This window comes from Somniosus microcephalus, chromosome 10 (assembly GCF_052327205.1).
Source record: "Somniosus microcephalus isolate GS21.2 chromosome 10, FLI_Smic_1.0, whole genome shotgun sequence".
In the NCBI taxonomy this organism is placed as follows: Eukaryota; Metazoa; Chordata; class Chondrichthyes; order Squaliformes; family Somniosidae; genus Somniosus; species Somniosus microcephalus.
In genome coordinates, this window is record NC_140996.1 from 96,147,863 (window position 1) to 96,215,460 (window position 67,598).

A 67,598-nucleotide genomic window follows, 5' to 3' on the forward strand; every position below is an offset into this window, starting at 1 on the left:
GCCGCCAAGGTGAAGTCAGACGCATCACTTTCCACTTGAAATGGAGTGTTCTCGTCCACTGCCTGTAGCGTGGCCCGCTCAATATCCTGCTTAATGCTTTTGAAGGCGGCGTGGGCCTCAGCAGAGAGCGGGAAATAGGATGCTTTCAAGAGGGGGCGGGCTTTGTTGGAATAGTTGGGGACCCATTGGGAATAATAAGAAAATAACCCCAGGCACCTTTTCAGGGCTTTGGGAGTGTTGGGCAGGGGCAGCTCCCATAGGGGGCGCAATCGGTCGGGGTCTGGTCCGATTTCCCCATTCTCCACCACGCTGCCTAGTATGCAGAGGCGCGTGGTGTTGTAAACGCACTTGTCCTCGTTGTAGGTGAGGTTGAGTTTTTGTGCGGTTTTCAGGAACCTCTCGAGGTTCGAGTCGTGATCCTGCTGGTTGTGACCGCAGATGGTGACGTTGTCGAGGTAGGGGAAGGTTGCCTGCAAGTGGTGGTCATCGACCATGCGGTCCATCTCCCTCTGGAAGACCGAGACCCCATTCGTCACCCCAAAGGGGACTCTGAGGAATTGGTAGAGGCGTCCGTTCGCCTCGAAGGTGGTGTACGGGCGGTCCTCTGGTCTGATAGGGAGCTGGTGGTACGCTGACTTGAGGTCGATGGTGGAGAACACCCGGTATTGGGCGATTTGGTTCACCATTTCTGATATGCGGGGTAGCGGGTAGGCGTCTAGTAGGGTGTACCTGTTGATCGTTTGACTATAGTCGATCACCATCCGTTTCTTCTTGCTACCCCTTACCACTACCACTTGGGCGCGCCACGGGCTGTTGCTGCGTTCAATAATGCGCTCTTTCAGGAGCCTGTCTACCTCGGTCGCGATAAACCGCCTGTCCTCCCAGCTGTACCTCCTGCTTTTGGTCGCTATTGGCCGGCAGTTAGGGGTAAGGTTCGCGAATAGCGAAGGCGGCTTTACCTTCAGGGTAGCCAGACCGCACACTGTGAGGGGCGGCTGGGACCCACCGTACTTGAGCGTGATGCTTTGGTGGTTGCACTGGAAATCCAGGCCCAAGATCACGCTCGCACATAGGTTCTTCATGATTAATACTTTAAAATTATCATATACAGTTCCGTTAACGCACAATTGTACCGTGCAGTAACCCAGAATGGTCGATGTCTGGGTTTTGTCAGCCATAGAGATGGTACCCTGAGTAGGGACCACCTTTAGGGAGAGTTGTTGTGCCAGTTCTGGGTGGATAAAGCTCTCCGTGCTTCCACTGTCAATTAAGCATTTAACCCGGCACCCGTTTACCTCGATGTCCACCATTGATCTGGATAGCGGGTGCGGCCTGGTCTGGTCCACTGTGACCGATGCCACTGTAGGGCCCTGATCGATACAAGATGGTGTCCACGCTGTCTGCTCACAAGATGGCGGACCCCACGAGGTCGGGCAAGATGGCGTCCAAGATGGCCGCTTCCACGGCGCACACGCGGCGGTGGCGGGTTTTCCGGCGGTTGGTTTTCCGGCGGGGTTCCCTCTGCACACCTTCCCGAAGTGCCCCTTCTTACCGCACTTAAAGCAGGTGGTGCCTCTCGCCGGGCACAGGTTTCTGGTGTGCTTTGGCTGCCCGCAGAAGTAGCAGTTGGGTCCCTGACGCGTCGCGGCTGTCGTAGGGCTTCTGGGGGGAGAGCGGGGCCCAGCCGGTGTCGGGCTGTCGGGCGGGGAAGAGGCCTTCCAAGATGGCGGTGCCCTCGGTGCACACGTGGCGGCGTGGATGGCGCGGGCTGAAGAGTAGGCGTCCGAGTTTCTCTGGGCCACATCCAGGGATCGCGCGGTGTCCGCAGCCTGTTTCAGGTCCAACCCCATTTTTTCCAGCAGTCTTTGCCGGATGTAAGTGGAGCTGAGGCCTGTGATGAAGGCATCGCGAACAAGCTCGTCAGTGTACACTGCGGCTTTTACATCTCGGCACTTGCAGTCTTTGCCAAGCATTTTCAGGGTGCTTAGGAACTCCTCCACCGATTCCCCAGGTCGCTGTGCGCGGGTGGCGAGCAGGTGCCTAGCATACACCTCATTCGTAGGCTGCTGGTAATGCGCCTTTAAGATGTCGCAGGCGGCCAGGTACGTCTCGGCGTCTTGGATGAGGGGGTAAACCCGGTGGCTTACCCAATTCCGCAGAATTCCGAGTCTCATCCTTGCAGCGTCCGTCACGTCTTTGACGGCTGCGGAATTGTCCAGGAAGAATTCCATACACTCAAACCAGTGTCCGAAGCGTGCTGATGCGTCCGGAGCATGTTGATCCAAATCCAAACGTTCGGGTTTCAGGAGTTGATCCATAGTGTTGAAAAATAAGTTAATAAAATTGATGTGCCTCAATAATTCCGAGACTCGAAGGTAGCAGAACAAAACAAGGCTTTTATTAACTTAGAACGAAACACGTAAGCGAGAGAGATGTCGTCCTTCTGGAGACTGGGGCTTGACTGAAGCTAGCTTACAAACGGGGCCAGGTATGGGCGGAGCCCTACACACAGCACATTCCAGCACATTCCAGTATACAATACAGCACATTCCAGTACACAATACAATGAGGTCTGGGGGAAGGGAAATGACACTGAAACCGATCTCAGTCACAGGCAGTGATGAATGGAAATATTTCATCACAGTATACACTGCAGCCACGGTGTGCCAGTGGTAGAGGGAGTGAATATTTAAAGTGGTGAATGGGGTGCCAATCAAGCAGGCTGCTTTGTCCTGGATAGTGTCAAGCTTCGTGAGTGTTGTTGGACCTGCATGAATCCAGGCAAGTGAAGAGAATGTCATCACATTCCTGGCTTGTGCCTTGTAGATGGTGGAAAATGCTTTCGGGAGTCAGGAGGTGTGTCACTTGCCGCAGAATACCCAGCATCTGACCTGCTCTTGTAACCACAGTATTTATGTGGCTGGTCCAGTTAAGTTTCTGTTCAATGGTGACCCCCAGGATGTAGATGGTGGGGGATTCAGCAATGGTACTGCTGTTGAATGTCAAGGGGAGGTGGTTAGACTCTCGCTTGTTGGAGATAGTCATTGCCTGGCACTTCTGTGCGAATGTTACCTGCCACTTATCAGCCCATGCCTGAACGTTATCCAGGTCTTGTTGCATGCAGGAATGGACTGCTTCATTATCTGAGGCATTTTGAATGGCGCTGAACACTGTGCAGTCATCAGCAAACATCTCCATTTCTGACCTTATGTTGGAGGGAAGGTCATTGATGAAGCAGCTAAAGATTTTGTAAGATTAGCAAAATTTCCACATTTCCCCAAAGGTTATTAGTAATAAAAGGGACCCTGCATGGACATTTTAATGAAAAGGGTACCCAAAGATGGCGTCCGCACCTCGTGGCCAAAAGCCTGCAAGATATAAAAAGCTTGGACTCTGTGGCACAAGCAGCTTTTGGGAAATCGAAACCCAAGCTGCAGTTTCTGTGAAGAGAGACTTTTGTATTTTGAAAGCAGACAGGACTTTGAATTATGCATTAAGTCAAATGGGAGACAGATCAAAAACCAGTGAGGCCTATACTTAAGGCCATCAAGTTGTTTGCATAAATAATTGGAAACAGCTTAGGGAAGCCATCGAAGCTGGGCAGGCCGATTAAGATGTATTAATAACAAAACAACTCAGGAATCGGGCCAGTAGGTGCGATTGCCGACCATCTAAAAACAGTTAGTTTAGATTGCTACAATTATTTAAACTAGCCCGCCAAGATTGGGACAATGAACTAACCTGATTTGGCGCGCATATAAGGGTTATCGGGAGGAGTATAACTGAAGGCCCTGGGTAGCAATCTCTCTCTCTTGCTCTTGCCCTTGACTCTGCTCTCGTGGCTCCCGCCTCTTGGACTGCCGCTCGTATTCGTGCCCTGGCCTCGTGGCGGGTTCTCTCCCCGGAGCAGATTTTCAGTAGCCAGAAACACCATAACAACTGCTAGGAAGGGGAGCGAGGCCCAAGTCCACAGCCATCCAGGACACCCAGGCCGCAGAAAGGGGTGAGACGAAGTTGAGCAGGTAGCCCAGGACTTGTATAGTAGTCTGACGAGACGAGACGAGTGGAGACGAAGAAGACGATAATAACTCGATAAGGGCAGAGCAGGGCAGTGAAAAACGTATCGATAAGTAAACCAAGCGCCTAGTTATAAGCTGACGCTTGGGGAAGAAAGTCCTTGAGGACGGTGAAGACAAACACCTTGTTGAACAATGCGATAACGCAGGTGTCTACGCCATGACGAATATACAGGCGTTTGATGCATGGCTAGTAAAATCTAAACGGTAACGACTGGTGACTGTCCGATAAATATAACGTTACCGCCGACGACCGCCCGAGGGAGAAGAAGAGGAGAACCCATCGAGACGAGACGACGACGGTAGCGGAGGGGAGAAGGTGTGTTGCAGTAGTCGACCCAGTGCCGCACCCCTGAAGACCACGTGGCGACGGGGTACCTAGAAGGACCAGAAACCAGACTTCAAAACTCGCACTCGTTAATAGTTGGCTTTTATCTTTGGATTGGTGAGCATGAATTCTGGCCCCTCATAGTTTAATCTAGTTAGGTATAGGGTGTGGGATAAGGATAAGGGGATTGTTAAGATAGTCATTTTCCCTCGATGTGCCATGTGTTCCCCATTCTCTTTATAAGTATAGTTATTTTGTATTTGCCTGTAATTGTATACTAGTAACTTTTCATAAGGTTGTTAATTTCTATTTCAATAAATCTTGGTTTTGCTTACATCCAAACCACCTGTCTACTCGAGTCTTTTCTGTATCGCCGCCTGTACCTAAGTCCGGTGTCTAAAACCCAGGGGTGTGGGAGCGATTCGAACCGCTCATAAACAGTCAGAGGCATAACTGACTGGGCGTACGCGCCACCCCACACTACCCCCTACAGAAATGACGACCGCGGCAGGACACCGGCAACAGGGTTGCGATACAGCAGACAATGGTTCGGATGAGCAAACCATGATGGAGGAAAGGACTTCTGATTATGTGTTTAACAAGGTGAATATCACTCAGAAGTGGATCAACACTCTGTTAAAAGCTTGTAAGGGGTTTTTCTTGCTAGGTCTCTCTCTCTGGTGAGACCACTCTCTCTTTTGCACAGTAATTTACCGAGTGGTTCGACCCACTCACCCCTTAGGTTCTATACACTGGACTTTGAGGCAGGAACTACAATGCAGAGAATACTCTGTAGACCAAGTTTAATGAAACAAAGTGAAATTTTATTCCATAAAGGAAAAATTTAATGTAAACCAAAATAAGGTACATGGGAGGGAAAAACAAATCATAATACAGTACTAACCAATATATCCACAGGCATATTATACTTTACAAGGTTCACCATGAAATAGGGAAACACACGTAACATCGAGTGACAACAACTCATTGTTAATTATCCCCTAAAATGCCCACCCCCTAAACCTAGCTAGATTAGATTATGAGGGGCCAGAAACAGGCTCACCAGTCCCAGTTAGAAAATAAAGGTTTTGAAGTCTGCATTTTGGTCCTCTCAGGCGTCCTGTCTCCACGTGGTCAGCGGAACGCAGCGGGCTGTGACACACTCTTTCCTCCCTCGAGGTAATGGACTCAGATAGGCTGGATGTTAGCAGGCCTGGACATCGGCGTGGAGAGAGACCAACTGTTTGACCATTTTCATATAGGTTTCTTCTTGGAGGGTCGCTGTCTTTTTGTCTCATCAAAATGGCCCGGGGTTTGTCAATGATCTCCCGATAGCTACCCCGGGTCTGGGCACTGACTCGATCTTCCCTCTCGAACCTCTCTCTCCAACTCCTCTCCGAACTCGAACCTCGATCCTCGATCAACTGAACCCAATCCTTTCCCCCGATAGCTACCCCGGGTCTCCAATTATACTTCTCATCGAGGCCCTTATCTCCCGCCATATCAAGGTTAGTCTTTGTTTAAATTTTGGCGGGCTTGTAGCACAGAGGGGTAGTCATTGTGTTTAAAATACTTTCGGGATGGCCGGTAACTGCCATCTCTGGTCTGGAATGACCTTGTATTGTCTTTAATGGGTCTTGATGTCCCCCTTTGAATTTGAAGCTGTTTTCCTTTGTCTGGGTAAACATTTTGATGGCCTTTATCTACAGGCCGATCTGATTGGATCTGCATCCAATCCATATGTATGGGGTTCTGTCTGGTTTTGCATTCTCCGAAATTGCATTCCAGAACTTACTGTGGGCTGAATCCACAAAAGCTGTCTGTGGACTGCAGGAACCATTTTAAAATGTCCCAAAAAGCTGGTAACGGGGTCTGGCGGCCATTTTTTGTGCCCCTTTTCCTGGGCTTCTTTTAAAACAGTCTTTAAAATTAAGGCCTTTTCTGCCAATAGACCCTTATAGGACAATGTTCAATTTTGTGAATCCTACAGGCTGGGCATCCAATAGATGCAGCAGCTAAGTGGACAGAGGGAAAAGAGCACAAGAAGTCCTTAGAGAAGGCAGTTTGGCTGATGTGTTTCAAAAAGCAGGTCCAGCTTTTGGACAGACTTGTTGCAGCACAGGCAGTCGAGCTGAGGGAGTCAGTCCTGGAGATCCAGGATAAGGCTCTAGCAGGGGAGAAGTTGTTAGTAGCTTTGCAGGCCCTGAATCAGGAGAGAGTGCATTTATTGGGAGAACACAAGGCCCAGTTGGAATACCTATGGTGCCAAGTCACCGAGGCCAAGGGAAATGAGTTAAGGTTGCGGGAGAAAAACGCCCACTTGGCAAGGCAGATTAGGGAACAGGAAGAGAAAGTACAGGAGGTAAAGGCAGCATATAAGCTAGCGAGCGAGCAGGGGTTTGAGGAGGCAGACCACGGCCCATGTAAAGAGTGGATAGAAAATCTGAGCCGGGCCCTCCGGAAGGCAAAAGGCATGGTATGCCTCATAAGCCCAAAGGCAGGCCAGGCAGATTTTATGGGCAACGAGGGGAGGACAGTTCCAACATCACCGGTAGTGTCTAGGGACAACCCGGTTGAGAGAGAGGAGACCTCACGGCCACCACCCATAGCGCCAAGTTTCAGCGAGTTTTGGCAGCAAGGCGGGGGTGGAACCCGGAGTGGAGCCAGAGGTGGAGGCGGAGGTAGAGCAAACCCCGCCAGAGAGGTCGGAGCCGGGACCGATGTGCGCAGCACGGCATCGGATGTTCGGCCCACACGCCAATGGCGACAATGAGGGGCCCCTCCAAAACCAGTTCGTATTACCCTTTAACACCCAACAACTTAGGGCTATGGTCAGCCATCTCCCGAGGCTCTCCGAAAAGGGAGACCCCTCGATCCACTTCAGGGAAGTAGAGCAGGCAGCCAGCGTCAGCGACTGCGATGGCGCTGAGAAGGCCAAGTTGCTGCTATTCTCCCTGGAGAGCAGTCTCCTCCAATCCCTCTCTGACGAGTGAAAAAGGGGGCAGTGAAGGTATGAGGGGCTTAGAGATGCGGTTCTGGAGGCCATGGGGATGAATGAGGGAAGTCCTTTCTCCCATGTGGAGAAGACGATCCAGCTCTCAGGGGAAACCCCGCAGGCTTTTGCGGACCGGCCATGGCCAGTCCGGGGACGCCGGACCGGGCGTTCCTGAACGGGGATTCCCTGAACCATTGGCTCCGTTGCCTGGTGGCGAACCGCTTGCCACAGGTCCAGGCCAAGGCAGAAGCCTGGTTCGACCCCAAAAATCCCCAGACCACCGAACTTACGGTAATTAGGCAGCTCACTCTGGCTTACAAAAATGGTAGAGGAGCCGATGCACACCCACCCAAGGGAAAGGTGCATGAGGTAAAACCCGGACTGGGTAGGAAAGAGTGGCAACAGGAAGGGAGTAACCCCCCCCCAACACCAAGACCAATTGTTACGGGTGTGGGAAGGATGGTCACTGGTGGAAGGAGTGCAAAAACCCTTGGAAAGATAGCAAGGGAAAGCATCCCACAGCACCAGCCCAAAAGGCAGGGGCAGGGATCGCTTCCGCAGAGGTCGAGTCACTTTTGGACACCATGAGGTCCTTATTGACTGGCTAGGGGAGAGTAGCAGCCGCCACCGGAGCTCTCACCCCATCCACCCCATCCAACCCACAGCCGTGACTAGTGCCAGCGCAGCCTGTTTATCTGTGCTCTCTCCGATACAATGAGTGGAAAAGACCCCTTTTGGAGATGGAGGTGGAGAAGGTGACGAGGACCTATTTGCGCAGGCCCACCTGGCCACATTTGCCACTCACAAACATGACTGCAGGAGGGTCACAGGGTTTGAGGTCAGCGTAGACGGGGACCCCATGGCCCAACCACAGAAACAGTATAACTTCCCCAGGGAAGCAGAGCCGGACATGGAAGCAGCCATGTCCTCGTTAGTACAGCAGGGAGTTCTGAGACCGATAGCTACCCACATGAATTCTCCATTATGGCCGGTCAGAAAGCCGGACAATTCTTGGAGGGCCACGGTGGATTATCGTGTGCTCAATAGTAACATCCCAGCCTGCGCACCCACAGTAGCAGCAGTTGCCGACCTCATCGGGAGTATTCCAGCATCAGCGACCACTTTCACGGTGCTGGATATTTCCAATGGGTTTTGGTCCATCCCTGTAAGGAGGGAGGATCAGTACAAGTTTGCCTTTACGTTTAAAGGGCAACAGTACATGTGGAACTGTTTGCCTCAGGGCTTCCACAACAGCCCCAGCATTTTCCATCAGTGCATGGCAAACAGTTTGAAGGATTTTAGCCAGCCCAGACAGTTGGTCCAATATGTGGATGACCTGCTCCTGTTCACTGATTTGAAAGAGGAGCATGGCCCGCTATTGGCTGAACTGCTGGAGCTGCTAGGGCAGAAGGGTTTCAAGGTAAACCCCAAGAAAGCGCAGATCGGCCAGCAGGAGGTGAAATTCCTCGGCCTGACCGTGCGCGCTGGAGAAAGGGCCATAGATAGGGCTAGGGAAGGAGAGTCTTGGGACCCCTATCGGGTAGGTCAGGTAGCCGCAGTCCAGGACAAGGGAGCCACACGGGAGGTAGCTTTGGCCCCGGACCTAAAGCAGGTCCAAGCCCAAGATCCCGTCTGTGAGGCCGTCCCGGTAAGGGAAGAGAAAGGGGAACCCCTAGAAAGTCCTTTCGGGGCAGCGGACGAACCTTTAGCACAGGCTTTAAAACAGGCTGCTGGTTATATCAACCAGTGTAAGCTGTTTACACCAGAAAGGGGAAAACGGCCAGTTGGGGTAAGGTCTGAGGATAAAGATCCTCTGCCTGCAGCAGGAGCGAGTTCACAGACTGCACAGGCAGGCGCTGTGGCTTGCTTGAAGGGAGGGGCCATCATGCCCATGGATTGGGACACTCCCCCACTCTTCTGGAAACCAGGTGTAGAGAGGGAGGGACCTTAGGTCGAAAACCCCATCTCGGACCCAGCCATGGGACCTGGGGGCGGAGACTCTCAGCTCGCAGCAGCAGGCTGCGAAGAGTTACCTGCCCCTAGCCCAGGTTTGGGAGGGGTCAAGCCTGAGGGAGCAGCAGTTCGGGTTAAAGGCCCAGCGGCCAAGAAAGCCCCACCCATCAAGGCCCCTAGAAGGTCCCCACAGACGCCCCAGCCGAGAAAGCCATGGTCACCAGCCCTCCAGGTACCAAGAGCCACCCCTCGAGCCAGGGAGAGGTCCAAGGACAGAGGTCCTCAGCCAGCAGCCACGGGCTGCGAGGGACCAACAGTGAAGGACAGTGCGGTCACGCCGGGGGTGGCGGCGAACCGCAGTCTGACCAGGGACTAGCCTGGCCGCCCGGAGACGGGCGGCGCATGTATATAGTTTTAGTTCAAGTTTGTATTTATTGTTAAGTAATTATTTAGCTTAAGTTTGGGTGTTTAGTTTAAGTTAAATAAGGTGATGGGTAGTTTTAAGTAAGTAATCTGCTAAGAGTCTTAAATGTCTTAATCTAAATGTACACTCTCGGGAGCCGCAAGCCTACATTTCGTTGTACTGCACTTGTGCACTAACAATGACAATAAAGTTGATTATGATTATGATTATGAGTGTGTATATTTGGGTCGAGGTCGCGGGACCCGACCATGCTTCACCAAGCCAGAGAATCTCTTGGCGACCTGGCTGCATGTTTTTGTATCTTTTACAGGAAGACTTTCAGGATGAAGGTGGTCGTGATCCTATTCGCCCTGATTGGGATGGGCGTCGGGAGACGAGGCGGCGTCCAGGATTCCCACATCTATGGGTGCTCGGGAGACAGGGCGCACATAGCGATCGATGGAAGCGATGAACGGGATGCGGAGGAAACCGTCGTCTACGTCCATGAGGGAAGGTGGCCAGGATGGCTGGGGTCCAATTCGTCTCAGTACTCCAGCCAAACCGGATTCACGTACGGGGAGACCTCCCTCCTGTGCCCCAGGGTACGGGTCGTTACCACGAGGGTCAGCGTCACCGTTGGAAAGCGAATATGTTTAATGTGTAAAGGACACATTCCTCTGGATAGGTGGTGGTGGCTCAGAAAGCTGAGCAAAGATATGAGGAACCCTGAAGTCGAGTGGGAACGGTTGGGGAACAACACCCACCGGACAATTACAGGGACTCATGGGAGGATTAAGTGTGTGTTGGGACAAGTGGTGGGAACCGGACCAAGGGATTTATATCTGTATGTGGGGGTCAGAGGAGGTCTGCCCCGCAGGCATATCCATCGTTTTCCACCAGTAGTGGCACGGCAACGGGAAGTGGATGAGGTGGGATGCCAGCCGGAAGATGTGCGCAGTCCCATTCTCCCCGATCCCAGTCAACGCCACTGAACTTGTAACCCGCCCCCGTAAGCCCCCGCCCACGGCGCAGGCGGCGAGGTTACCCAGGGAAGGTTGCCCCACCACCACCAAGGGACCAGGGAATGGGTTGGTACTAGTCCCTACCGAACAGGTGCTGTACCAGGGGGTACACTACGCGGTAGCCTCCGTGATTTTAAATCTCACTGAGGTACATTTGCCGGAGTGGTGTCCCAAAGAAACAGAGCAGTTATACCAGGCCCTATTAAAGGACATGTTCAAGAAGTTTTATGAGTTCAATTTCGCCCACGTGGACAAGACCGAACTCTACACCACACACCGAGAGTTTTTGGGTAATGCAGGGAGGCAAAGAAGGGGAGTATGGAATGATGTTTTTACTGTGTTTAATACTGGGTCCTCTGTCATCAACAGTTTAGATGACATAGAGCTGCAGACCCAGATAAACGGTTCAACAACACAGTTAAAGAAGATATTACTGGATGAGAACAAGGTAGTGGGCTCGGAGTTGCATGAGGACCAGGCCATGACGGTCCATTTAAAAGAAATTATAGCGGAGTTGGAAAAGCACGCAAAGACGGTAAATGCTGTCATAAGGGAGGACAGAAATGCTTCTGACCAGGCTGCATAGAATGAGGTGTGCATGTTATACGGGGCGTGGTTACTGGGCGAGGGCCGCAGTAACCTGGAGGATTTAAAACAGGGTTTAGTCCCCTCCTGGATTAGCAACAAGCACCTCGCAGCCCTCCACCCATTTGAGAATGCATTAAGCCCGTGCCAACTCCAGCTAGCTTCCGAGGCCTACCCAGTCCCCGTGGATTGTGGGCGGTCCAACCACACAATCATGGGAGTAGTAGTTAGGATGCCGGTCATGGGTAGGACAGCCCGACCCGCGCCGATATACAGGGTTAAGAACATTGGAGTCATTCAAGGGGGTGCACACATTCATTTCACAGCGGTCCCGCCTTATGTCATAAAGTGGGAGCACGCTATGACAGGTACTGACCTCTCAGTGTGCCAGAGCTGGGGAGCACACATAATCCTGTGTCCCCAGCACTTGAATGCCTATTCAAAACCGCAGTGTGGGTTCAGAGCTGCTGGTGCGTAACCTATAAATTGCACCATGGAGGCAATGGCACAAGGCCATGTTCCCCCGCAGGTGGCATATATAGGAGGTGGGACATATTGTGTCACCACCAGCGCGTCCCACTACCAGCATGGACAGCATAGCTGGTGTCCGGTTAGTAACAGCAGTTTCTGTTTTAAACCCGAGGCAGAAGTTCAAGTGGCCCAGGAGCGAATTGTCCCCATTCCTGAACCCTCCACTGTTCACCTCATTGTGAAGGAGAATTTTACGAATTTGCAAAAGTACGTAGCGCACTTTGGCTACGAAATTCCCCTCTCCCTGAACACCTTACCAAGATACTCAAAGCCGTTATAGTTTCGCAGAAACATTTTTACACTCTAGAGCAGAAAACAGTAGAGATAGGGACTAAGATATTGGATATTGTGATTCCACCCTGGTGGGACATTTTCAATAATATAGAGGTCCCTTCGTGGATCAGACTGGCTTCCCACATTCTCGTGGTTTGCCAGTTAGGGATAGTATTGTATCTAGTTTGCATTCAGTGTAAGGGAAAAGGTCAGTTGTTAGCATTCCGAAACCAGAAGATCTGGAAGGAACATTATGTGAAGGTGGAGGGAGATACGCCTGTTTAAGTCTTTTTCCCAGTATTTTGATTAAAGATTGTTGTTTCTTTGGTTTGTTATTTTTAATAAAGTTTTTTTTTCTGTTGTGTTTTTTTGCTATGCGTTTAATAAAGATGTATGTGTACCAATTGGTGCAGGGATGTTGGACCCCCTCTATGCTTGGATGTGTGTAAAGTCTGTAATTTACCCTCTCTATGCTGATGTACACTATATTTTCGCGGAATGGGAAATGCATGTGTCATGGGTATATTAGATAGGTAATTACAGGAGAAGGTTGACTATGGAGGGTCAGAAAAATTTTGCTCACCTTGTAAAAATGATACTTCATGCAAGTTTTAGTATCACAGGGGGGAGTGTAAGATTCGCAAAATTTCCACATTTCCCCAAAGGTTATTAGTAATAAAAGGGACCCTGCATGGACATTTTAATGAAAAGGGTACCTAAAGATGACGTCCGCACCTCGTGGCCAAAAGCCTGCAAGATTTAAAAAAGCTTGGATTCTGTGGCACAAGCAGCTTTTGGGAAATCGAAACCCAAGCTGCAGTTTCTGTGAAGAGAGACTTTTGTATTTTGAAAGCAGACAGGACTTTGAATTATGCATTAAGTCAAATGGGAGACAGATCAAAAACCAGTGAGGCCTATACTTAAGGCCATCAAGTTGTTTGCATAAATAATCGGAAACAGCTTAGGGATGCCATCGAAGCTGGGCAGGCCGATTAAGATGTATTAGTAACAAAACAACTCAGGAATCGGGCCAGTAGTTGCGATTACCGACCATCTAAAAACAGTTAGTTTAGATGGCTACAATTATTTAAACTAGCCCGCCAAGATTGGGACAATGAACTAACCTGATTTGGCGCGCATATAAGGGTTATCGGGAGGAGTATAACTGAAGGCCCTGGGTAGCAATCTCTCTCTCTTGCTCTTGCCCTTGACTCTGCTCTCGTGGCTCCGGCCTCTTGGGCTGCTGCTCGTACTCGTGCCCTGGCCTCATGGTGGGTTCTCTCCCCGGAGCAGATTTTAAGTAGCCAGAAACACCATAACAACTGCTAGGAAGGGGAGCGAGGCCCAAGTCCACAGCCATCCAGAACGCCCAGGCCGCAAAAAGGGGTGAGACGAAGTTGAGCAGGTAGCCCAGGACTTGTATAGTAGTCCGACGAGACGAGACGAGTGGCGACGAAGAAGATGATAATAACTCGATAAGGGCAGGGCAGGGCAGTGAAAACCTTATCAATAAGTAAACCAAGAGCCTAGTTATAAGCTGATGCTTGGGGAAGAAAGTCTTTGAGGACGGTGAAGACAAACACCTTGTTGAACAATGCGAAAGCGCAGGTGTCTACGCCACGTCAAATATACAGGCGTTTGATGCATGGCTAGTAAAATCTAAACGGTAACGACTGGTGACTGTCCGATAAATATAACGTTACCGCCGACGACCGCCCGAGGGAGAAGAAGAGGAGAACCCATCGAGACGAGACGACGGCGGTAGCGGAGGGGAGAAGGTGTGTTGCAGTAGTTGACCCAGTGCCGCACCCCTGAAGACCACATGGCAACGGGGTACCTAGAAGGACAAGAAACTAGACTTCAAAACTCGCACTCGTTAACAGTTGGCTTTTATCTTTGGATTGGTGAGCATGAATTCTGGCCCCTCATAGCTTAATCTAGCTAGGTATAGGGGGTGGGATAAGGATAAGGGGATTGTTAAGATAGTTGTTTTCCCTTGATGTGCCGTGTGTTCCCCATTCCCTGTATAAGTATAGTTATTTTGTATTTGCCTGTAATTTTATACTAGTAACTTTTCATAAGATTGTTAATTTCTATTTCAATAAATCTTGGTTTTGCTTACATCCAAACCACCTGTCTACTCAAGTCTTTTCTGTATCGCCGCCTGTACCTAAGTCTGGTGTCTAGAACCCAGGGGCATGGGAGCGATTCGAACCGCTCATAAACAGTCAGAGGCATAACTGACTGGGCGTACGCGCCACCCCACACCACCCCCTACAGTTGGGCCTAGGACACTGCCCTGAGGAACTCCTGCAGTGATGTCCTGGGACTGTAATGATTGACCTTCAACCACCACAACCATCTTCCTTTGTGCTAGGTATGACTCCAGCCAGTGGAGAGTTTTCCCCCTGATTCCCATTGACTTCAGTTTTACTAGGGCTCCTTGATGCCATACTCAGTCAAATGCTGCCTTGATGTCGAGGGCAGTCACTCTCACCTCACCTCTGGAATTCAGCTCCATTGTCCATGTTTGGACCAAGGCTGTAATGAAGTCGGGAGCTGAGTGGTCTTGGCGGAACCCAAACTGGGCATCAGTGAGCAGGTTATTGGTAAGTGCCGCGGGTGGCTCGGAGGTCAGACCGGGTGGAAGGAGAGCCAGGGAGAAGCTGGCCCCGGGACGTCGGTACCACGGCGGCTGAAGATTGTCGGGCAGGAGTGCGGGATAGGCAGAGCGAGGCGAGAGCGGACCCTATTGTGATGGCGCCGATGAAGATGGCTGCTGTCCTTGCGGGCTCCGTGCGTACCAGGCAGCTAAGTGTCCTTTGCTGCTTGGTGCGCTCGGCTCATTAAGAAAAAAGCATTTCTCTGACTGGATTTCACTTGCTGTATTTGGTTATGTGACAAATAAATAAAATTGAAATTGAATTGATGATACCTTCCATCACTTTGCTGATGATTGAGAGTAGACTGATGGGGCGGTAATTGGCCGGATTGGATTTGTCCTGCTTTTTGTGGACAGGACATACCTGGGCAGTTTTCCACATTGTCAGATAGATGCCAGTGTTGTAGCTGTACTGGAACAGCTTGGCTAGAGGCGTGGCTAGTTCTGGAGCACAAGTCTTCAGCACGATAGCCGGGTTGTTGTCGGGGCCCATAGCCTTTGCTGTATCCAGTGCACTCAGCCATTTCTTGATATCACGTGGAGTGAATGGAATTGGCTGAAGACAGGCTTCTGTGATGGTGAGGACCTAGGGAGTAGGCCGATATAGATCATCCACTCGGCACTTCTGGCTGAAGATGGTTGCAAACTCTTCAGCCTTGTCTTTTGCACTCACGTGCTGGGCTCCACCATCATTGAGGATGGAGATATTCATGGAGCCTCCTCCTCCCATTATTTGTTTAATGGTCCACCGCCATTCAGAACTGGATATGGCAGGACTGCAGAGCTTTGATCTTATCCATTGATTGTGGGATCGCTTTGCTCTCTCTATAGCATGCTGCTTCTACTTTTTAGCATGCATGTAGTCCTGTGTTGCAGCTTCCCCAGGTTGGCACCTCATTTTTAGGTACACCTGGTGCTGCTCTGGGCATGCTCTTCTACACTCATTTTTGAACCATGGTTGGTCCCCTGGCTTGGTGGTAATGGTAGAGTGAGGGATATGCTGGTCCATGAGGTTACAGATTGTGGTGGAATACAATTCTGCTGCTGCTGATGGCCCACAGCGCCTCATGGATGCCCAGTTTTGAGCTGCTAGATCCATTCCGAATCTATCCCATTTAGCACGATGGTAATTCCACACAACACGATGGAGGGCATTCTCAGGGTGAAGACGAGACTTCATCTCCACAATGACTGTACGGTGGTCACTGCTACCAATGCTGTCATGGACAGATGCATCTGCGACAGGTAGATTGGTGAAGACGAGGTCATGTAGGAAACGCGGCTGCCAATTTGTGTACAAACATCAATGAGATAAATGACCAGATAATCTGTTTTTTTCTTTAGGTGTTGGTTAGCCAGGATACTGGAGAGAACGCTCTTGCTCTTCTTCAAATAGTGCCATGGGATCTTTTACATCCACCTGAGCAGGCAGACGGGGCCTGAGTTTAACATTTCATCTGAAAGACACCCTATCAGTACTGCACTGCAGTGTCATCTTAGATAATGTGCTCAAGTCTCTGGAAAGGGACTTCAACCCACAACCTTCTGACTCGGAGGCGTAAGCGCTACCACTGAGCCATGGCTAACACAATGAGCAGCTGCAGTTGTAGTTTTGCACTCCTGAGTACTAAATGGATTTTGTTCTTAATATCTGCTTATAATTTTAGTTTAGGAAGACCGAAGCCATTGTTTTTGGCCCCCACCACTAACTCCGTTCCCTAGACACTGACTCCATCCCTCTCCCTAACATCTGTCTGAGGCTGAACCACACTGTTTGCAACCTTGATGTCATATTTGACCCTGAAATGAGCTTCTAACCACATATCCACAGCCAAACTAAGACCGTCTATTTCCACCTCCGGAACATCACCTGTCTCTGCCCTTGCCTCCACAGTTGAAACCCTCATCCATGCCTTTGTTACCTCTAGATCTGACTATTCCAATGCACTCCTGGCTGGCCTCCCACGTTCTATCCTGCATAAACTTGACATCATCCAAAACTCGGCTTCTCGTGTCCTAACTCGCACCAAGTCCCATTCACCCATCACCCCTGTGCTTACTGGCCTACATTGGCTCCCGGTTAAGCAACACCTCGATTTCAAAATACTCATCCGTGTTTTCAAATCCCTCCATGGTCTCAGCCTTCCTTATCTCTGTAATTTCCTTCAGCCCCACAACCCCCCGAGATATCTGCGCTCCTCTAATCCTGCCCTCTTGAACATCCCTGATTATAATTGCTCAACCATTGGTGGCCGTGCCTTTTGTTGCCTAGGCCCTAAGCTCTGGAACTCCCTGCTAAACTCTCCACCTCTCTTTCCTCCTTTAAGACGCTCCTTAAAACCTACCTCTTTGAGCAAGCTTTTGGTCACCTGCCCTAATTTCTCCTTATGTGGCTCGGTGTTAAATTTTTCATCTTAAAGCACTCCTGTGAAGTACCTTGGGATGTTTTATTACCTTAAAGGCGCTATATAAATACAAGTTGTTGTTGAGCAAATACACTGGTAAAGGAAGGTATATAAATGCAGTCCTAGTCATGACCTAGTCTTCTACACTTGATCAGTGGTAAAAATTTGTTAGCCAGGTCAATGATCAGTTTTCATAGTTCTGCCACAGTTTATTAATCTCTGTCTAATTTGAATGCATTTAGAAATAATAAGTAATTTCAAAGTAATATTTACTGAGCATCTCCAATGGATCAAGAGGTGAAAATGAACCAACCAGTGTGGTCATGAACCATGCAGACCAGAAAGCTTTGCAATTTAATCCCTGGTTTATAATTATTTTGCTGATTTCATCCAGGGTGGTATGAAAGGTGATATGATTGGCCCAAGTGTCCCTGAACTAGGGAAGGGAACAATCAATTGGGTTCATGCTCCTGATCACTATCATTGACTCCTGCTGGAGAATGCATGTGTGTGGGTTTTGGGTGAGAAGGACAGGACCAGATTTGGCTATGTTCTTGAATGTGTTGTCGCTTCCCAAATCCCAAATTTGTGCCCATCTTTCCTGCAATTCCATGTTTGAATCCCTCCAATCAGGTTTCTGCCCTTGCCACAGTACCGAGACGGCTCTCATCAAAGTCACAAATGACATCCTTTGTGACTGTGACAAAGGTAAACTATCCCTCCTCATCCTTCTTGACTTGTCTGCAGCCTTTGACACGGTTGACCACTCCATCCTTCTCCAATGCCTCTCCACCATCGTCCAGCTGGGTGGGACTTCACTCGCCTGGTTCCATTCTTATCTTTCTAATCATAGCCAGAGAATCACCTGCAATGGCTTCTCTTCCAGCTCCCACATCGTTACCTCTGGTGTCCCCCAAGGATCTATCCTTGGCCCCCTCCTATTTCTCATCTACATGTTGCCCCTTGGCAACATCATCCAAAAACACAGCATCAGTTTCCACATGTATGCTGACGACACCCAGCTCTACCTCACTACCACTTCTCTCAGCCCTTCCATGGTCTCTAAATTGTCTGACTGCTTGTCCAACATCCAGTTCTGGATGAGCAGAAAGTTTCTCCAATTAAATTTTGGAAAGACTGAAGCCATTGTTTTCGGTCCCTGCCACAAACTCCGTTCCCTAGCCACTGACTCCATCCCTCTCCCTAACATTTGTCTGAGGCTGAATCACACTGTTCGCAACCTTGGTGTCATATTTGACCCTGAAATGAGCTTCCGACCACATAGCCGCAGCATAACTAAGACCGCTTATTTCCACCTCCGTAACATCGCCCATCTCTGCCCTTTCCTCAGCTCGCCCGCTGCTGAAACCCTCATCCATGCGTTTGTTACCTCTAGACTTGACTATTCCAACGCACTCCTGGCTGGCCTCCCACATTCTACCCTACATAAACTTGAGATGATCCAAAACTCGGCTGCCTGTGTCCTAACTCGCACCAAGTCCCGTTCACCCATCCCCCCTGTGCTCACTGACCTATATTGACTCCTGGTTAAGCAACACCTCGATTTCAAAATTCTCATCCTTGTTTTCAAATCCCTCCATGGCCTCGCCCCTCCCTATCTCTGTTATTTCCTTCAACCCCACAACCCCCCCAAGATATCTGCGCTCCTCTAATTCTGGCCTCTTGAGCATCCCTGATTATAATCGCTCAACCATTGGTGGCCGTGCCTTCTGTTGCCTATGCCCTATGCTCTAGAATTCCCTCCCTGAACCTCTCCACCTCACTACCTCTCTTTCCTTCTTTAAGATGCTCCTTAAAACCTACCTCTTTGACCAAGCTTTTGGTCACCTGCCCTAATTTCTCCTTATGTGGCTCGGTGTCAATTGTTTTGTCTTTTAATACTCCTATGAAGGGCCTTGGGACGTTTTACTAAGTTAAAGGCGCTATATAAATACAAGTTGTTGTTATATTGCCTATTATGGTTGAATAGCTCACAGACACTCCAGGTCCAGGCTCACACAAGTAAAGTGACCAATTATGTGAAGGTTTGGAGGGCACCCTGTACCCATGGAACCATAATTCTTGTGTGGCAGCACCTTTGGTAAAGGAGGGTTAAAAGGAAGGGATAAACTGGAAACAAATTTTAAATAGATTTCTCCCAAATAAATGTAAAGTTGAACTAAATTGCCATTAACTACTAGAGTTTCTCATCTCCACTATAGTAGCCACTGGAATGAGTACTCTTAATTCAAATTTTCTTCAGCACGAAACTCCCATTTTGCTGTGTCGTTTGCTTTATTTAATTGAAATTATTGGATAATTGGATTTTGTTAGTGATAAAAGGACTTTTAATAGTTCGGTGTGGAGTGTATTATATTTGAAGTTAATTTATCATTTACACTTTAAAAAACACAACGTTTCGAGTTACTCATCAAATTCCTAAATAAATGAACTGCTCCAGGAGGAAATGACGTTAGAGGGAATATGAGAAGTGTGTGTTTGAGTTAGAGACAGCAGTGGCGGCTCGGTGGCGAGTATTAGATATTCAGGGCACGTTGCTACCTGGTGTTGTAGAGACTGGGGTTTTACACAGACACTGAGCGTCAGTGCAGCGCAGACACCATGGCAGAAACTTCAGAAAAAGTGCCCATAGCCCTGGCAGGACCAGCTGACGTGGAGCAATGCCTGCCACCTGTAAGTACTTTGGAGAGAGAAAAAAGTCCTCAAAAGTCTCAGTTACTGGTACTTTTGGATTAATATTTTAGAACAAACTCTATGCAAACTTTCAAAGCTTAGCAAGTAGTGTCTAGAAATTTGTAAATCACATCAACCTTAAGCGTTTCTTCGAGCATGAGAAAATGGATTGATTAGTGATTGAAAACATATTTGGTTTTGTTGTTTTATATTGCAAGAAGGTGTGTTTTATCAAATTCTTCCAAAGGCCCGGATTTCAAAGTGGTTGAACGTGCAGGAACCGGTGGTAACTCTGGAGATCAGTACAAGTGGCAATGAAAATGGTAGCTGCCAAGACAAGATACTGCATCGTTTTATCCAGCAGACTTCATTCAGTTGCGCGGGGTTAGGTACAATATAAGTTTCTCCAGAAACTGTTTTAGACATCAGTTTCTTTCTGATGTCAGTTTCCAATGAAATCTAGTTTTCAAAGTTAAGTTTATGAGCTCACCATACAGGAGCCGTGTAGCGGTGCGGTGCATGTTTGCTCTGTGTTTAATGCTGTATGGCCCTTCGTTTTGAGATCATTGCCGTTTAAGAGTTGCTTTCTGTCTGTTTTAAAGGCATATGCCGTGGCCGTCAAACCCTCCAGCAGCGGCCGCCTGTTGAAGATAGGCGCCGTGGTTCTCATCACCGGCGCTGCTCTGCTCGTCCTCGGAGCTATTGGTGCTTTTTACTTCTGGAAGATCAATGACAAAAATGTAAGCAACGCATCCCCAGTATTTTATTAAATTATTCCCCCCCCCCCCCCCTCGCCCCCTTCCAAATAGAAATGTGAAGCAGACGTTAGCTGGGTCGAAGCCTATAGGTGTTGTGACAGCGATCAGGCTGTCTGTGAAAGTTTGATGGTCTCTTGGCTGCACTAGGACCGGCTGGTGTGGCACCATTTACTCATTTTAACAGAATCGCCTCCCTGTGCAGATCACTGCCGACTGCGGGATTGCATTCCCTTTTACTGCGGATAATTGTGCAGTGTCGTACCAGAATCCAGGTTGTACTGTCTTACTTGCCCTGTTCATTTTGCGAGAAAAAATGTGGATGGTTCGAAGTTCTGGCAGTAACCCGGGCTGGTGATCGCTAGTGGTGTACAGATGGTGGAAAATGTCAATCAATATTTGACCATAGCTGTGCAGTTAGAAATGAGAAGGGTTGAAATATTAAATAATAAAATGATAGAAGTATTGAACCAAACTGATGTTCAAGGTGTGTGGGATTGAGAAACGCAGACAGTGCTTTCTCCTCCTGCACCCCCTCCTATTTGTAACTAACAGTTCGGTAAAGTTTTGGAGTACATCTCTGCCCAAACCAACCCCCCCCCCCCCCCCCCCCACCCCCCAGGTCAAAGATGATGGTTATTTAGCAATAAACTAATATTGGGATAGGATGACTTGCCGATGTTTACACTTGGTTGTAATGTTTGAGATAAATGTGGATTTTAAACAGCAGCTAAAAAGTCTCTGGAGCCAAGGCTGCCGTTTCTCCGAGAGGAATCTAGGAATCCAGTTTAGGACAAGGCCGCCCTTATATTGTGGAATTCCATCGGTGAGAGAGGCTGCTCTGTTGGCACTGCAAGAAGAAACTACCAGTCAGGCTTTTCCACTGGATGTGAGATGAATAGTCATGATTTCTTGAGAGCAGCCATTTTCTATTCTTGGTAAAATACATATTAATTAAACTAAATTCCCTCTCGGCTATGGATGATGAAGTCTGGAAACCCAAGGAGGTGGAAATGGAGGGTTATTGGATCTTGTCCCAACCAAGAGGGTGATTTTCAGCTGTTACCTGCCCCATTTATGCTGGAAAGTAAGGCGGCTGGCAGTAGCAAATTGAAAAAAATGTGTCTGCCAATTGGCCCACCCACCTGAAATAGGCAGGAGCCTTATTAAAATATTTAAATCAGTGTCCTAATGATGGCAGTTGTAGAACTCTGGTGCCATTTCCATGTCCAGTGTGTGAGCCTGCATCACACACGCTCTGCCTATTGCTACCAGGGGTTGAGTGGCCTAACCAAACTTAATGGGAGCTCAGAAAATGGCTCCAAGATTTTTTTTAACAGCAATTTTTTGGGGCCAGGTTCCGGCCTCTCACTGGAGCCATTGGGCAGTCATAGTGCCCGACTCACCCACTGCATGTGTGCCCCAGTTGAAAATTGTCCTAAAATCCTATTTCCCCTCATGGGTTAATGCTTTTTTTCTGGTTTGTTTGTTCCTTTACTTAGTCATTTCTATTTCTTCTCTTCTGTTCTTCAAGAAGACTGATGATGCAATCATTATGACAAGATTTCACAGTAATACGGTGTCACTTATAAACAGGACTAAACACTATTAGATTATTTTCATACTATGGGTATGGTAGCAAAGTAGTTATGTTACTGGACTAATAATCTCACGAGAACTTGAGTTCAAATCTCACCGTGGCAGTTTGAAGATTTGAATTCAGTTTTTAAAAATTTGGAAATAAAAAGCTGGTATCAGTAAAAGTGAGCATTAAACTGTTAGATTATCATAACAACCCAAGTGGCTCACTAATGTCCTTTAGAGAAGAAAATCTGCTGTCTTTACCCGGTCTGGCCTATGTGATCCAGTCCCGCGCCCATGTGATCCAGTCCCGCGCCCATGTGATCCAGTCCCGCGCCCATGTGATCCAGTCCCGCGCCCATGTGATCCAGTCCCACGCCCATGTGATCCAGTCCCGCGCTCATGTGATCCAGTCCCGCGCCCATGTGATCCAGTCCCGCGCCCATGTGATCCAGTCCCGCGCCTATGTGATCCAGTCCCACGCCAATGTGATCCAGTCCCGCGCCAATGTGATTGGATTGCTGGACCACAACAACTCAGTCAGTTGTATCAAACTGCTACCAGTGGTTCAAGACGAAGGCCCACCAGCACCTTCTCATGGAAACTAGGGATGGGCAATAAATGCCGGCCTCACCAGCGACGCCCAATAATTTCCGAAAAGTCTTATTCTTGTTCATGGTGGTCATAGTAATTATTTTCTGAGCATTAGAACTGATGGGAACAGTCTTTTTGTCCCAATAAGCCTGTCTCTTTTCCAGAGATCTGTCCCACCTTCTCACCATATTCCTCAGCATTCGGAATAAGGTGGATGAATTAGCAGCGCAAATACAGGTAAATGAATATGATAGGATTGGAATTATGGAAACATGGCTCCAGGATGGCCAAGGCTGGGAACTCAACATCCAGGGGTATTCAATATTCAGGAAAGATAGGCAAAAAGGAAAAGGAGGTGGGGTAGCATTGCTGGTTAAAGAGGGGATTAACACAATTGTAAGGAAAGATATTAGCTCTGATGATGTGGAATCTGTATGGCTAGAACTGAGAAATACCAAGGGGCAGAAAACATTAGTGGGAGTGGTGTATAGACCCCCAAACAGTAATGCAGAGGTTGGGGATGGCACTAAAAGGGAAATTAGTGAAGCGTGCAATAAGGGCACAGCAGTCATCATGGGTGACTTTAATCTACATATAGATTGGGCTAACCAAATTAGTAACAATACTGTGGAGGAGGAATTCCTGGAGTGTATACGGAATGGTTTCCTGGACCAATATGTCGAGGAACCAATTGGGGATCAGGCCATCTTAGACTAGGTATTATGCAATGAGAAAGGATTAATTAGCAATTTTGTTGTGCGAGGCCCCTTAGGTCAGAGCGATCATAATATGATAGAATTCTTCATTAAGATGGAGAGGGAAGTAGTTGACTCAGAGACTAAGGTCCTGAATTTAAATAAAGGGAACTATGATGGTATGAGATGTGAGTTGGGTAGGATTGATTGGGTAATGTCACTCAAAGGGTTGACGGTGGATAGGCAATGGCAAACATTCAAAGATCACATGGATGAACTACAGAATTTGTTTATCCCAGTTTGGCATAAAAATAAATCAAAAAAGGTGACTCAACCGTGGCTAACAAGGGAAATTAGGGATAACATAAGATCCAAAGAGGGCATATAAATTGGCCAAAAAAAGCAGCAAACCTGAGCATTGGTAGCAGTTTAGGATTCAGCAAAGGAGGACAAAGGGATTAATTAAGAGGGGGAATAGATTATGAAAGTAAGCTTGCAGGGAACATAAAAACTGACTGTAAAAGTTTTTATAGATATGAGAAGAGAAAAAGATTGGTGAAGTCAAGCGTAGGTCCCTTGCAGTCAGAATCAGGGGAATTTATAATGGGGAACAAAGAAATGGCAGACCAATTAAATACATATTTTGGTTCTGTCTTCACAAAGGAGGACACAAATAACCTCCCAGAAATGTCGGGGAACATAGGGACTAATGAGGGGGAGGAACTGAAAGAAATCAATATTTGTAGGGAAATGGTGTTGGGGAAGTTGACGGGATCGAAGGCTGATAAATCCCCAGGGCCTGATAATCTACATCCTAGGGTACTTAAGGAAGTGGCCCTGGAGATAGTAGATGCATTGCTGGTCATCTTCCAGAACTCGATCGACTCTGGAACAGTACCCATGGATTGGAGGGTAGCTAATGTTACCCCACTATTCAAAAAAGGTGGTAGAGAAAAAGCGGGGAATTATAGACCAGTAAGCCTGACATCGGTAGTGGGGAAAATGCTAGAGTCCATTATAAAAGATGTAATAGCAGAGCACTTGGAAAGCAGTGACAGGATCGGACAAAGTCAACATGGATTTACAAAAGGTAAATCGTGCTTGACTAATCTACTGGAATTTTTTGAGGATGTAACTGGTAAAATAGCTAAGGGAGAACCAGTGGATGTGGTGTATTTGGACTTTCAGAAGGCTGTCGATAAGGTCCCGCATAAGAGATTAGCTTGTAAAATTAAGGCACGTGGGATTGGGGGCGACGTATTAACTTGGATAGAGAACTGGTTGGCAGATAAAAAGCAAAGAGTTGGAATAAACGGGTCGTTTTCCGAGTGGCAGGCAGTGACTAGTGGGGTACCGCAAGGATCAGTCCTAGGACCCCAGCTTGTCACAATATATATTAATGATCTAGATGAGGGAATTGGATATAGTATCTCCAAATTTGCAGACAACACAAAGCTGGGTGGGAGAGTATGCTGTGAGGTGGATGTTGTGAAACTCCAGTATGATTTGGACAGGTTGGGTGATTGGGCAGAAACATGGCAAATGCACTATAATGTGGATAAATGTGAGGTTATCCACTTTGGTGGCAAAAACAGGAAGGCAGATTATTATTTGAATGGCAATAGATTGGAAGAAGGGGAAGTGCAAAGAGACCTGGGTGTTCTTGTGCACCAGTCGCTGAAGGTAAGCATGCAGGTGCAGCAGGCGGTTAAGAAGGCAAATGGTATGTTGGCCTTCGTAGCAAGAGGGTTCGAGTACAGGAACAAGGATGTCTTGCTGCAGTTGTACAGGACCTTGGTGAGACCGCACCTTGAGTATTGTGTACAGTTTTGGTCGCCTTATCTGAGGAAGGACGTTCTTGCCATGGAAGGAGTGCAGCGAAGATTCACCAGGCTGATACCTGGGATGGCAGGAATGACGTACGAGGAGAGATTGGGTCGATTGGGCTTGTACTCACTGGAGTTTAGAGGATTGAGAGGGGACCTCATCGAAACCTATAAAATTCTGTCAGGCCTGGACAGACTAGATGCAGGAAGGATGTTCCCGATGGCCGGGGAGTCCAGAACTAGGGGTCATAGTCTAAGGATAAGGGGTAAGTCATTTAGGACTGAGATGAGGAGGAATTTCTTCACCCAGAGAGTGGTGAATCTGTGGAATTTTCTACCACAGAAGGCAGTGGAGGCCAATTCATTAAATATATTCAAGAAGGAGTTGGATATATTTCTTAAGGCTAAAGGGATCAAGGGATATGGGGAGAAGGCAGGAACAGGGTACTGAATTTGGATGATCAGCCATGATCTCATTGAATGGCGGAGCAGGCTCGAGGGGCCGAATGGCCTACTCCTGCTCCTATCTTCTATGTTTCAGTCCTTTCTACACTAACACATCCAATTGTCTCTTGAACCCTTTTATATTGTCTGCTTCAATGGCTTTCTTTGGTAACTTACCCCAGAACTCTCTTACTGTTTGGAATTCCCTCCCTAAACCTTTCTGCGCCTCTCTCTCCTCCTTTAAGATGCTCCTTAATAACTACCTCTTTCCTGTCCTAATATCTGTTTCGGTGGCTTGTGTCAAATTTTGTATAATAATTGCTCCTGTGAAGCACCTTGGGATGTTTTACTACAGTAAAGGCGCAATAAAAATCCAAGTTGGTGTTGAGCTGAATTAGACTTTTAGTTCAGTAATGATACCTGCAGCAAAAATACATGTGATGAGCAAAATTTGCGAATTATTTCTAAATATGAATATCATAACTTGGTTACTGGTGTTTTGATTATGTTTGCCACCTAATGCAAATTAGCTAGTGCAAAATCATTCAACAGTATACTCATCTTGAGAACAGTTGGGAATTTTTTTTTATTACTAATTTGTTCACAACTTTTCTAACCTCAGGTTTATGTCCTTTCTGAACAATTCTTAAACAATTAAGTAATATGCAAACATATAAGATTGTGATGGCATTTTTAAGTAAATATTTATTTAAATTTAAAGTATGGCTAAAATAAAATGTTTCCATCGATCAGCTAACTGTAGCCCAGTTAAATTCCAAGTTCAACCTTTAGCGTTTGAAATTATTATTATGATAAATATATTTTTAGATTCTGACACAATGCTAAAAATTAACTCCTCCCTCCAAATTACTGTGAAATAAAAGGAGATCATTGCTGTCACTAGGTCTGCCATCTTGGAGCCAAACCAGTGCAGGAACAGTGCAGTAACAGCAGATTATCCCTGCACTTCGCTAGTTGATCGGTTCATCACTGGATCTGTTATACAATAGTAGACCCAGGAATTTTGAAAAAGTTTTAATTCAACGAAATGAAGGAACAAATAAAACAAATAGATTGAGAGAGGTTGTTAACAACACTTCAGTACTGTATAAGAGAAATGGAACACCTTTTTAAAGGCATAATTCTGACCATGCAGGATAAATACATGCCCAAAACCAACAAGCTGAGACTAAACACATGATCCTAACTGGATTAGCAAACAAATTAAAATTAAGAAAAAGGAGAAAATGATATGTACAAATCCCACAAGGAGAAAAAAGGGGCTCAATGGGATGGATACAAGAAATTACAGAGAAGGTGATCAGCGAGAATAGTGGTGGAGGGGATGGCATAGCAGCTGAAACTAAGCATAACAGCAAGAGGGTAGTGTGAGAAGAGGTGAAAACCAAAAAAGATGCAGTGGGCTTCAAACTCAGCTGTGGCTCAGTGGGTAGCACTCTCGCCTCTGGTTGTTAGTTCAAGTCCCACTTCATGAGACTTCAGCACATAATCTAGGCCGACACTCCAGTGCAGTGCTGAGGGAATGCTGCACTGTCAGCAGGTGCTGTCTTTCGGATGAGACTTTAAACTAAGGCCCCGTTTGCCCTCTCAGGTGGACATAAAAGATCCCATAGCACTATTTCGAAGAAGAGCAGGGGAGTTATCCCCAGTATCCTGGCCAATATTTATCCCTCAATCAACATAACAAAAACAGATTATCTTGTCATTATCACATTGCTGTTTGTGGGAGTTGCTGTGTGCAAATTGGCTGCTGTGTTCCCACAAACTACACTCCAAAAACGTACTTCATTGGCTGTAAAGTGTTTTGAGATGTTCAGTGGTCATCTATATAAATGTAAGTCAGTCTTTCTTCTGAGCACAAAATAGGAAATATTCTGAATGACTGATTCCGCTAATTAGTTACAAAGCAAAGCATGCCCTCTCTAAACAAAGATATCCCAAGTAAAATCAAAGATTTATTGCAAATGAGATGGAAGTCCTAGACAGGCTAAGTGGGCTCAAAACAAATAAGTATCATCTATCCCAGGGAATTTATCAGAGCTGAAAGAAATTAGGAAAGAGATTTGAGAGCACTGATAACCATTGTGAGGGAGTTATTGGACACTGTCCACTTCCCTGCCCTCTCCCCGTAACCCCTAATTCCCTTATCTGCTAGGAAACTGTCTATCTCCATTTTAAATTTATTTAATGTTGTAGCTTCCACAGTTCTCTGGGGTAGCAAATTCCATAGATTTACTACCCTCTGAGTGAAGAAGTTTCTCCTCATCTCAGTTTTGAAAGGGCAGCCCCTTATTCTTAGATTATGCCCCCTAGTTCTAGTCTCACCCATTAGTGGAAACATCCTCCCTGCATCCACCCGATCAAGCCCCCTCACAATCTTATATGTTTCGATAAGATCGCCTCTCATTCTTCTGAACTCCAATGAGTAGAGTCCCAACCTACTCAACCTTTCCTCATACGTCAACCCCCTCATCTCCGGAATCAACCGAGTGAACCTTCTCTGAACTGCCTCGAGAGCAAGTATATCTTTTCTTAAATATGGAAACCAAAACTGCACGCAGTATTCCAGGTGTGGCCTCACCAATACCCTGTATAACTGCAGCAAGACTTCCCTGTTTTTATACTCCATCCCCCTTGCAATAAAAGCCAAGATTCCATTGGCTAGGGTAAATACCCGGGTGTGAATATCGAGTAAATACCCAGGTGTGCATATCAGGAGTAAATACCCAGGTGTGAATATCAGGTTAAATATCCAGGTTTGAATACCAGGTTAAATACTCAGGTTTGAATACCAGGGTAAATACCCAGGTGTGATGACTAGAGTAAATAAAAGGTGTGAATATCAGGGGTAAATACCCAGGTGTGAATATCAGGGTAAATACCCAGGTTTCAATACCAGGGTAAATACCCAGGTGTGTATATCAGGGGGGTAAATACCCAGGTGTGTATATCAGGGGGGTAAATACCTGGATGTGAATATCGAGTAAATACCCAGGTTTGAATACCAGGGTAAATACCTAGGTGTGACTCGGGGTAAATACCCAGGTGTGTATATCGGGTAAATATCCAGGTGTGAATACCAGGGTAAATACCTGGGTGTGAATACTAAGTAAATACCTGGGTGTGAATACCAGGGTAAATACCCAGGTGTGACTATCATGGGTAAATACCCAGGTGTGAATATCAGGTAAATATCCAGGTGCGAATATCTGGGTAAATACCCAGGTGTGAATATGTGGTAAATACCCAGGTTTGAATATCAGGGGCAAATACCCGGGTGTGAATATCAGGGGGTGAATATCCAGGTGTGAATACCAGAGTAAATACCCAGGTGAGTATCAGGGGGTGAATACCCAGGTGTGAATATCGGGGGTAAGTACTGGGTTAACTACCTGGGTGTGAATACTGGGGTAAATACTTGTGTGAGAATAACAGGGTAAATACCCAGGTGTGAGTACCGGGGCAAATACTGTGGTACATACCCAGGTGTGTATACCAGAGTAAATATCTGGGTGTGAATACCAGGATTAAATACTGTGGTAAATATTCGGTTGTAAATGCTGCTGTGAATAACCAAGGGTAAATACTAGGGTGAATAACAGGGTGTGAATACCAGGGGTAACCACTAGGGTGAATAATCAGGGGTAAATACTGGGGTGAATAACCGGGTGTGAATACCAGGGAGAAATACTGTAGTAAATACCACAGCAGCTGGGGAATTTAAATTCAGTTAATTAAATAAATCTGGAATAAAAAGTTAGTATCAGTTATGGTAACCATGAAGCTACTGGATTGTCGTTAAAAAACCCATCTGGTTCACTAATGCCCTTTTAGGGAAGGAATTTTTTTAATTCGCGGTGGCATAGTGGTTAGCACTGTTGCCTCACAGCGCCAGGGACCCGGGTTCGAATCCGGCCTCGGGTGACTGTCTGTGTGGAGTTTGCACATTCTCCCCGTGTTTGCGTGGGTTTTCTCCGGGTGCTCCGGTTTCCTCCCACAGTCCAAAGATGTGCAGGTTAGGTTGATTGGCTATGATAAATTGACCCTTAGTGTTAGGGGGATTAAATACATGGGGTTACGGGGATAGGGTGGGATATGTGTTGGTGCAGGGGTTACGGGGATCGGGTGGAATATGTGTCGGTGCAGGCTCGATGGGCCAAAATGGCCTCTATCTGCACTGTGGGGTTTCTGTGATTCTGTGATACTAGAAGATTGGAAATAAGCTAATGCGCTCCGCATATTGAAAACAGGTGTCAAATCAGACATGGGCAACTACAGACCCACTCGTCTTCCATTCCATGTAAAATAATGGAATTGATTATCAGAAGTACACCTGAGTATCATCTGTACAACAATAAGCGACGTAATAGTATGGAATCAGAGTCATAACTGCACAGAAGGAGGCCATTCGGCCCATCGAGTCCGTGCCGGCTCTCTGTAGAGCAATCCAGTCAGTCCCATTCCCCCACTCTATCCCCGTAGCCCTGCAACTTTATTTCCCTCAAGTGCCTATCCAGTCTCCCCTTGAAAACATTCAGTGTCTCCGCTTCCGCTACTTCCGTCAGCAGCGAGTTCCAGGTCCTCGCCACTCGCTGCGTAAAAAAGTTTTCCTCACGTCCCTCCTGTATCTGTTGCCCAAAACCTTAAATCTGTGTCCCCTAGTCCTTGTACCATCAACTAGCGAGAACAGCCTATCCAAACCCATCATAATCTTATACATCTCTATCAAATCACCCCTCAACCTCCTTTGCTCTAATGAAAGCTAATCCAGCTTCTCCAACCTGTCCTTATAGCTAAGATCCCCAATACCCGGAACCATCCTGGTAAATCTCCTCTGCACCCTCTCAAGGGCCTTCACATCATTCCTAAAGTGTGGTGACCAGAACTGGACGCAATACTCCAGTTGTGGCCTAACCACTGCTTTATAAAGATTCAGCATAACGTCTCTACTTTTGTACTCAATACCGCTATCTATGAAGCCCAAGATCCCATATGCTTTGCTAACCACTCTCTCAATATGTCCCGCCACCTTCAGGGGCCTACACACATTAACTCCCAGGTCCCTCTGTCCCTGCACACTCTTTAAAACTGTGCTATTAAGTGTATATTGCCTCTCCCTGTTCCTTCTGCAAAAATGCATCACCTCACACTTCTCTGTATTAAATTCCATCTGCCCATTCTGCTAGCCTTTCTATGTCCTGTTGCAGTCGATTGGTATCATCTTCACTGTTTGCCACACCCCCAAGTTTGGTGTCATCAGCAAATTTAGAAATTCTACTCTGTATTCCAATATCCAGGTCATATATATAATATATATATTTAAAAAAGCAGTGGCCCCAGCACTGACCCTTGGGGAACACCATTCTCCACTGTCTACCAGTCTGAAAAACAGCCATTTACTACAACTCGCTGTTTTCTATCTTAAAGCCAATTCCATATCCAAGCTGCCACTGACCCACCTATTCCATGAGCCTCAATTTTGTTAACCAGCCTTCTATGTGGGACTTTGTCAAACGCCTTCTAAAATCCATGTAGACCACATCCATTGCATTCCCTTCATCAATCCCCCCTGTTACTTCATCAAAAAATTCAATTAGATTAGTCAAACACGATCTGCCCTTTACAAATCTGTGTTGGCTCTCCTTAATTAACTTAAACCTCTCCAAGTGCCTGTTAATTTTTTCCTTGATTATTGTTTCTAAAACTTTACCCACCACTGATGTTAAACTGACTGGCCTTTAGTTACTAGAATTGTCCTTACACCCTTGAACAATGGTGTCACATTTGCCACTTTCCAATCCTCCGGCATCTCCCCTGCATTTGGGGAAGATTGGAAAATTATGGCAAGCCCTTCCACTATCTCCTCCCCCAATTCCCTTAGCAACCTGGGATGCAAGCCATCTGGACCAGGCGACTTATCCACTCTAAGCATTCTCAGCCTTTGTAGTACACCCTATATATCAATTTTCATCCCTTCCATTGCTTCTACCTTTTCCACTTCTGCCGATATTTTGTCAGCATCCACCTCCTTAGTAAACACCGATACAAAGTACTCATTGAGTATTCTAGCCTTGCCCTGCACCGCTAAGCATATATCATCTTCTTTGTCCCTAATAGTCTCCACCCCGCCTCTTACTACCCGCTTACTGTTTACATGCCAGTAGAAGATTTTTGGGTTCCTTTTTATGTTAACTGTCATTCTACTCTCATATTCTCTCTTTGCCAATCTTACTTTCATCTTCACTTCCCCTCTCAACTTATTGTATTTAGTCTGGTTCTCCCTTGAAGAATTCACCTGACATGCATCATACACCCTCTTTTTTTTGTTTCATCATCTTCTCTATCTCCCTCGTCATCCAAGGAGCCCTTGCTTTGATTCCCTTACCCTTCCCTCTTGTTGGAATGTACCTAGCCTGTACTTGGAACATCTCCTCCTTTAAAGATCACCCATTGTTCTCAGCATAGATTCGGAAGTGGAAGATTCAGCTTGACCGACTTCTTCAACTTCTTTGAGGAAGTAACGGCACAAGTGGACTGTGGTAAGCCCAATGGCATGGTGCACCATAACTTTCAAAAGATAAAGGCCTAGAAATTCGCTATCGCCGCGCCAGGTCTTTAGCGCCCGAAATTTAGCGCTCGCCCGGATTCCCGTAGCGCCCGCCTGAAATTCAGTTGCAGCGACCCAAGACGGAGGCGGGTGCTATTGCAGGGTTTGGCCGCCTCGCTTGGGGCGCTGAAAGTCCGTTTCAGGCGTTCAGCTGCCGCTGCGCCACCCGATGCGGTGCGGCAGGCTGGGGTACTGCAGGCCTCCTCCTTCTCTTAAGGAGGAGCTGCCTGCAGCCGTGAGATCGCCGCTGGATTCCCCCAGCAAATGAGCCCGGCACCACGGAGAACTGCCGGGCTCGAGGGGGTCAGACACCAATGCCGCGGGGGGGTGGTGTGGGAGTCCGGGGAGGAAGGAGCGGCCAATCGGCCGCCGGGAAAGCGGCCGGCCGCCCCTCCACCTTTATGCGCCGGCCTCTCGGAGCTGCAAGGCCCCGTTTTTCAAACGCTGTTTGCGGCCGCTACGGGCGAGGCGGCCGCAACTGAATTTGGCAGTCGGCACGGAATCGCATTGGAACCGGGGCGCTGCGCACACCGATGACGTCATCGGTGCCGGCGCAGCGCTACCGGCTAACGCCGATGTTAGGGACCAACTGAATTTCGGGCACTAAAAAACTTCCGGCGCAAACCACTCTTTAGCCAATAAGTGGGTGCAAACGCGACTGAATTTCTAGGCCAAAGTTCCACACGAGGGGCTATTAATTAGACTTAAAACTGTGTGGATTCCGAGTATGGATAAGGAAGTGGTTGAAGGGTAGGTGACAATGAGTACTCATTAATTATGTTGGAATGATGTAGGGTGGGGGGTTGACTAAGTTGGGTGCCTCAGGATCGGTGCTGAGACCACTACTGTTTCTAATTTACATGGATGACCTGGATCAGAAACTTAACTGCAAAGTGGTCAAATTTACAGATGATGTTAAACTCGAAGAGGCGGTGGGGAGGCCGCTCAGAAATTAGAGAACAAGTTGGACAAGATATGTAAGTGGGCGGATCAATGGGAGATAAAATTTGATGCAAACAAATATAAAGTGAGACATATAGGAAGAAAAAAATAAATAATAGGCTTACTCCATGAAAGGTGATGAAATAGCTACGGGAGAAGTTGAAAGATGCGTCTTAGTTGATTCAACGCAGTAATCCAAAAAGCTAATAAGATATTGAACTACAGTATATAGCCAAAACGGTACAATATCATTTAGAGGAGTAATGATCAAACTTTATACTTCTCTAGTCAGACTGCATCTTGAAAACTGCTTTCAGTTCTAGCCACCAAGAAAGGAGAGATATTCTAGTGCTGGAAGCAATATTGACACAAGGCTGCTTCCCAGTGTCAGGGGGCTGAGTTGTGAGGAATTATTGGAGAATGTTGGACTTTTCAGCCTGGAAGGAAGGTGCCTGAGAGTGACCTTATAGATGTAGATAAGATTGTTAACAACTGCAACTGTTAACCCAGAATATTAATTTAAATTTAACTAACTGCAAAGGGTAGAACTATGGGGCACAGGTTTATAACAGAGCAGTTAGTTTTAAGACAGCTATCGGCACATTTTTCATAAAACAAACAGACCTGTCACATCCAGTCATGAATGGTGGTGGAGGAGGCTCAATGAACATCCCCATCCTCAATGATCGCGGAGCTCAACACGTGAGTGCAAAAGACAAGGCTGAAGCATTCGCAATCATCTTCAGCCAGAAGTGCTGAGTGCATGATCCAACTCAGCCTCCTCCTGAGGTCCCCACCATCACAGAAACCAGTACTCAGCCAATTCAATTCACTCCACATGATATCAAGAAATGGCTGAGCGTGCTAGATACTGCAAAGGCTGTGGGCCCCAACAACATCCTGGCTGAAGTGCTGATGACTTGGGCTCCAGAATTAGCCATGCCTCTAGTCCAGCTGTTCCAGTACAGCTACAACACTGGCATCTACCTGACAATGTGGAAAATTGCCTAGGTATGTCCTGTCCACAAAAAACAGGACAAATCCAATCTGCCCAATTACTGCCCCATCAGTCTACTCTCAATCATCAGCAAAGTGATGGAAGGTGTCATGACAGTGTTATCAAGCGGAACTTGCTTACCAATAACCTATTCACCGATACTCGGTTTGGGTTCTGTCAGCACCACTCGGCTCCAGACCTCATTACAGCCTTGGTCTAAACAAGGACAAAAGAGCTGAGTTCTAGAGGTAAGTTGAGAGTGACTGCCCTTGACATCAAGGCAGCATTTGACTGAGTATGGCATCAAGGAGCCCTAGTAAAACTGAAGTCAATGGGAATCGGGGGAAAACTCTCCACTGGCTGGAGTCATACCTAGCACAAAGGAAGATGGTTGTGGTGGTTGGAGGACAACCATCACAGCCCCAGGACAGCGCTGCAGCAGTTGCTCAGGGCAGTGTCCTAGGCCCAACCAACTTCAGCTGCTTCATCAATGACCTTCCCTCCATCATAAGGTCAGAAGTGGGGATGTTCGCTGATGAATGCACAATGTTCCGTTCCATTTGCAACTCCTCTGATAATGAAGCAGTCCATGCCCACATGCAGCAAGACCTGGATGACAATCTGGCATGGGCAAGCAACATTCACGCCACACAAGTGCCAGGCAATGACTATCTCTAACAAGCGATCATCTAACCACTGCCCCATGACATTCAATGGAATTACCATTGCCAAATCCCCCACCATCAACATCCTGGGGTCACCATTGACTAGAAATTTAACTGGACCAGCCACATAAATACTGTGCCTACAAGAGCAGGTCAGAGGCTGGGCATTCTGCAGCGAGTGTCTCACCTCCTGACTCCCCAAAGCCTTTCCACCATCTACAAGGCACAAGTCAGGAGTGTGATGGAATACTCTCCACTTGCCTGGATGAGTGCAGCTCCAACAACACTCAAGAAGCTCGACACCATCCAGGACAAAGCAGCCCAATTGATTGGCACCCCATCCACCACCTTAAACATTCACTCCCTCCACCATCGACGTACCGTGGCTGCAGTGTGTACCATCTACAAGATGCACTGCAGCAACTCGCCAAGGCTTCTTCAACAGCACCTCCCAAACCCGCAACCTCTTCCACATAGAAGGACAAGGGCAGCAGGTGCATGGGAACACTACCACCTCCAAGTTCCCCTCCAAGTTACACACCATCCTGACTTACATAGAAACATAGAAGATAGGAGCAGGAGTAGGCCATTCGGCCCGTCGAGCCTGCTCCACCATTCAACGAGATCATGGCTGATCATCCAAACCCTAGCACCCGGTCCCTACACTGACAGCCATCCCACCCAAGCCCTATCCCCGTAACCCCACGTATTTAATCCCCCCTAACACTAAGGGTCAATTTTTATCATGGCCAATCAACCTAACCCGCACATCTTTGGACTGTGGGAGCAAACCGGAGCACCCGGAGAAAACCCACGCAAACACGGGGAGAATGTGCAAACTCCACACAGACAGTCACCTGAGGCCGGATTTGAACCCGGGTCCCTGGCGCTGTGAGGCAACAGTGCTAACCACTATGCCACCGTGCTATCGATGATTAGAAATATATCGCCGATCCTTCACTGTCGCTGGATCAAAATCCTGGAACTCCCTCCCTAACAGCACTGTGAAAGTTCCTTCACCTCATGGACTGCAATGGTTCAAGAAGGCTGCTCATCACCAGCTTCTCAAGGACAGTAAGGGATGGGCAATAAATGCATCCCTTGAATGAATAAAAAAAAGCTCTTGACTTTGTATAATATTGTAAAACGGGTGATAGCGAATCAGCAATCTATTTTACATCACCCTGATTTTTACTTCCATGAAAGTAAAAATCGGGAGAGATGTAAAATGCAAATTTTTCTTCCTTTCGTTATCATTTAAGAATAGAATTGGATGGTACAATGGGGTGATATTAGGATCTCGGGATGGATGAATCAAGTTGAGGGTGAATGGCCTTGCTTATCTGTAATTACCTTGTGACACCCTTGAAACATACCCTGAATTGGATACATGCCACACTAAATACTGTAAAAATGCTTTGAAAGGAATTACAATAGTAAGAGGAACATCTTCACATTAAATCCATGTTTAAAAATAAAAGCAAGTACCCTGCACTGTTTATTTAATCTGGATAATTGTTTAGAGAACAATGATGAGTTTGAATCCTTGTACAGCACTAACAAGTAGATGTGAGGAATAATCTAAATCTAGAGTGGTTTTTGTTAGATCCGTGTGTTAATGGAGACACGGAATGCAGGAGTTGATTTAACAAGTGTTTACTGAACAAAGTCTGGAGGTGAACTAACTACACAAGACGCTACACAGGCTTATATACCCGAGTGGTCACTACAGGTACTACAGTATACAGGGGCTTCAAAAACATAGTTCCTCTTAAAGGTACATACACTACAATTCCTCCCCTTTTAGATAAATAGTACATAACATTTTAAGTAATCATTAAATAACATTTTTACAAGAACAATAATATACACATTTGCTGAAGTTAATCAATTACAAATTCAGTCTCTCTGGAGGCTTCCTGACTCAGTCCGGATAACACCTCGGTGGTGTAGTAGGTTCTTTTGGCAAGGTCGATTCGGCTTCAATGCCAGTGTCGGGTTCATCTGGTTCCAGTATCACCGGATCGGAGGTAGATACTATGGGTATCTCTGCTTCATCACTAGGCGTATAGAGTTGTGGTGTAGGTTGTCCTTTTTCGGATGACTCTGTGATCTGGTCAGCATGGCGCCTTATTATGCTTTCTCCAATGTCCACGGTATACATCAGCGGTCCTAGTCGTGTGCAAATAGTTCCAGGCTGCCATTTCTCGGTACGGTAGTCCTGGGCCAAAACTGGTTGACCTATCTGGAAGGTTCTAGTTGGCCTTTCATTCATGCCTTGAAATTGCCGGTTCTCTACGTCCCTTCTGACGTTTGGCTTGACCAAATCCAGCCGGCATCTTAGGCTTCTATTGAAAAACATCATGGCGGGGGTTTGGTTTGTAACCACATGTGTTGCATTCCTGTACGCAAACAAGAAGTTATCTACCTTATGTTGTAGATTTATGTCTTCATTACCCATGGCCTTTATGGCCTTCTTGAAGGTCTGGACAAACCTTTCAGCCAATCCATTGGTGGCGGGATGGTATGGGGTGGACGTGTAGTGCTTAACCCCATTGTTTTTTAAGAACTTCCTGAATTCTTCGGATACAAATTGCGGTCCATTATCAGAACAGATCTGTTCAGGCAGCCCATTCCTGGTGAATATGGTCCTTAATACTGTGATGGTTTTTTCTGTGGTGGTGGAGGACATCTTTATTACCTCCGGCCACTTGGAGTGTGCATCAACCATGATTAAGAACATTGAGTCCATAAATGGACCAGCAAAGTCGATACGTACCCTTTGCCATGGAGATGAGGGCCACTCCCATGGATGTAGAGGGGCTTGTGGTGGGGCGTTTTGGACCTTCTGGTATCCTAGACAGCTCTTGGTCATTTCTTCGATGTCTCCATCGATACCTGGCCACCACACAAACGCTCTGGCTATGTTCTTCATTTTCACTCCACCCAGATGCCCCTTGTGAAGCTCCTTTAGCACTCTATCCTTGAGTTTGGGTGGAATCACCACTCTGGATCCACACATCAAGGTTCCTCGGCACACTGACAGCTGTTCTCTTCGCGAGAATGCTGGCAACAGTGGTTCACCATGTGCTGGCCATCCCTTCACCGTTAAATCGTAGACTCGTGAGAGAGTCGGGTCATTTCGCGTTTCCTTTTCAATGGTAGAATTTGTCACCGGTAGACATTCCACTATGGTTGAGTGGAACATCTCCACTGGGTCCACTGTAGGCGCCTCTTCCACCGTTGGCAATGGTAGGCACGATAACCCGTCAGCATTCCCATGCTGTTTTGTTCCTTTGTATTCTATTTCATATTGGTGTGCCCCTAGGAAAAGGGACCACCTCTGTAGCCTTTGCGTTGTCATAATGGGAACACCCTTTTTAGGGTTGAATATGGAGACGAGGGGTTGATGGTCAGTCAACAAGGTAAATTTTTGTCCGTGTAGGTAATGGTTGAATTTCTTCACCCCCCACACCAGGCTGAGTGCCTCCCTGTCGATCTGGGCATAGTTACACTCAGCTGAGTTCAATGAGCGTGACGCAAAAGCTATCGGCCGCTCCGAGCCATAAGGGAATCTATGCGATAATACCGCTCCCACGCCGTAAGGGGATGCATCGCACGCCAGTCTGATTGGCAGTGATGGGTTGTAATGAGCCAACACTTCCCTGGATGTGATCAAGCCTTTGCATTTATGGAAGGCACGTTTACAGTCTTCGCTCCATTTCCAAACTACTCCCATTTGTAGCAGTGCGTTAAGAGGGTGCAGAACCGTCGACAAGTTTGGTAAAAATTTATGACAGTAACTTACTAATCCGAGGAACGACCTTAATTGTGAGACATTTTCAGGCGCTGGGGCCTTTACGACCGCTTCAATTTTTTCAGGTGATTTATGCAACCCTTCTTCGTTAATGATATGGCCACAATATGATATTTGTTTCTGGAAAAATTCGCTCTTGGGGCGATTTGCTCGTAGGCCCCGTTCTCTCAGCCTCATGAGCACCTGCTCCAAATTGGCAAGGTGCTCGTTGTCATTTTCTCCTGTTACAAGGATGTCGTCTAGGTAGCATTGAGTCCCCGGAATCCCTTGCAGGACTTGCTCCATAGAAAACCACTCGATTGTACTGGTACAGTCCTTTGTGTGTGTTTATCGTGAGATACTTTTTAGAGGCCTCCTCAACCTCCATCTGTAGATATGCCTGTGCTAAGTCAGTTTTGGTGAAATGTTTCCCTCCGGATAGTGAGGCGAAAATATCTTCTATCCTCGGAAGAGGATACTGTACTGTGTGAAGAACCGGGTTTACAGTCACCTTGAAGTCCCCACAGATGCAAACTTTTCTCTGTTCTTCAGATTTATCATTATTCAACGTTTTCTTCATGACCGGGATGATGGGTGTTGCCCACTCACTCCAATCTACCTTGGATAACACGCCTGCTTTTTTCAAATTCTCCAGCTCTGCCTCGACGGCTGGACGAATTGCGTATGGCACTGGCCTTGCCTTAAACTTGGGAATTGCCGCATCTTCCACTTTTATTGAGGCGGTGGCGCCTTTCAGGGTTCCTAGTTCTTGTTGAAACACTTCTTTGGCGTTTGCCAAAATTTCTTTTAATCGTCCAGGTATGACATCATCATCGTTTTTTTTCTTACTGGTCACCGCCAGTGCCTGAATGGAGTGCCAGTCTAAATGTATCTTTCTGATACATTCACGTCCCAACAACGGTGGACCACCATCTTGCAGAACATATAAATACAACTTCTGTATTTCCTTGCCGTTGCATACAACAGGCACCCTTATTTTCCCTCTGGGGTACACTTTCTGCCCCGTATATGTCTTCAAGATAATGGATGTGTCTTTCAAAGGTATATGTGGAAATAGCCGCTCGTAATCCCGTCGACTCATGACGGTCAGAGCTGATCCTGTATCTAGCTCCATTTTGACTGGGGACCCCGCTATCGTGAGGGTAACCCAAATGGTCTGGTAATCTTCTTTGGCAATTACATTATGTAATTTGAGACAGCTTAGTCTCTTGTTTCCGGAGTCGCTATCGCTCTTCTGGTCTTCGGAGCTACTGTCCGTCCTCATTTGTACCTTTCTGTACTTTTCCTTATTGACCTTTTTACTGTCAGCGGATTTCTTTCCAGATCTGCATACACGTGCAATGTGTCCCATCTTTCCGCATTGCCTGCATGCTTTGTCCTTGAACCAGCAGTCCTTCTGGTCATGGGTGGATCTGCCACAGCGATAACATCTCTCGAAACCCCGTGTCATTTCATGGGTACCGAAGTCCTGTGGCTTTTGCTGTATCTCTGCAGCGCCTCTTGCTGCTGCTTCGTATGATACAGCCACACTGAAAGCCTTGTCCAGTGTTAAATCTTTCTCAGAAAGTAGTATTTTCTGTGTTCCTTCGCTTAGGAGACCACAGGCGAATTTGTCTCGTAGAGAATCTGCCAGTCCTGCCCCGAATTGGTAGTGCTTTGACAGCTTTCGTAATTCGGTGAGGTAATCAGCGTTACTTTCATTCTTGTGCTGATTCCTCCTGAAGAATTTGAATCGTTCCGCTATCAGCAGTGGTGTTGGGTTTAAGTGCTCCTGTAAGGTATCAACAATCTCATTAAAATTCTTGTCCATCGGTTTGGCTGGAGTGATCAAGTTTCGTAACAGCCCGTATGTCCTTGCGCCCATCAGATTTAGAAGTACCGATGCCTTTTTATCATCCGCTACTTCATTCGCCTTGCAATATACCTCCACTCTTTCCACATATGTGGTCCAATCTTCTATATCACTATCGAAAGCAGTAATATTGCCAGTCTTCGGCATCTTGAAAATCTAAAATGGCGCTTCCCGCGCTTTTCCTCCGTTCCCGATGGATCAAAATGGCGCCTCCCATGCTTTTCTTCCTTCCCCGCCGAGTTAAGATGGTGCCTCCCGCGCTTTCCCGCTGCTGCCAACGCTGTTCTCCGCGGTTCCCGTTGCGACCTGCAGCTTTTCGTGGTATTTCTATTTTTTTTTATATATCGCTTCAATAGTTTCTCCGTTACTTGGAGAACCGTTCCCGTCGTGGAGCGGACCCTGTGGGACTTTCCCCTCCCTCTGCTCGGTCGGAACGCCGACCTGCTTTGCAGCACCGGCCGCGCCCTGAGTGCTCCACCCTCTCTCTTTGCTTCTGCTTCCCGACTCGCTGCCCGGCCCCGTTGCAGAGCCACCTGATCGAGCTCTAGCCCGCCGCAGCCCAGGAAGGATCAGTGCACCACCTGCCACCAGCCCGTTTAGCTGGTGAAACCACAGTTTTTTTTTGTTTTTTTTTCTTGCTTCTGGCTTCGACCTTCGTCTGAGGAATCGATCCCCTTGAGGTGCTGCCAAATGGCAGGTAAGTTCGTTTCTAACTCGTCGCCACTGTTAGATCCGTGTGTTAATGGAGACATGGAATGCAGGAGTTGATTTAACAAGTGTTTATTAAACAAAGTCTGGAGGTGAACTAACTACACAAGACGCTACACAGGCTTATATACCCGAGTGGTCACTACTGGTACTACAGTATACAGGGGCTTCAAAAACATAGTTCCTCTTAAAGGTACATACACTACAGTTTTGTTAGCTGATACATTTTGCTTCACTTTCTGAATGTGCTACTATCTCATCTGGTGTTACTATCTCATCTGGTGTATGTGGCATTTTCCTTGACAAAGCCTGCACGTCTGTACTCTTAAGTACAATTAGACTATTTTCCAAGGACACGGCAACACCTCTGGCACTCACTCACTCATTCATCGGTGCGAATAGCCATTTTCTGAGATGCTGTGTCTGGAGAAATGGAAGCAGGCAGCCATGCCATCATCTACTACTTTATCTGAGAAATTGTACAGTTCTCTAGCCATTCACACAAATGATGGCTTCAGATGAACTGCAATGAATCAAAGCAGTTGGGTAATATAGCACACAGAGAAAGGAATTAATGACATTAATGTTTGCTCCATCAACATTGCTGATGTATTAAACCTGCAGCCATTCAATTGGCAGCTTAACAAGTGGGGGGAAAAGTACTCAAGCATACCTAATCTAGCTATCTGATGAATGGTACCTTATATAATACATTTCCTATACTACATTCCTTTCTCTGTCAGTATGACAGTTAAACAGTTAGCCTTCATCCCGCATTGCATTAAAAGATACTTTACAATGTTGTGCCTTCTTGATTTGTTTGGCAAGCCCAATTTTTACTTATTAACTTACTAAATAAATGCAACTGTTAGGACTTGGGTTTGTGTCTGTCATTTCCCCACACAGATAGTTCTTGATCTTGACCACAACATCAAAGGGAGCTGTGGAATGAATGCAAGGCTTTCCTACACGGTAGGGAGGGAGACAAAAGGTGACCCTCAGTCTGAGTAGCTCATGTGCACCTCTCAATAGCTGGTTTAAGAGCTGTTAGGGGAGAGATCTAAGAGCAAGTTGCCATCCTGTCTTCTCAATCAGGAACTTATGGAGTAGATTTTCCTCTTTAGCACTTGCGTGCAAACTAATGCCTAGCTAAAGTATATAGAGCAAAATCAGACAGGCCTCTGCTATAGGGACCAGGGCCGAACTGGCCATACGGGAAATTAGATTTCCTGAATTCCCCATGCTTGGTTTCATAGCGCTGTATCATCGGTGTCCTCCTTTACCCATGAGAATGTCGAAGAATCCCACACCCTTTGAGGGCAATCAGTTCGTCAACACATTCTGCCCCACCTGATTTTCCTCTGTGCTATCTCAACTGCCAAAGAGGAAATTTTTCCTCACCTTTGTCCAAATGTATAAAAGCATAGCTGCCTCATACAGAATACTAAACCTAAATGTTCTGCACTTAGAATTCAACTATTTACTGATAGTAATAACAATACCGTTGGTTTGATTACAGGTGTACAATATGCATTATAGCATGAGCATCAATGGAAAGGTAAAGGATGGATCACTGGAAATTGATACTGAGAACAACCTTGAGACTTTCAGAACTGGAAGTGGCAGTGAAGAAGCCGTGGAAGTTCATGATTTTCAGACTGTAAGTCAAACTGTGACTTAAATCTTGAGAAGAGCAGCCTGTTATTAGATACCTTAGAGTTCCTGGCTTATTTACAAGTGCATTGTTTCAGAGTGAATTACACCTATTTGCTTTCGATTAAAACCATTTTACATGGTCAGGCCTCATTTTAATTTGATCAGCGCTCAAGAGACAGTTCGCCGATCAGGGAGCTGAGCTGCAAGTTAAAGAAGAGAGGGGGAGCCACTGAGCAGCTGGCAGCTGATGACAAGATTTTTGTTGGGCTGGGAAGAACATTTATGCTCCTCCTGGCCCCACGAAAATCAGTTGTGCCGGGGTCTCTATGGTGGTCATGGAGCAGCCTGCAGTGGTTCCTTTAAGAACCAGTGGTTAGGCTATTTTTCATCCAGTGCCAGTGGGCAGAGCTATGCTTTGCTTATTGGTACCTGCAAATTGCAATGGGATCCTACAACCAGCATAGGACCCCAATTTTAATATTCTAATAAAGCTCCCACCTGTTTTGGGCAGGAGTGCTAGCTGCCCATTTTGAGACCTGGTCAGGTGGGCCTTGGGCAGCCAGAGGTCATCTCAAAAAAAAAAAAAAAAAAAAAAAAAAAAAAAAAAAAATTCACCTGCCTACGCATGTTTTTCGCTGTGAGCAGGGCTAAATAAAATCAGCCTCCTGTCATTCTATGTAAAACAGTTGTGTACCTGTTTCCTGATTATTTGGGAATTAACGCTTTTATAAGATCAGTCCGGGTGTACTCAGTTTGGATCTTTCATACAGTAAAAGATGTATTGTACAGAACCAAATAGATCCTGACTAAAAAAGAAAAGAAAGAACTTGGATTTATATAACGCCTTTCATGACCTCAGGACATCCTAAGGCACTTTACAGCCAATGAAATACTTTTGAAGTGTAGCCAAAATGTAGGAAACATGGCAGCTAATTTGCGCACAGCAACATCTCACAAACTGCAGTGTGATAATGACCAGATAATCTGTTTTAGTGACTTTGGTTAAGGGATGAATATTGGCCAGGACACCGGGGAGAACTCCCCTGCTCTTCTTTAAACAGTGCCATGGGATTTTTACATTCACCTGAGGGCAGACGGGGCCTCAGTTCAACGTCCCATCCCCAGTACTGCACTGAAGTGTCAGCCTAGATTATGTGCTCAAGTCTCTGGAATGGGGATAGAACCCACAACCTTCTAACTCAGAGGTGTAAGCTTTAGTACTGGGCCACGGCTACATATTCAATGAAAACATAAGACCAAAATGAACCGATTGTAAATGTAGCATTTTTGTTACATTTGTTTTGTGGCATGTTTCAGTGCATCTTGAGTGGAACTACAGATGTGCTTATGGATTGTTTAACAGCAGCTAATTTCTATTTTACAGGGAATTACAGGAATTCACTTTGCTGGAGGAGAGAAGTGCTACATCAAAGCCCAAGCTAAAGCACACCTGCCGGATATCGAGAATCTGAAAACAGAAGCGGTCTCATTTGCGCTTGTAGGTGTTAAATGGATTTTAATTTCTAATGGTTTTATAACAGCAAGACCCAGGTAACATAATCTTTAAATGGAGAAAGTAACTGTATTAATGCTATTTGGAGCTGGGGGTTGCAGCATCTTTCAGTCGAATGGATGCATAATTTGCAGGCCCCTCGAATTCTCCAGACCTTAATGCCATGTCAATCAACAGGAGATGCGGTTTGCTGCAGGGCAAGATTTTCCCCTTCAGTGTGACATTCAGATTTGCAAGGAAATCTGGCCTAGTTGCCCAGATACTGTGAAATTCATACACTTGAACGGCTGAGAAAATGCATCTGAAGTCTATTCACCTACTGTCCCAGTGGGAAGGCAAGAAAAACCAAAGATCTGTGTGCACAAATAAAAGGGATGAACTCGCATTGCGCAACTAAAATAAACAGGTTAATTCTTCTGCTAAAATAGCAGATGAAGGAATTACTAATAGCACATACAACAAATTCAACTCAGGAGTCTTTAATATTAAAGCAGAACAATTTGCACATGCCAGACTAGCAGTGAGTCTATTCTCAGTGAGCAGCTATGATACATTATACCTTCCTCCCGATCTATTATTAGTAGCCCGAGCCCACCTGGGCTAATTAGTAGAAGTACTGATATGCAAATTTGATTCAGATGAGACAGAGAGGTGGCACCTTAAATAATGCCTGTAGCAGGTCAGAAAATTGAAATAATGAAAATTCCAGACATGTATTAATCTCGAGAATGTGATGTTTAATTAGACTTTAATTTTTGACCATTCACCTAATATTTGACAGCTAGGGTTTTCAGACAAAAATGGAATTTGAGGGGCTGTGTTCAATTAAAATTTTAATTGAAAATTTAATGTGATTTTTTTTTAAACTGACAAGTTTTAAAGAACAATGGGTGTGAGTTCCTGGTCTGTGCACTTCAAAAGTACTTTAGACGGTTATCCAGGATTGCTGCTATACCTCTGACATACAGCATCATAACTTATCACTGGTAGTATATTAGATTGCTATATCCAAAGTACAGCTAGAATAATCACAGTATAGTACCTTTGCAAGTAGGAAAATGGTTGTCTGACTCCTTTAAATCACCAGGTAGAAATTGCTTCAAACTGTGTTAACATTATCGGAGAAGGGGACAAAGCTCTAATTGTGATGGTGCCAATGATCAAGAGATGTCCATATTTGGTACTGGCCCCATGCGACCAATCCATGTTTCAAAAGGACTGGAAGGAGGTTCTGTAGATCTGCAGAAATAAGAGGAACATGACAGAAAGTGAAAAAGTGACATTCGCAGCAAAGGACATAAAGGAAAAAAAAGCTGCATTTAACCACCAGATTAAAAAAAGCAACAAAAGTTGAATCCTAGCTGTTAAGGACACCATCAGAAGCAGAGAAGAATGTGTCGCATCTTTTCTGCCTTGAATTCACAGAAGAAGTGAAAAGGGCTGAAGATATGGACTTTGGTAAGGATCTCTCTTTTGTTGTCCCTTCAAGAACACATTACCCAAACGAGAAATTAGAAAGTGAAACCATACCAATGCTGAATTCATGTTTAAAGTCATGCAGCAATTATTTGTTAATAACCATACATTACCTTTGCAGTAGCATGGCAATACAGCTAATGTGAAACATTGTTAATATGGATCCTTCCTCTCTCTACAGATGAACCTGGATTATCTAAAGTCTAAGAATATGCACCACAACGCACTGCACCACAGCAAATGGAAGTGCTATTTCAAGCAGCATCAAATGAGATTGAGGCACCCAAACTAATATGAAACAGTCACCATTATATTAGCATCACGCATCACTGAGGATGTAATGCATCCACTAGTCAAAGGCAAAATGGGTCGTAGGCATTTAAAGACAGAAGAGTAGATGAGTGAGTATGGAGTTCAGCAGGTTGGTCGTTCAGAGTCTTCGAGCAACAACAGGATATCCCTAGTCAGCTTCATAGCATAAATAATGAGAGGTTGAGAAAATAAAGCAAGGGAAAGCTTCCTGCCCAACATACATTCTGTGCTGGGCCAAAGCACTCCATTCATGGAGGAAATTTTATCCAATATAGGGGGAACCAATTGAAGATTGTGGACACATTGGGAGTGTTCATGCAAAGTCCTCTGTCACCATATTGAATGTGGGGGCAAGTCTCCAATTGCTCTGTAGTCTGAATGGGAGATCTTGAAAAAAGATTGCAATTGACGATGGCAAATGGCTTGAAAATATTAGAGAAAAATTGTACTCTACTATGACTGATGGGTTTATATGGCTTGCAAGATGTCCAGCAGTCTACCCTTGGGCAAAATGCTGGTAACCTAGAGGAGTTGCATAGCATCTGAGACCTAGGACTGTGAAATAAAGCAGTTTAATGATTCACAGATGGCCACATCTTGGCAAGTGTTTTTCAGTCCATCTCTGAATAGATTGGAGAAGTGTACATGAGGGCACATGCAAAAGACCTTCCAGTTCAAATCACAAGGGAGTCATATTATTACAATTCGATACCTGGCTGTTAAGGCAGGTTTTGTGGAAAAAATAGCATCCGAATCACTTCCGCCCACTTCCGGTGCGGGCCGCGCTGGACGCCATATTGGTGAGAGCAAAAAAAGATGCTGTTCAACTGCACCTGAAGCATTAACATATTCAAATAAGGGGCCTAAATCCTGCTTCTGCTCCCTCTTGCAAATTTGGCTTGCATCTGAGGCAGCCAATGCCAGCAATGTTTACTCACAGGAAAACAAACTTTAAACAGCGCCAAATTGAAAAAAGGTAATTACAGGAAACTTTGTGCTATCCGGCACCGACAGGACCGAGCTGTTGCCGTTCCCTCAAAACTGCCGGACATACCAGCGCTAATGTTGAAAGATACGGAAGCTTTTAAGCTCCATATCTGTCAACAAACCCTGTTGCTTAGCAACAGCTTCTAAACAGTCCAAGCATCTCTGTAGCATCTCTGTAGTTTAGCAATAGCTTCAGCAGACCTTGCAAAGCTTGACTGTTGAGGAAAAAAGCAATGAGAAGAAAAAAAAACTAACACAAACGGCTCCTGATTTTTGCCGGTGGCTCGAGCATTCCGGACAGTTAGCCTCCGGATAACACAAAGTTTCCTGTACTTACCATTATCATCTCCAACCTCACTCCCAACTCCGATCTCCCCCGATCCTAACCATGACCTTCAGTTTATGGGCTTTATCGGATTACTAGGCCTAGACTTCTTATGGGGGTGACCAGCACTACAGATCCTAAACTTGTAAAATTGACACTTGGATATAATTGGGATTGGTAGCCAATGAAATTCAAGAACTAAAATTACTTCAATGATGGCCAAGGAGCTATCTTTCTGTATTCGCTATACGTGTGAATATGTGTATTTTTGTGATTGGTTAATGACTATAGGGGAAAGACAAGCAGGTGGCTGAAACTACATCGGTACAGGAGATTCCCTTCATTGAAATGGGTGGTGAGGAGACTGCAACAAATCTTCCATATCGATGCTGGTTCATCCTCATCTGGCACAGGTTGTTGGAGTCCTTCATCCTCCAGAGTCATAGCATGGGACATTCTTCACCAATATCGAGCTTGATGCCTGTCTCATTATTGAGGTTAAGATAAGATCACAGTTGCTATAGCTGTCTCAAAAGTCTTACCTACTGTCTTTTAATCTACTGGTTTATATTACAGGATAGTCAGTGTGTAATTTACACCTCCAGTAGAGTATATCAATTAACTAGTTGGAATTTGGAGTATGACAAGTTAATTGGCTCAATTTTGCCAATAATTGACTAAATTGCTGTTTTTATTCAATTGTCGTAAAAGATTTAACACCGGAAAGAAATTTATAAACCGCATAAATACCAACTAAATACAACTTGACACCTGCATATCCCCCATGTGGGAAGTGATCTCACAATTTGAAAAGGATTATTGGACCTGGAAAATACTAAAACTCTATTTTCTTGGCAGTTTTCTCTCTCATGTTGACTGCTTGCTGGGATATCATCGCAGTGCACTAATCATTCACCCTCAAGTACTTCACCAAAGAGGCCATTAATCATGTGTGTGCCTACGCAGTGAATATCACCTGACCTGCATGTCTTGTCTACCCCTGAGCCACCAGGAAAGCTCAAAATGTTTTTAAAAGATACAGATCTGAGAAAAGGTATTTGCAATGAAGTAAACTTGCAAAGAAATGGGACCACACAGCTTGAGCTCAGAGGTGTTAAGGTAGTGATGGACTTAAGAGGAGTGAGTTTTTGCTTGTCTCGTGTTGAAGAACTCTAGTTCATGGGAATTAGGTGAAAGCAAAGATCAGAAATCTTAAGGAGGTTAGTATTTGAGAGGCACAAGCCATGAGAAACCTATCAAAGAACCTTTTTTAGCCAGCAAGCCAGAACAGGATGAATTGTCAAAAGACATCAGCTGAGAGATTTCTGCAAGTGCATCCCCAAGATTGTAAGTGTCAACAATACAGACAAAATGCAACTTGGACCAAAGCAACATGATTACACTCCAATACAAATATATGAAATGTAGTATTGACTTGGGTGCAAACAATTCCCTGGTTGGAATTCCTTTAAAGATTGTCAGACAGGTAGAAGCAGAGAAACTCCTTTCAAATGTGTTTTTCTTTAAATCATTGAATTCTAGTTGTTTGATATGCAGACAACGATCATGCATTATGGGATTTTACTCACTGAACAATTTGAACAGCAAGATGGAACATATTGCCAATCATGGTCTCTACTTTCCAATTCAGAGAAGCAGAACCTGACTTGCACAGAATCTAGATGTGTATCCCCCATTGAAATACAAGGAGGAACAGAACTCGGAGAAAAATGAGAAGCTTCATCTAATTTATATGGAGCTTCCTACCACTGGTATTCATAACCCTCAAATTTAGCATTCTGAAGCAGAATCTCCACTCTTCCTTCAAGGAATCCAATAATATTGTTATGAATGACAAGCACCTACTACAAGTAGACTTGCAGAAAGTCATCTTTGCTAATTATTTCATCCGGTCATGTTGTAAGATACTAAGCTGTAACAAGTCACCCAGATTCATAGTGGAAGCAACTCGAGGAAGATTTTATATAAATGAAGACACTTACAATGTATGCTGTGCTTAGAATTGCTAAGTGCTTATGGGAAGCAATGCATGTAGTAGCAGTTCTTAAAGGGGCTTCACAAAGGAATATGCATTATAATGTTCTAGCATGTGGTATATCCCTGAGGTTGTGCAGTCACAGTTGTGTGTACCTCCAATCTCTCTGTACTATTATACCTGCTTGCAAGACAAGATGATGTAAAATCATCAGGAGTAAAATCTCGTGGATGGTTGGCCCAACTGTCTCAAGCCCTTCATGCCTTTTAAGGAGTACTACTCTTGAGAGCACCAAAAGAGCAGGGCACAGTGAAGTTGGAACCTTACCCAGAGCTCATAGAAAAGTACAGTAATATAAATGGTCATGCCATGTAATATTGTACTACTGTGAGAATGTCATAGAGGCACATACAGAGAGCATCAGGCTAATGGAAGAATTGCTCAAAAGCATTTATTTAAGACAGCATTTTGACAGAAGAGGCCTACACTGTTTTGGGGTCAGTAAATCAAATGGGTGAAACCTTGTGGAACGAGCTTTTAGTTCAGAACTGAACACCTGTACAAAACTGCAAATCCCTTAGCGGATTCCCAGCAAACAAAAAAAAAAATGAACTCCTAAAAAATATGAGACTGGCTAGAACTCCATTGCAACGTTTGAAGATCATCTCCGATAAGATCTCTTTTATCTTTATGATGGCGTCACCAGAACGTCACCCCTTGGCAAATCTGGACTCAACTGCTTATGATTTTACGGAATTATAACCAATTATTTATCAAAGAATCATTTTGTGTTGAGTATTTAAGACCCATTAAAAGCTGGCATAATTACTACACATTTAAATACTTTCAAGAGCAACCATTGGGGAAAGATTAGTGTTACAGAGAACACAGATGCATCCATTTCATGAACTACTAAAAAATCAACAAACATAGTTAATAATCGGGTGGTAGGTAATATTGTTGTATCAAGTATGGCAACTGTTCTGTACATGGCCTACAGATTTGTTCATTTCTTCCCAATTCTCCTTCACTGCAAGTGGGACACAGACGCGACCTATGGCCTCCTGCTGAGCTTAGTGCTAGAAAGAGCGCGTTACACCACAAATTCTGATGTTCAATAGCAGGCAGCACCAAAATACCGGTGCTGCCTGCGCTCTCTCAGCGGGCGACTGTTCGCCTTGGCCACTGCTGTTACCAGCAGGTTTCCAGTGTACTGGAGTTTCTAGGCCTTGGTCTCTCAGCCAGCACCAACATGTTGGTAGATTGGCAAGAGACAACCTTGGAATGGATCATGCAGCTGTCTCTCAAGGAAACAACACATCCAGTCCATCAAGCATCCCTGCTCAAGTGACATTAGATGTGGCAGAAAGTGAGCAGGACTAAATAGCTACTACAACACCAGAGATGTGAGTGAGCAGGATTAAGCAACCAGTACACCCCCAGAGATTGAGGAGGGTGAGCCACAGTACATGGGTGGGGTGGAGCAAGTATTGGTGCCTGCTGAAAGCAAGACAGATGCTGGCTGGAGGTCCAGTATGATTTGTGCCTCTGTTGCAGCAACTAAGGATTGACCTCACAGGACTGACTGAGACTCCTCTAAAATGCACAGTATAAGGGTGACTATGGCTACAGTATCCCAGAAAGCCATCTGTGACACCCTGCAGCTAGCCAGCAACTTTATTCCTTCCACAAAAAAATCACTTAAAAATGTAATAGGTTGGATGTTGGACATCATCCACAATACATCAACACAAAGGGGAAGCATTCACACAACATACAATGGTTAGTACATTGTGTGTAAGATGCATATGTAATTGTTTAGGATAATGTAGGACCACACAAAAGATATGAATTGATGGTAGTTGAGGAAGTAGGCAGGAAAGAAGACATTTTAGGATATTTTATTTTGTAGTTGTGGACAAACAGTTTGAGAAATTGAGCAACTCAGGTGCTTATTAAGTGTCTGACGAACCTTTAAAGTTTGTGCTGATGTTTCACCAGCTCCTTCCTCATGGTTACCTTCCTGCTCTAGCAGTTTCAAGGATTCTGCTTTTGTTGCTTGACGGGGCAGGGGGGGAGTTATGCAGCAGATGACTGATTTTTGAGATCTTGGGTCTGTACTGCAATGTGCCCTCTGATATGTCGAGAAATCTGAAGCAATACGTCAAAAGCCATCCTTGAAGTCTTCCTACCCCTTTAAAATAGGGCTGGCACAGTCGATTGCCATAAAATAAAAGTATCATGGGAGCTGTCAGAAAAGCAGTAAGTGACCTGCATGATTCTATTATGAGGATCGCAGACCAGCTGTACGTCGATAAGAGTAAAATCCCTTTCAGTTCACGCACACCACAGTATTATGCACAGGGGTCCAAATGGCCATATGGGCGCAATTAATGACTCTCTACAGTCAGAAAATCAGCAGACTGGTAGAATTGAAGATGCCAGCTCTACTAAATCTGACACCCCTTCACGTATCTGTGCACAGAAAACTGGCTAGCACCAGTGTTAGTTTGGAAAGAGTTGGAGGCTTAAAATTTGAGGCTGTGGCAATTTTGACAGCTACCAGCAATGCCATACGGATGTTAGATCTTGTCTGGAGGTGGTGTCTGAGAATTGCCATAGCTCTGTCACTGCTTCCCTGCTAAGCTTTATCCTCCTAAGGTACTGCTCTTCAGTCAATCCCAGATAGCGGTGCCTGGAATAGTATATCTGATTGATAGAATAGCAGTGGAACAGTACTGTACAAATGATTTGCCACCTGACATCTTTAGAAGCCTTTTCCCCATCTTGCTGGCCTCCCTAAGCTAAATCCCATGCAAAAGGAGCACAGAATACAATAACCATTTACACAGAGCTCAGTATCTTGAAACTCTACTATGCAGTTGACCTGTCACTACAAACAACCAGATTGCGACTTCTGCAATGCCTGAGTCTTGAAAATATGGTGCACTTTCTGCTTTATTAGCCAAAGTCCCAATAATAATAAACTTGTATTCAGCACTGTGGCATAGGAGTCCCTTTCCCTCAACTGTAACGTAGAGTTAAAGCTAACTTCAGCTGTACTTTCTAGGGTCTAGAGTTGTGTTTATTGAGGAAATGTTTATTGCTACAGGTACTGTAATAGAGAGAGGCTCATAGAAAATAGGGGAAAAGGTCACTTAGAATCCCAGAACGCATGCTACTTATAGTTGGAATGGCTAGGAGAGAGAGATAAAAATAAGAGATAAGAAATAAGAATATCCAACCATCTCTTCTGAAGTTGACATCCTAATTGACTGTAACAAAGGTAATCTATCCCTTCTCATCCTTCTTGACCTGACTGCAGCCTTTGACATGATTGATCACAAAATTCTGCTCCAATGCCTCTCCACTGTCGTCCAGCTGGGTGGGACTGCATTCACCTGGTTCATTTCCTATCTTTCCAGCCATAACCATAGAAGTACCTGCAATGGCTTCTCTTCCCAATCCTGCACTGTCACCTCTGCTGTTCCCCAAGGATCTATCCTTGGCCCCTCCTATTTCTCATCTACATGCTGGCCCTCGGTGACATCAACCGGCGACCCAGTGTGAGTTTTCACATGTGCACTGATGATACCCAGCCCTACCTCTCCTCCACCTCTCTCGAACCCTCCACTGTCTCTATACTGTCAGACTGCTTGTCCGACATCCCGCACTGGATGAGCAGAAATTTCCTCCCATTAAATATCGGGAAGACCGAAGCCGTTGTCTTCGGTTCACGCCACAAACTCCATTCCCTTTCCACTGATTCGATCTCTCTCCCCGGCAACTGTCTGAGGCTGACCAACTTTGTCATATGCGATCACAAGTTGAGCTTCCTACCTCATATCCGTTCCATCACTAAGACAGCCCATTTCCACCTCCATAGCATCGCCCATCTTCGCCCTTGCCTCAGCTTATCTGCTGCCGAAACCTTCATCCATGCCTTTGTTACCTCTAGACTTGACTATTCCAAAGCACTCCTGTCCGGCCTCCCTAATTGTACCCTCCATAAATCTGAGGTCATCCAAAACTCTGCCCCACATGTCCTAACTCGCACCACGTCCTGCTCACACATCTCCCCTGTGCTTGCTGACCTACATTGGCTCCCAGTTAAGCAACGCCTTGATTTTAAAATTCTCATCCTTGTTTTCAAACCCCTCCATGGCCTCGCCCCTCCCTATCTCTGGAATCTCCTCCAGCCCTATAATCCCCTGAGATCTTTGTGCTGCGCCAATTCTGACCTCTTGAACATCCCCGATTTTAATTGCTCCACCATTGGCAGTCATGCCTTCAGCTGCCTAGGTCCTAAGCTCTGGAATTCCCTCCCTAAATCTCTCTGCCTCTCCACTTCTCTTTCTTCCTTTAAGATGCTCCTTAAAACCTACCTCTGCAACCAAGCTTTTGGTCATCTGCACATCTACACATCTCCTTTTATGGCTCAATGGCAAATTTTGTTTTTTGATAATGCTCCAGAAGTGCCTTGGGACATTTTATTATGTTAAATGTGCTATATAAATGTAAGTTGTTTCTTGAAATCCATTTGAGTAGTGGTTCAGAATCCATTGAATATGGAGGAACAGAACAGACTTTAATAGGTGATGGAAGTAAAGACTTAAGCAATGAGTGATGGCTACCACCAAGTTGATAAGCCTAAGAGCTATGGCCTATCTCACGGATATCACTATCAACTGACAACCCTTGAAGGGAGAAATATATGTGTCTGTCTTAACCGTAGGTGTATCTGAAGATACTGACTATCAAATCTTTGAAGGAATCTGCCCCGAGGGTCCTCCAATTGAAGACAGGATAGACACCAATTGAATTGCTTAATGTTGTGAAGAAGGAAAAGAGACAAACCTGGTAATTCTGTTAAAAGGGCAGGTTCTATGAAGTTTGAAAAAAAAAAAGGCCTGGTTGATCTCTGGTCTAGGGAAGCAGGCATATTGTGGTGCACGAGGAGCTCACGAGTAAGGTTGAAGAGTCCAAAACGTGAGAAGAAGCTACAGAAATTTGACAGATGTCGTGGTATACAAGGGATAGATGAAAAGGGAAACAAGACTTAATATGTTTTGTAGACTGAAACTTCACTATATCTGAGTGCAAAAGGCCTGTAGTGTTAAACCAGAGAAATTGTAATCAATACCACTCAGCCATTTTGAAATGAGTCTGCAGCTCTTATGGTTCAGAAGCGTATTTAACTGCTGATTGAGCTCATAATTTTGGGAGATGGTGGTGTAGATAACTTGCCTTCAAGTGTGTCAGCATTGGAATCATATTCTGCTGTCCACTTGATTGACCCTATGTGAAATAAGGAGTTTGATCGAATGATCATTTGTGTTTGGAGCATCAAAAGCAATCCAAAGAGGACATCTATGGGGAAACCCAAACCTACATTCTGGGTCTTGTTCATTGTGTTAACATCTTTAAAGAATAGTGGCCACTGAAGTCAATCAGCAGAATCTATCAATTTTCACCATTGCTTTATGGGTGTGAGCATTGCCTGCAGATCCCAGAGTCAACACCTGACTGACATTGTGGAGACACCTCTCTCCACAATGCTGTTTAGGAAATCAAAGGTGGAGTGTATAAAAACTGGTTATGAGTTGGTCTTGTGTTTTTTCTACCAGAATATAACAATATGGTGTAAAACAAACCATTCTGATTACAAACATTATAATATCAATTCATACAGTGGGTGAAATTTTCAACACTCCTGTCACATCTAGTATGGGTCGAGAGCAGTAGGAATTTGACATCCTGGTGCCAGAATATTTTTTACTGAAGGTCAATAGCACCTCAGTGGGAAATAAAATGGTGAAGTTATCGTATACTGATATACAGATCAAAAGAAGAATGCTGAAAAATGTCCAGCTTAATGGGAATCACGAGTGGGTGGGATAATGAAACTGTCCAAAACATGGACCCGAATTAGTAAGATTCCTCTGATCACTGAGTATCTCAATGTTTGGAGTGAAGAGAACACTGCAAGGATTGCAAAATAAACAAAGGAGGACAAATGAATAATTCCAGAGGCTCACTAATTTGAGGAAAAATAGACTGGATAGCAAAATAAAGAGAACACAGAAGTGGGCCTTTGATATCTGAATCATGAACTTGTCCAATTGTAGGTTTTGTGACAGGAGGTAGAATTCTCCCTCCTCAAAAACCACAACATAGTGAATGAGCTGAAAATGATCCCCAGAGAATTATCATGAGGTGCAAGGGTCGCCTATGGGAGGGGTCTTTTCAGAATCAACTGTCCATTTATTAATTAAATCTGACAGACCAAACCTGACATTCAGCCAGAATGTTACTATCAAGCATCAGTTTTAATTAAAGTGTTTGTAGATGCAAAATACATGCTAGCATCTTGGGGGAGGGAGAGGGGGGAATGCAGCATTATAGCCACGGCTGTTACAATAAGTCACACCTTAGATGTCGTATTTTATGGTATGTCCTTATTATAAAGCAGACTATAAAAATCATTGATATGAAATTATGACAGTTTATAAATTATTTTGTTGTCCTTCGAGGGTTTGCAATAGATTTTTAGTGTAGGTGGTATAAGAGATTTTACAATATATTTAATGGTCGTTCATTAATAAACTAAGAGATAAACAAAAAGCTGATCCTTTGTGGCAGCTCTAACCTTTTGATCCCATCCCAAGAAACATCCTTATGATTATTCATTCTCTAGATTCTTTTGCCATTTTAGTTAGATATTTTTAGCTTTTAACCATAGGAGTACATAAATAAATCTCCAAACCTACCACTGATTCCTAATAATTGACAGTTATGTTTGCACTTAAATATATAATACAGGTTGCATAGTAAAACATATAACATTTATTATATGTGAAATACATTTTGAGAAAAACTTGGGAAGAAAACAAATTCTGATAGTTGCTATCTTTGTTTCAATTTTGTTTACGAGATTGCCAAATAAATTGCCAACAGCTGACACTTGTACTTCTGGATATTCAAGTACAAGACCTTTAAGCGAGAGCAAGACATGTCTGTATGCCTGTCTGAGCAATACAAGGTGCCCTTTTCACAAGATGTTCTACCAAATCCCTTTTCAGAGATGCCTAAAGGGAAACACTCAGAAATCTCTCATCAATCAATTAGATTAGAGAATTTTTCTTGAAGAAGTGGCTTAACAAGAGGTGCACAATAGATGTACACTTGTGTAAGCGCAAAGGAATGATATCTGCGATAACTTCAGCATGAGCTTGTCTCTGAAGCACAGCAGGAGGTTTGTAGGAGTTTGATGATAATTCCACACTGTTCACGTCCAAAAATGAATCCATGCATATCCACTCTTGTGCCAACACCGCCATCATGTGGTAACATTGGTGTAATTCCAGATATTTCTGGAAGAACCATTTTAAGAGGGAAAAGACAACCCAAGCTCCACACTGGATGAGTGTTCTGCTATCGGGTTGGCTTAGGGTGGGGCAAAGTTGCCTTTGTCTCCGTCTCAGCATTTGTGAAATATGACCAGTCCTGATTGGATACTTATTGGCAACTAGGACTGCGGCTCGCCTCAGTTTGAAGAGATGATCCCAATCTTAGCTGAGCTGAAAGACCTATCATTAGTTGGAATTGTCCAGCTGTGTGATGTTGCTAATGCCAGACATTGCACAGCACAGCTGGTTTTGTAAAAACTTAAGAAATGTTCCTGTTCGTGTGGCGATTTTGGGTTACATTTAAGGGAATTGGATTTGAAAAAAATCACAAGAAGCTTTGGAAATGCAAGCAAATAATAAAAACTATTTGTTAATATAAAGGTTCCATATATTTAAATGATCCCTTAAATATTTGCTGAATTAGTACAACAGAAGGTTACTGCTCTGGGAATACAGAATCTTCTATCCATTAAAAAGAAAAATACGTCACTATTTTCAACAAAATGCTTGAATTGTTTGGGACAGTGACAGTGGAGCTCCCTTTAGCATGTGTCAATAATGTAACAGATGGTTGATGACTACATCATTATTTTTGAATAGTTGGTAAACAATATGCAATGCATTATCTACTGTTCTGTTATTTAAGGAAGAGGAAATCATGCCTGCAAGGTTTGAGGAAGAGTCTCTCATCTGGGTGGCCGCAGACCAACCAATCAAAGACCATGCCTTCTTGAGCCCTAAGATTTTGGAACTGTGTGGTGATCTCCCTATTTACTGGCTTCGTCCAACATATACAAAAGGTAACCCATGATGACTATGAAGCAACAACCATTTACTGCTGCAGTCTAGCTATAAAGGCTACATAGGAATGGCTTCAGATGAGACAAAATGTTTTTTTGTGGAACCTATAAGTAGGCCTTCTCAGAAGAACCAAAAATCAATTAACCTTTCAAACAATCTACACACGTGAAATGTAATTTTGAACTTTATGTTTTCACCCTTGCACTGATTTCTGTGACTCTGCGCTCAAAACACAAAGGCTCGCTCAACTGAAGCATGGATTGGGCGCACAGGTCAGCCTGACTTTCCCGCAATTAAAATTAATGCATTAAAAAGTCAACTAATAAATAAAATAAAATTAATTGCCAGATCACTTCGAATGTGTGTACTTCTAAATTAGTTTCAAGTAGAGTCTAACTTCTGCTTCTTCATCAATCCTGCCATTTTGTAGGTGGGCAGCATAAGCAGACTACATTATTCTGCAGAATTTGTAACAACAGTTATGAAGTGATTACTCGTACACCTCCTGCACTGTTGGTTGTGAGCCGAGGAGGAGGTTGGGCAAGTTATGGTGGATGCGTATAAGGTGCACTAAATTCCATATTTCTCCAATCCATGCTCCCGTCAACCGAGGCCTAGTACCCTCACAAAACTTACTCTCATGTATCTATCTATATAATAATGTGATTTGTGTTTATAAACTTATATCTGAGCTTTCAGGATGCTTCAGTCTTCTGTTTCTCTTAGAATCATAGAACTATGCAACATAGAAGGAACCTATTTGGCCCATCATGCCTGTGCCAGCTCTTTGAAAGAACTACGCAAGTAGTCCCACTCCCCCACTCTTTCCCCATAGACTTACAAATTTTTTCTTTTCAACTATATAATTCAATTCCCTTTTGAAAGTTACTATTGAATCTGCTTCCACCACCCTTTCAGGCAGTGCATTCCAGATCATAACAACACGCTGCTAAAAAAAATTCATTTCCCCTGATCTCCCCAAAATTATGAAGGATTGTGATAACAGTAGATGAGGAGAAACTGTTTCCACTGGCAGGAGGGCTGGTAACCAGAGGACACAGATTTAAGATAATTGGCAAAAGAACTAGAGGAGAGATGAGGAGAATATTTTTTACACCGCGATTTGTTATGATCTGGAATGCTCTGCCTGAAAGAGTGGTGGAAGCAGATTCAATAGTATCTTTCAAAAGGGAATTGAATAAATACTTGAAGAAAAGGAAAATTTGCAGGGCTATGGGTAAAGAGCAGAGAGTGGGACTAATTAGGTAGCTCTTTCAAAGAGCCGGCACAGGCACGATGAGCCAAATGGTCTCCTACTGTGCTGTAAAATTCTATGATTCTATGAGATTGCCAATTTATTCTCAGTTTGGTGGTATTTTAATGCTGTAGAGCCAAGCCTTCTATGATTTGAAATGAGAATGTTCAAACTTATTTCAGACAACACCTTTACAGCCAATGGAGACAGAATACTTTTGTCCCATCAGAGTCAGCTGGATTCAACTGATAACGCCCTGAAAATGGATAACATTATTTTTAACATTAAAAAAAAACTGGCTTGAAGCCAGCCAATTTGCACTGTAATTACTATTGTGTTCACAGAAGGTCAAAGGAAGAAAAGATCAATAGACCGTGAGAGACCTCTGATACCTGACCCTTACTACTATGAGTTTGAGTTTAACACTGGTGTGGTGGATGAATATGGTCAGATTGAAGGAGCACCTGCTGAGGTTGCCATCGACACAACTGATGTCCAAGCTCAGGATGCAAGACCAGAACAAAGAGCAAACGACACCGTTCCAGAAGAAGAAGGGGTTCCATCTACTTTCAATGCAGAAAACCCCTATCATGTAAGTATTGAATCGTCTTGCAGGCATTCAGGATTATTTTACAAAGGTTGTACATAGCAGTTAATCAAATAATAGAGCCTAGCTAAGCATGGGCATCCGTGCCAAGTAACTGACTTAAAATTTCAAAGAATACATAAACAAACGGGTTCGTATGTGCGTAATTGTACCTTAATCACCATTTTTGACTGTTCAAAAACAAAATTATTGCTAACACTCATGGCAATCAAGATTGTATCATAAGGTTTTTCATATTTGTCAAAGAAGTTCTGTAACCTTGCTACCCTGACGTGGCATCCTATGTTTTCAGCTGACTAAGAATGAGAAGTTATATGACCATGCACAGAAACCTTGTCTAAATTTAAGGATTTCTGCTCTATTTGAAGATTTTGTATTTACCCAGTCTGATTTCATTTGAAATTTGGATGTTGTAATGTATATACCTTTAAGGGGGGGAACTATCTTTTACAGCTCATGTATACTGTAGTACCGGCAGTGACCACACCTGTATATAGCACTGAGTAGTAATCTGTACAGATCAGTTCCACTGTGAACCACGTTGAGTAAACACCTGTTGTACCGTTCTCCTGCAGTCTGTGTCTTATTATACACGGACACAACATTGGCGACAAGGCAAGTTCGAACCTACCTGCAACTCTGCATCACCTCCCAGGGATTCATTCCTGGAGATCAGTGGATTGGAGGTCAAGGCCAGAGACTCGGGCGTCGACCACGGGCAACCGCCCAGTCATCCAGCAGAGACTCGAGAATTGCGGGGGAAGCTGTCGAGAGCCAGGCTTGGCTTTCCAGTCGAGGTGGTCCAGCGAAACGGGCTGGCAACAGGTAGTGCGCAGACCCTTCCCGGACAGCGGCGGGCTAGAGCCCGACCAAGCGGCACAGCAAAGGGCCGAGCAGCGTCGACGGGGGAGAGACAGAGAGACGGCAGAGTGCACAGGGCGCAGCCGGTGTTCAGGGGCCGAGCAGCGTCGAAGAGAGGGAGAGAGAGACACGCAGAAACCCGCGAGGCGCCACCATTGCCACGAGGACCACCGCGAGTGGCGTTGGCAGCAGCGCAGGAGAAGCGCGCGAAACCTACTGGGTGCCGCCATTGCCACGAGAACCGCCGGGAGCAGCGTTGGCAGCAGCGGGGGAGGAAGGAAAGTGCGGGAGACGCCATTTTAAGCCATTGGGAGACGCCATTTTAAACCACACCCAAAATGCCGAAGAGTGGCAGTATCACCGCATTTGACAATGAAGTCAAAGATTGGACTACATATGTTGAACAGATAGAGGTATACTGCAAGGCAAATGAGGTGTCAGATGACAAGAAAGCATCGGTATTGTTAAATTTAATGGGTGCAAAGACGTATGGTTTATTACGAAATCTAGTAACCCCAACGAAGCCAATGGAAAAGAGCTTTGAAGACATAGTAACGATACTACAGGAACATTTAAACCCCACACCACTGCTGATAGCAGAAAGATTCAAGTTTCACAAACGGAACCAGCATAAGGATGAAAGCAATGCTGATTATTTAACAGAACTGCGCAAACTATCGAAACACTGCCAGTTTGGAGCGGGACTGGCAGATACCTTAAGGGACAAGTTTGTGTGTGGGCTTCAAAGTGAAGGAACCCAGAAACGGCTTTTATCTGAAAAGGACCTTACGCTGGAAAAGGCTTTCAGCATTGCGGTATCATATGAAGCAGCAGCACGGGGCGCTGCAGAGATACAACAGAGACTGCAAGAATATGGCACCTTGGACAGTACACCTGAACGTTTTTAGAAAACAGATCTCGTATTGTGGCCACGTTATCGATAAAGAGGGGTTACATAAGTCCCCAGAGAAGATTGAGGCAGTAGTCAAGGCTCCAGCACCGGAAAATGTGTCACAACTGAGATCGTTCCTCGGGCTGGTAAACTACTACCATAAGTTCTTGCCAAATTTGTCTACAATACTACACCCACTGAACACCCTACTGCAAACTGGGGTGCCATGGAAGTGGAGTGACGAATGTAGACGAGCTTTCCAGAAGAGCAAAACACTAATCACATCGAAAGAGGTATTGGCCCATTACAACCCAGCATTACCAATTCGGTTGGCATGTGATGCGTCACCCGACAGCATTGGAGCGGTGCTGTTGCACAAATTCTCGGACGGCTCAGAGAGGCCAATAGCCTTTGCGTCACGGTCACTAACCTCAGCCGAGCGTAACTACGCCCAGATTGACAGGGAGGCCCTCAGCCTAGTGTGGGGAGTGAAAAAGTTCAATCACTATCTGCACGGGCAGAAATTCACCTTGCTGACTGATCACCAGCCTCTTGTCTCCATTTTTAATCCGAAGAAGGGCGTTCCGGTGTTGACTGCGCAACGACTACAAAGATGGTCACTTTTTCTAGGGGCGCACCACTATGAGATTGAATAGAAGGGCACGAAACAGCATGGAAATGCTGATGGGCCATCACGCCTGCCACTGCCTACTGCGGAGGAAGCACCAGCAGTGGATCCTGTCGAAATATTCCATTCGACTATAGTTGAATACCTACCGGTAACTAACGCTTGTATCGAAAAGGAAACCCGAAATTACCCGACACTGTCTCGGGTATATGATTTGACGGTGAAGGGATGGCTAGCACATGGCGACTCACTGTTGCCAGCATTCTCGACAAGGAGAGAACAGCTGTCAGTGTGCCGGGGGACCTTGATGTGTGGATCCCGAGTGGTAATTCCACCTAAGTTAAGGGATAGAGTGCTCAATGAGCTTCATGAGGGTCATCTGGGAGGGGTAAAAATGAAAAGCCTAGCCAGGGCTTATGTGTGGTGGCTGGGAATCGATAAACAAATCGAGGACCTGACCAAGAGTTGCTCAGGATGCCAGAAAGTCCAAAATGCACCACCACAGGCCCCTCTACACCCATGGGAGTGGCCCTCATCTCCATGGCAACGGGTGCATATTGATTTTGCTGGTCCATTCATGGACTCAATGTTTTTAATAGCCGTGGATGCGCACTCAAAATGGCCTGAGGTCATCAAAATGTCCTCCACCACCACGGAGAAAACTATTGCAGTCCTACGGACCATTTTTGCCAGGAATGGATTGCCAGAACAGATTTGCTCCGAAAACGGACCACAGTTTCTGTCCGAAGTGTTCCGGAGGTTCTTGAAAAAGAATGGGGTAAGGCATTACACATCCGCCCCGTATCATCCAGCCACAAATGGATTGGCTGAGAGGTTCGTACAAACCTTTAAGAAGGCAATAAAGGCTATGTACAATGACAACATTCCGCTGCAGCACAAGGTGGACAATTTCCTGTTCGCCTACCGGAATGCGACACATGCAGTCACCAACCAGGCCCCAGCCATGATGTTCTTTAACCGAAGGTTAAGATCTCGCCTGGATTTGCTCAGACCAAACGTACGAAGAGATGTTGAGAGTAAGCAATTCCAGCACATCCATGAGAAGCCAACAAGGAGCTTCAATGTAGGGCAACCAGTCTTGGCCCGCGACTACCGAACAGAAAAATGGCAGGGCCCACTAATGTACATAGTGGACGTTGGGGAGAGCATCGTGAGACGCCATGCTGACCAGATCCTAGAGTCACAGGAACAAGTCAACCCCATGCCTCGCCCATACGTACCTGGTGATGAACCCGACGTACAGGTCTCATCTACCCCAGAAACAGTAGCATCGGAAGCTGATGAACCAACCGACGACAGGGGGCCAGAATCGCCTCCGCACCAAGAGCAAGACACTCAGGAAAGGCGCTATCCAGAAAGGATCAGGAAGCCTCCCCAAAGACTGAATATATAAATAGACTATTTTCAGCTAATGTTGCATGTTAAAAGTGTTAATTGTAATTAGTTTGATATTTAATTGTTAAATGAGTGTTATGGTACTGTTAATCTAAAAGGAGAGGAATTGTAATGTATATACCTTTAAGGGGGGAACTACTTTTTACAGCTCATGTATACTGTAGTACCGGCAGTGACCACACCTGTATATAGCACTGAGTAGTAATCTGTGCAGATCAATTCCACTGTGAACCACGTTGAGTAAACACCTGTTGTACCGTTCTCCTGCAGTCTGTGTCTTATTATACACGGACACAACAGATGTCTTTGCTGGTCTCTGGCTTTAGCAATTTCACATGGGTAGTGTGCCTTCTACCACATGACGATACACAAGAAGACTGTTCAGCCAATGAAGGAATCCAAATTTGAATCCTGAACATTTGATTTGGAAATCTATAAAATCAAAATCAGAATTTGTTTTCAGTCAACCCCATCCCCATCCCTACAAACATAGGGGTCTAATGTGTTTTCTATATTTTGATTATCGGCATGTTGTTGGCCAATTACTGTTTGTTTAATTATAAGTAACAACACTGCATCAATTTGGCTTGTATTCCCTTGAGTATAGGAAAATGAGGGTGATTTGATTGATAGGATAGATACAGAGAAACTAATTCCTCTGGTGGGGGAATCAAGAACAAGAGGACATAATCTTAAAATTAGAACTAGGCTATTCAGAAGCAAAATCAGGAAGCACTTTTTCACACAACAGTAGAAATCTGAATCTCCCACAAAAGGCTGTGGATTATGGTACAATTGAAGCTTTCAAGACTGAGATAGATAGGTTTTTATTAGGTAATGGTATCAAGGGATATGGAGCCAAGGCAGGAAAATGGAGTTGAGGTACAGGTCAGCCATGATCTAATTGAATGGTGGAGCAGGCTTGAGGGCCTACTCCTGTTCTTAATGTTCCTATGTCCCCATTAACTCACACAATCTTCAGAACTCTCTTACAGTTTCAAACAGGAACATGTTCTCTCCAGTATGCTCACAATGATATATATTAATGACTTGGACTTGGACCTGGCCATACAGGGCGTAATTTCAAAGTTTGCAGATGAACTGAAACTTGGAAATGTAGTAAACAGTGAGGAGGGCATAAACAGACTGGTGAAATGAGGAAACATATGGCAGATGAAATTTAACAGAGTGAAGTGATTCATTTTGGTAGGAAGAATGCGGAGAGGGAATATATACTCAATGGTCAAATCTAAAATAAGTGCAGGAACAGAGAGACCTGGGGGTGTACGTACACAAGGCTTTGAAGACTGTTAAAAAGGCATAAGGGGTCTTTGGCTTTCTAGATAGAGGCATAGAGTACAAAAGGAAGGAAGTTATGCTAAACTTTTATAAAACACTGGTTAGGCCTCAGCTGGACTATTGTCACCAATTCTGGGCACCACATTTTAGGAAGGATGTCAAGGCCTTAGAGAGGGTGCAGAGGAGATTTACTGGAATAGTACCAGTGATGAAATACTTTATGTGGAGAGACTGGAGAAACTGGGGTTGTTCTTTGTGGGGCAGAGAAAGTTAAGGGGTGATTTAGAGAGGTGTTCAAAATTTTGAAAGGTTTTTATACAGTAAATAAGGAGAAACTGTTTCCACTGGCAGAAGGGTCAGTAACCAAAGGACACAGATTCAAGTTAATTAGCAAAAGAACCAGAGGCTACATGAGGAAAAAAATTACACCGTGAGTTATGATCTGGAATGCACTGCCTGAAAGGGTGGTGGAAGCAGATTCAATAATAACTTTCAAAAGGGAATTGATTAATACTTGAAATGGAAAAAATTTGCAGGGTTATGGGGAAAGAGCGGGGGAGTGGGACTTATTGGATAGCTCTTTCAAAGAGCTGGCACAGGCACAATGGGCTGAATGGCCTCCTGTGCTGTATTATTCTGTGTTTCTAAATATGATGGGTTATTTTGGTTGAAAGGGTGAAAACAGGTGCTAAATAGGTGCTGTGCTAATAAGTTTGTTTTTAGCATGCAATTCTGGTCCTAATTGCTGATTACCATAATTAGAACTTTCTTGGAGGTGCTAAAGCAGAGACACCTGCAGGTTTAGCAATCAAGCACTGATTAGATGCAATTTTTGTGGAGCAGTCTAAGTGGGCTCCTCACACCCACTTCCACTGATGGTGTAGAGTGGGCTGGCTGACACAGTGGCAGGTTTCACAATGACTCAGTGACTGAGTGAGACCACAACACCTCCTTTTTCTCCTCCTCCATCTCTTTTTTCCTCCTTTTTTTCTCTTTCCTTTTTTCTCCCTTTTTTCCACTTCCTTTTTTTCTCCTGCTCTTTTTTCTCCTGCTCCTCCATCTTTTCCTCCTTCTTTTCCTCCTCCCTTTTTTTCTCCTCTTTTCCTCCTCCTCCTCTTTTCGTCTTTCCTCTTCTTTCCTCTTTTTCCTCCTCCTTTTTCCTCCTTTTTTTTCCTCCTCCCTTTTTCCTTTTTTCCTCCCCCTCCTCCCTTTCCTCTCTCCTCTCTCTTTCTGACTTGACCTCCCCTCCTCCTCCTCCTCCTCGTGCCTTTCCTCTCCTCCTCCTCCTCCTCCTCCTCCCTTTCCTCTCTCCTCCTCCTCTCCTCCTCCTCCTCCCTTTCCTCTCTCCTCCTCCTCCTCCTCCCTTTCCTCTCTCCTCCTCCTCCTCCTCCCTTTCCTCTCTCCTCCTCCTCCTCCTCCCTTTCCTCTCTCCTCCTCCTCCTCCTCCCTTTCCTCTCTCTCCAACTCCTCCTCCCTTTCCTCTCTCCTCCTCCCTTTCCTCTCTCCTCCTCCTCCTCCCGTTCCTCTCTCATCCTCCTCCTCCTCCTCCCTTTCCTCTCTCCTCCTCCTCCCTTTCCTCTCTCCTCCTCCTCCTCCTCCCTTTCCTCTCTCCTCCTCCTCCTCCTCCCTTTCCTCTCTCCTCCTCCTCCTCCTCCCTTTCCTCTCTCCTCCTCCTCCTCCCTTTCCTCTCTCCTCCTCCTCCTCCTCCCTTTCCTCTCTCTCCAACTCCTCCTCCCTTTCCTCTCTCCTCCTCCCTTTCCTCTCTCCTCCTCCTCCTCCCTTTCCTCTCTCCTCCTCCTCCTCCTCCCTTTCCTCTCTCCTCCTCCTCCTCCCTTTCCTCTCTCCTCCTCCTCCTCCTCCCTTTCCTCTCTCCTCCTCCTCCTCCCTTTCCTCTCTCCTCCTCCTCCTCCTCCTCCTCCCTTTCCTCTCTCCTCCTCCTCCCTTTCCTCTCTCCTCCTCCTCCTCCTCCCTTTCCTCTCTCCTCCTCCTCCTCCTCCCTTTCCTCTCTCCTCCTCCTCCTCCTCCCTTTCCTCTCTCCTCCTCCCTTTCCTCTCTCCTCCTCCTCCTCCTCCCTTTCCTCTCTCTCCAACTCCTCCTCCCTTTCCTCTCTCCTCCTCCCTTTCCTCTCTCCTCCTCCTCCTCCCTTTCCTCTCTCCTCCTCCTCCTCCTCCCTTTCTCTCTCTCCTCCTCCTCCTCCCTTTCCTCTCTCTCCTCCTCCTCCTCCGTTTCCTCTCTCCTCCTCCTCCTCCCTTTCCTCTCTCCTCCTCCTCCTCCTCCTCGTCCCTTTCCTCTCCTCCTCCTCCTCCTCCTCCTCCCTTTCCTCTCTCCTCCTCCTCCTCCTCCCTTTCCTCTCTCCTCCTCCTCCTCCTCCCTTTCCTCTCTCCTCCTCCTCCTCCCTTTCCTCTCTCCTCCTCCTCCGCACTTTCCTCCCTCCTCCTTTCCTCCCTCCTCCTCCTCCTCCTCCCTTTCCACTCTCCTCCTCCTCCTCCTCCTCCCTTTCCTCTCTCCTCCTCCTCCCTTTCCTCTCTCCTCCTCCTCCTCCCTTTCCTCCCTCCTCCTCCTCCTCCCTTTCCTCCCTCCTCCTCCTCCTCCTCCTCCGCCCTTTCCTCTCTCCTCCTCCTCCTCCCTTTCCTCTCTCCTCCTCCTCCTCCTCCTCCCTTTCCTCTCTCTCCTCCTCCTCCTCGTCCCTTTCCTCTCTCCTCCTCCTGCTCCTCCTGCTCCTCCCTTTCCTCTC

General features: G+C 45.6%; 1 protein-coding gene across 1 annotated transcript; it reads left to right on the forward strand.

The window, feature by feature from the left end:
* The first annotated feature begins 19,702 nt into the window (after positions 1-19,702).
* Positions 19,703-60,250, forward strand: LOC147111582 (leukocyte cell-derived chemotaxin 1-like). The gene is made up of 6 exons (XM_085998647.1): positions 19,703-19,927; positions 20,530-20,667; positions 42,951-43,091; positions 44,472-44,585; positions 57,752-57,905; positions 59,506-60,250. The coding sequence occupies exons 1-6, from the start codon at positions 19,856-19,858 to the stop codon at positions 59,808-59,810; spliced, it is 924 nt and encodes a 307-aa protein (XP_085854773.1). The 5' UTR covers positions 19,703-19,855; the 3' UTR covers positions 59,811-60,250.
* Positions 60,251-67,598: the final 7,348 nt, after the last annotated feature.

What these genes read in the sequence shown, in the direction of transcription:
- LOC147111582 (XM_085998647.1), top strand. Translation starts at nt 19,856, where the DNA reads ATGGCAGAAACTTCAGAAAAAGTGCCCATAGCCCTGGCAGGACCAGCT. An exon ending in TGGAGCAATGCCTGCCACCT is followed by an intron (nt 19,928 to 20,529) that starts GTAAGTACTTTG and finishes TCTGTTTTAAAG; the next exon opens with GCATATGCCGTGGCCGTCAA. An exon ending in AAGCGGTCTCATTTGCGCTT is followed by an intron (nt 44,586 to 57,751) that starts GTAGGTGTTAAA and finishes CTGTTATTTAAG; the next exon opens with GAAGAGGAAATCATGCCTGC.